This window comes from Apium graveolens, chromosome 1 (genome assembly GCF_009905375.1).
Source record: "Apium graveolens cultivar Ventura chromosome 1, ASM990537v1, whole genome shotgun sequence".
In the NCBI taxonomy this organism is placed as follows: Eukaryota; Viridiplantae; Streptophyta; class Magnoliopsida; order Apiales; family Apiaceae; genus Apium; species Apium graveolens.
In genome coordinates, this window is record NC_133647.1 from 40,364,218 (window position 1) to 40,436,306 (window position 72,089).

Here is a 72,089-nt window from a genome sequence, read left to right on the forward strand (position 1 = left end):
CCTGCTGGCAAACTCTTTAAGCCTTTCTCGAAGAATTTCATTCAATTCTGAGCTTCTTTTGACTTTGTTTAAAAGAACCCAAATCTCTGACAAAGAACGATTCTCAAATAGATGAAGTGACACCTTGAATGATCCTTCACTCTGACAATATACAAAAATGCTCATCTCATTTAGGGATCTATCAAAAGCAGCTGTGATCCTTGAGACTTCAGTCTTGATAGCATTCATGTACATGTCATTGTTAGGATTTGAGATTTCCAGCTTGTCAAGAAGATGTAAGAACTGCCTATCATTGTTAGTGCTCAGCTGAGGCATATCAAGTACTCTCCTAGCTTCATCCCATTTTTCACCAATCTTTAGTCTGACATCTCTTCTCCTTTTTTGAGCCTTAATGTCATGAAGACGTTGCTTTTGAAGAGTTTCTGTTCTTTGTATGTCTTTCCTCCTGTCAATGATCTGAGAGACCTTCTTGAGTTCAGCTTCTTTTCTTAGCATCTCTGACTGCTCTTTCTGAAATTCTTTCTCAAACCTAGGATCCACTGTATCTTCCTCTTCCCAATCTTCAAAATCACTTTCCTCTTCAGCTTCAAATAACCCATCTTTATCTTCCTGAACTGGTTCAGTGGGAATGTCAAAAATGTCAAAGTCATCCTGTTCTCCACTGTAGTAGACATCATCAGCCTTTCCTTTGTTTCCAGCAGAGGTATCTTTTTCCTTTCCTTTGGCACTACTCCCTTTCTTCTCCCCCTTAGTTGAGGGATCCTCTACTGACTTTCCTTTGGAACCTCCATCACCTCCAGAGCCTGATCCTCCACCAGACGGTCCTTCAAAATAAGCTCTTTGTTCTTCATTAGGGCAATGAGAATTCTTGATCATGTAATATAGGTGCTTCATCCCTTCATTGAGATGTTCCATGCCCGTCTCTATCTTTAGAAATCTTGAGGAGTCCAGTGAATGATTCATCTCAACGAGGTCTTCAAGAGAAGTCATTCTTGTATGTAGAGAGCAGAAGTTGGATATGTCATCAACTGATAAATTTGGAGTGTCCTGAATAGAATTGAGCTTTGGTATTACAGTGGTCTTTAGATCTGAGATGTCATTCCTTATGATTGCAAGCTGATTGTTGACAGAGGTGGAAGAAGAAGACCGTTCAACCACTTGTGCTTTGAATGCTTGAGCTTCAGCTTGGCTTTTAGAAAGTTCTTCTTTCAGGGCAGCAATCTGAGCTAACAGGTTTACAGTATCAGTGTCTGTGTGTGCTCTCACCTGAATTTCACTCGTGTTTGGTTCACTCATCTCACGTGCATGTGTTTCTCTCAATATAATTGCTCGTGAGGAGTCTTCCAGTTGCTGTTCTTCTGTACCTGCATTAAAAATCACCCTAGCCTCTTCAAGAGAGGTCAGTGGTGGTGCAATGGGAATTCGCGAGTCCCGATCCTCAGTCAAACCTATCAAATCTTTTGGAATAGATGTCTGAATTGCTTCAGGGATAGATTGACCGAGTTGCCCTCCACTTTCTCCAGATAAATCTGCGAGTGGAGAATCCCATAAGGGAGCCAGAGGTGTTGGATCTGGGAGGGGAGAAAATGACTCTATTAAAGATGGCGGAGAGTCAGATTTTCCCTCTGAAGCATGTGACTGCTCTTCTGCCGTAACTATGGCAGGCACTGTAACCGACTCTACGTGCACTCCTCGCTGTGTGTCCTGAGTATGATCTGGGGAAGTGTATGGTTCCATTGTGAGTAATGGAATTGTGCTTGACTCAGTACAAGATGCCATGGCCCGATGGCGAATTTCAATAGATGCATCCTGTTGAGAGAATGCCTCTAGTAACTGTTCATTGGCCATTTCAAAGTCCATGTCCTGTTGGGAGGACAAGGATGGGCTTTCAGATGCCTCAGAATATGTTCTTCTTTTCTTAGGAGGAGGCAGAGCTGAGGGTTCACTCATATTTAACAATGTACTACTTCCTAGTAATCTCCTGGGTAACATTTTAGACAGTGGGGGAGAGGTTGAGATAGTATGAGACTCTGTGTTTGGCTCTATGACCTGGGATTGAAGCTGTGGTTCTACAACTTCATGGTCAGCCCTATCAACCACTGGGGGTCTTTCAACAGAAGTAGGAAGAGAGTGAGAGTGAGGAATTACTACCTGTAATGGAAGAGCCTGGGTGGCTTCTACCACTGGAGGTTGAGGTTGCTGTTCATGGCCGGGAAGATTGAAAATAGGTAAGGGAATATAATTGGCCATGAAAGCAGATACAAGTACTGGAACTTGCATAAATTTGAAGGTTGTGTCTTGGCGAGTGTAAATATTTTTGCTAACTGGAGGGGGTTCGGTTACAGCAGAGTTAGCAAAAAGGGCTTTGTGTTCAGGGGTGAGTAGATGATCTGCTATAAGCATGAGAAAACGAGCATAGTAACATGATACCCTACGATTTGTAGAATGATCACGTAAAGCAGAAGTTAGACGTCTCAAGAGAATGGGAAAAAGTAGTTTGCCAAAATTGATCCTTTGATTGAAAACAACCGCAAGACCAATATACTGCAGAGTGGAAGTGATGTTATGAAAATTGGATTTTGTGGAGTTGGCAAACACTTTGGAAAGTGTATCGAAGAAAATATCCCATTCAGACACCAAATTTGATTTAGAAAGTTTGGTTAAATTGATCACCCCTTGATAGTGAATAGCATTGAAAAAATTTGTGATATAATTTTCAGAGGGTAAATTACAGAAATTGTCTAGTGGAAAATTTAACGCACGATTGACGACTGTTTCATCAACTACATACTGTGTGTTTGCGACGGTGAATGAAAAAGATTTTGAATCATCGGCCACAGTAGAAGTTGTGCAAATCAGTCTAAGTAGATCGACGTTTAAAATCACATTTGATTTAATAGCAGAGCTAACAATCGAATGGTCATTTAAAAATCTAATCCATGGCTTAAATTTTTCAACATCACATTTTTCCGGATTAAAATAACCAACCTGATTATGCGCGACAATTTGGAAATTGAGAGCCATTTAAAATAATAATAAGACACACGCTTTTCAGAATTTTAAGAATAATATTAAGAAAATTTGAATTAATTAAATTAATTTAATAATTCGAATTAAATTAATTATAATCGAAAAATTTAGACAGAAATGTATCTCGTTAAAATTCCTAACTCACAAACACAGTTTTGACAAACCAAAAGACACAAATCAGAAATTGAAAATAAAAATAAAAAGTTCAAAATCAACAAACACAAATTGAATTTGAAGGGGCAAACTGATTTTTATTTGTTTTTGTTTTTATTTAAGAAAAATCCAACAGCACCTCTGTATATATATACTTGTATGTATATATCACAAAGTGATGAATTAGTTTGCTGAGTAAAAACTCGAGCAAGGAAGGAATCAGATTGATGGTTTAAGTTCGAAGAGAGAGAAGAGAGAAAATGAGGAAGAAACTGTTCGAAATTTTTGAAAGAAATGAAATTGTTGTGATGGTTTAAAACAAAACAACAAACGCCTTTATATAACAGCTGGTATGACAATCCGGGATTGTCATACCGATTGTCATACCAGGCAAAAGAAGGAAAAGAAATAACAGAATAAATACTAAAATTATAACTGGTATGACAATCTGATAGTCATACCGATTGTCATACCAGTATAATAATAAAATGAAATATATATATAATGTTTATAACTGGCAAGACAATCGATAGTCATACCGATTGTCTTGCCAGTATAAACTATACCGACATATTCAAACATATACAAACATATACTGAAATGACTTTCAGCAAGACAATTCAATTGTCTTGCCGATTGTCATTGCAGTAGAAAATAAAATAAAAGGAACAGACTACTATATATGTACTGAAACTATATTACAAAATAGTAAAACTGAAATAAAAACTTATAATTTTTACAGAAACAAAGACAATATATCAGAATTTATTATTTTTATTCCAAAAATAGATTTCTATTGAATTTTAGCAAATAAAATTCATAGAAAAATATTTTTAGAGGAAATAAAATATTCTGAGGTATTTTAAATTAACAAGTAGGGAAAATAAAAATAGATAAGATAATATATATTACATAGAAATAAGCAAGAAATATGATAAAATGATAAAATAAATTTGCAAATGAATTTTTCATTTATGAAAAATTCATTTGTAAATTCATTTAAGAACAGATCCCAGATATTAACTAAATTAATCACTAAAACTATTCAACATGCCCAATTTACCAACTAATCTGGTAAATGTGGATTCGTCAAGTGGTTTAGTGAAAATATCTGCTATTTGTTCTTCTGTTGGAACAAAAAATAGTTCAACAGTACCATTCATGACGTGCTCTCTAATAAAATGATACCTGATGTCAATGTGCTTTGTCCTCGAGTGCTGCACAGGGTTGTTGGTGATGGCTATTGCACTTGTGTTGTCACATAAAATAGGAATCTTGTTCAATACAGAGCCATAGTCTCGTAGTTGGTTCCTAATCCACAAGATCTGAGCACAGCAGCTTCCAGCAGCAATATATTCAGCCTCGGCCATTGAGTTGGAAACTATTTGCTGTTTCTTGCTGTACCATGAGACTAGCCTGCTTCCTAGGAATTGACAACTTCCTGAGGTGCTTTTCCTATCAACAACACTTCCTGCATAATCTGAATCTGTATATCCGACAAGGTTAAAACCAGATTCTTTAGGGTACCAAATACCTAGATTTGGTGTTCCCTTAAGATATCTTAAGATTCGTTTAACAGCAACGAGATGAATATCTCTAGGATCTGCTTGGAACCTTGCATATAAACATGTAGCATACATAATATCTGGTCTACTTGCAGTAAGATAGAGTAACGAGCCAATCATACCTCTGTAGCTTGTGACATCTACCTTAATGGAGTTTTCACATGGTCCAAGCTTGACAGCTGTAGTTGATGGAGTCCTTGCTGATGCAGAATCCTCTAGATTGTACTTTTTGAGGAGTTCCTTGAGATACTTGGATTGACAAATAAATGTTCCATCTAACCTTTGATTTACTTGTAATCCAAGAAAGAACTTCAGCTCTCCCATCATGCTCATTTCAAACTTGCTGTGCATTAACTTAGCAAATCTCTTACAGAGATTATCATTAGTAGACCCAAATATTATATCATCCACATAGACTTGGACTAATATAGTATCATTCTTATGTTTTTTAGAAAAGAGAGTTTTGTCTATGACACCTCTAATAAAGCTATTTTCAATAAGAAATTCAGAGAGAGTGTCATACCATTTTCTTGGAGACTGTTTTAGCCCATAGATAGCCTTGAAAAGAAAGAAGACAAAATCCAAATGATCTGGATCTTCAAAACCAGGAGGTTGCTCTACATATACCTCTTCATCCAGCTTTCCATTCAGAAAGGCGCTCTTGACATCCATTTGATAAACTTTAAAGTTTGAAAATGCTGCGAATGCCAGAAATATTCTGATGGCCTCAACTCTAGCCACTGGAGCATAGGTTTCATCATAATCAATGCCTTCAGCTTGAGAATACCCTTTAGCTACCAGTCTTGCCTTGTTTCTTGTAACCACACCATCTTCATCTAGTTTATTCCTGAATACCCACCTAGTACCAACAGCTTTCTTGTGTACAGGCCTAGGTACCAGTTTCCAGACTTGTTGACTTTCAAACTGATTGAGTTCATCTTGCATAGAAATCACCCAATCTGGATCAGTCAGTGCTTCTTCAATTTTCTTAGGTTCCATCTCAGAAAGAAATCCTGAGAACAGACACTCATTTTGAGTAGCACGTCTAGTTCTGACTCCAACATCTGGATCACCAATAATCAACTCAAAAGGGTGAGCTTTATTCCAGACTGTCTGTCTTGGAAGATGTGATCTTGATGATTCGCCTTGAAATTCATTGTGATGTTGTGTCCTACTAGATGATCCTTCAGCATCTCCCCCTGAGTTGTTGCCATGTTGACTTGAAGATTCTCCGTCAGTAGCAGTGGTATCTCCATTGTTGCCAAAGTTTCCATCACTATTACCTTGAGTATCATCAGGATTAACAGGTTCTTCACCAGCAACAACCTCAGGTTCTTGACCATGTTCTGATTCTGAATCTGACGTATCATCAAACTTCAGTTTCTCAGAAGGATCTTCAGTTTGGATACTAGGGAGTTTAGTGTCATCAAATGTAACATTGACACTTTCAGTTACTTTGTGTTGATCAATGATATACACTCTATATGATCTTCTTCCATATCCAACAAAAATACCCTCATATGCCTTTGCCTCGAACTTACCACGACGATCATCTCCATCCTTGAGCACGAAGCATCTGGCACCAAATACATGAAAGTATTTGATAGAAGGTTTCTGTTCATTCAAAATCTCATAAGGAGTTTTCATGAAGTCTTTGTTGATTAGAGTTCGATTCTGAGTATAACATGCAGTATTGACAGCTTCAGCCCAAAAGTACATTGGAAGACCTGATTCATTTAACATCGTTCTTGCAGCTTCAATCAATGTACGATTCTTCCTTTCTACCACTCCATTTTGCTGAGGGGTTCTAGGAGCTGAAAATTGTCTGGTAATCCCTTTGTCTGTACAGAATCCATTGAGAAGTGTATTTTTGAATTCTGTCCCATTATCTGACCTTATTGCTCTAACAGGGACGTTAGAATCTAACTCAATCATCTTGATATGATCAATTACAACTTGTGGTGTTTCATCCTTAGAGTGAAGAAATAAAACCCACGTATACTCGGAATAGTCATCAACTATCACAAGACAGTAACACTTCTTTGACATAGAAAGGATATTAACTGGACCAAATAAATCCATGTACAATAATTGCAGAACACCAGTTATGGAAGATGTGTCAGTGCCTTTGTGACTTGCTTTCTTTGACTTTCCTTTCTGGCAAGCCTCACATAGTCCTTCTGGAGAGAATTCCAGCTGAGGCAAACCTCTTACCAATTCTCTTTTGACAAGAGAATTCATTATTTTGAAATTGAGATGGGAAAGTCTCTTGTGCCATAGCCAACTCTCATCTGACGATGCCTTTGCATAGAAACAATTGACTTCAAGATTGCTTCCAGAGTTCATGTCAGCTACGAACAGATTTCCTTTCCGGATTCCCATTAAGGAGGGTTTTTCACTTTTCTTGTGCAGAATCTGACACTTCAGCTTGTCGAATAAAACATTGTAGCCGTTGTCACAGAACTGACTAATGCTAAGCAGATTGTGTTCAAGTCCTTGCACAACATATACATTTTCAATGATAACATTTCCAGCTTGCAAACAGCCATATCCCTCCGTTAAACCTTTGCTGTTATCTCCAAAGGTAACCACTGGGCCAGCTTTCTCAACCATATTTGATAGCAGGGCTCTATCTCCGGTCATATGTCTTGACGATCCGCTGTCAAGAATCCACACTACCGGTTGTACCTGTTTAATGCCCTGCAATACAAATGGATTAGAACTTCTTCGGAACCCAAGCTTGGCTGGGTCCGGCATACTTGTAAAATTGGCCTTTATCAGGCAAAACAACATTCTTAATTTCACTATTCTCAACATTCTCAATGACTGGACATTTGACCTTTAAAACAGCCTTATCAAATTTCTGTTTAGGCTTAGGTACAAAAGTCTCCTTTCTAGCTTTAGGAGGACTAGCAGTCTTAGACCTATCATGCTTTCTATTATTCACATGCTGACGAGGAGTAGTCTTATCATTAGAAACATGTTTACCATTAAAATAAGCAAACAACAGATTAAAAGCACAAGACATACAATCAGGAACACCACATGCTTTATGAGAAGGATTAACAATAGGCAACTTATGCATGGTAGACATGGCATTTGTGTTATCCAACTCATGTGTGTCTGAGTTAGTCTCAGTTGCTTTCACAACCTTGACTGGAACTTTTGACACACTTGACTTGGAGACAGCTTTCCCATTAGCATTATCTTCAGCACGGATTTCTTCTTGAATAATAAAAGAGGTCTCATCAAATGGTTCAGCAATTGATTCTTTATAGAGGGGTTCATCAACACCCTTAAGCACATGTGGTACTTCCCTGCCTTTAGCACATACATGAGGAGGGGAGTTTATGCCTAATTTTCCAATAGCAGCATTGTAATCATAACCTATTCCATGTGTTTGATTAACAGCTTGCTTATTGTAAAACTCTTTGGACTTCGAACAAGAATTAAAGTAAGCTTTAACCTTAGCCTCAAGACCGGTGATCTTATCTTTGAGAATAGTTTCGAGTTGTCTATAACAGTCAACTCTATTCTCTAGAAAAGATACTTGTTCTTTAAGTTTATCTTGATTAATGTGCACAAGTCTTAATTCATTGACCTCTTTCTCAAGGTCTTTGATTTGTTGATTTAACAATTCATTATCACGACGAGCACAATCTAAGTTACCTCTTAGATGATAAACCATTTCAGCATCAGAAAGTTTTACCTCTTTTCTTGATGATGAGGTGCTTGCATTACTAGCCATGAGAGCAAGATTCCCAACTTCTTCATCTTCACTGTCAGTATCATCCCAGCTTCTTCCCTTTGCCAGGTACGCCCTTTCAGATTTACTCTTCTGATTAGAATCATAAGAGTTCTTCCTAGCTTGTTTTGGCTTTCTGCATTCTGTGGCAAAGTGTCCCAACTCATTACAGTTGAAGCATCGAATGGTGCTTCGATCAACCATCCCTGTTTTATACCCACCACTGCTGGTGTTAGAGGATGAAGATCCACCTTTCTGGAATCTGTTGTAGTTAGACTTGTACTTGAACTTGGGATTCCTTTTGAATCTGACATTTGAGAATCTCTTGACAATCAGGGCCATTGACTCATCCTCCAATTGCTCCAGTTCTTCCAAGGAATAATAATCATCTCCTGATTGATTTGTAGTAGGAGAATCAAATTCTGCTACTATCACATTATCTTCAACCTTGGAAGACTGTACCATTCTTTCTGACTGTTGAGATTGTTGTTGATATTGTGGTTGTTGTTGTTGTTCATCAGCTACTAGAGCAGTAGACGTGCTGACCACTCTTCCTTTCCCGTAAACTTCCTTCTGCTGAATCTGCTCCAACTCATAAGTCTTTAACACACCATAGAGCCTTTCCAAAGAAATCTCACTCAGATCTCTTGCTTCTCTTATGGCAGTGATTCTATGTTCGAGATGAGTTGGCAGTGTTAAAAGGAACTTTTTGTTGACCTCCCTGATGGAATAGTATTTACCATTAATGTTCAGGTTGTTGATCAATGCATTGTACCTCTCAAACACTTCAGTGATTCCTTCTCCTGGATTTGATTTGAAATATTCATATTCAGAGGTTAGGATTTCTAGTTTGTTCTCCCTAACTTCCTCTGTGCCTTCATTAATAATCTCAATAGTTTCCCAGATATGTTTGGAATCTTTACAATTCATCACATGTCTATTCATCAGGGGATTAAGGGAATCTACTAAGATTAATTGAAGGCTAGCATCCAGGGAAGCTTCTTCTATTTCAGCAGGAGAGAAGTCCTCAGGATCCTTCACATAAGTTCTCGCTTTGGTGATCACCACATCATTTTCTATTACCTCTGGTTCCATAACCATAGGAATTTTTGGACCCTTCTTCAACACTTGCAAATATTTGGGATTAGCAACCTGTAAAAACAGTAGCATCTTCTTCTTCCACATAACATAATTTTCTTTATCGAAAAGTGGAATTTTAACGGTTCCAACTTTTTGTGTAGTCATTATGAATTTTTTGAGTGAATAAAAAATTCAAGAAGTGAAAGAAACACAAAAGTCTAGGATCTAGATTTGTACGTTAATCAGAAGGCTCTGATACCAATTGTTAGGTCCCAATTTGTTTGTAGAAGGGGGGTTGAATGCAAACAATACCGTTTAGTCGAATAAAATGCGGAATAAAATTGTGAAACAAAATTCAAGTTAAATAAAACTTTTATTAAACTTGAAAGGTGTTACAACTACGGTATCGGTTATAAGGGATTAATCTCAAATCAATTATTACAAATTTAGAATAAATTCGACATGAACTTTTTCTATTTTTGTAATTAAAAGATCAAATGCTAAATGCGATTTGAGATTAAGTTCTAGGGATTTTGATCCGCTAGATTGTTACACAAGAACAAGAGAGTGATTTCTAGTTGATTGGATTTAACTTTACAAGCTAGAAATTGTGATCTTGAATTAGCAGATAAGATGAAATATTTGGCTGCTTTTTCTCTGTTTTGTTCTTGGCTTCTGTTTGATTGCTTTTCTGTGTGAGTAAGTAAATTGGATGCTTCTGCTTCTTTTTAATCAACACAGCCGAGATCAATGAACTGGTATGACAATCCTTTGTCCAATAATACTTTCGGTGTGACAATCTTTTAGAGCTAGCAAGACAATTAAAATGAACTAGCAAGACTTTTGGTATGACTATTGATTGTCATACCGATTGTCATATTAGTTCAAATGAAATTGTTTTACTGAATTAATAAGTGATTTTAATCTAAATAATAATTCTATCAAGACAATCAACTGAATTAGCATGACTTTCGGTATGACTATCAATTGTCATACCGATTGTCATACTAGTACAATCAGTTGTCTTTTTAGAATTAAAACAGATTTTAACCAATTAAAATTCTGAAAAACCTTAATATTAATTCAGAATTAATTAATCAATTAATTTAATTAATCAAATAAATTAATCTTTGCAGATATAAATTATTTTCATAATTAAAATTATATGACTTAATTAATTAATAGAGAATTAATACTAACCCTAAGCAGCATCCATTCTTCTGACAATCTTCTGAAAGTCACTGAGACTTATGAATCAATTCCGCCACTTCAATGCTAACACTCGATGTACTGTCTGGTTCATGAGTGACTAACTTTCATGACGTTTCTTCATGTCTTGACTTTGTTGTTCTGATTGAATCCTTGTAATAAATGATACCCTGACGAGATCTCTGTCACTTGATTAAATTCACGATCTTGATTTATATCACTGAGGCATGATCAAATTCTTGAACTTCTTCCAGTGAATCACCAAGTCTGCAGATGAACAATGTTTCTTTATTCTTTGACAGATGTTACTTTGTGAGATCTCTCTGATGATTGATCCACTATTTACTTATTACATTCTTATTTGAGTTGAGTTAAATACTCGAATAAACGAGTAGGCTATGACATATGCCTTTCACCAACCTATTTCTTATAACCCTAAAAATCTAAACCGTTCATTCCTATCTCAGTCTAATCTCAACCGTCCATTATATATCAAATATATATACGTACAAATCAGGGTTACACTGTTCATACAGTCTCTCCTCTCGCCTCTTTCTCTCTCGTTTCTCTCTCAAAAACCCTAGCTGCCGCTTTCGGTTTTCCGATGAGTTCATCGAATCCCTTCACTCAAAACACTTTTAACCTCGATTTTCAGATACTATACATATATCTTTAAGCAATTTAATCAAAATTCGATTAAATCAAAGTTTAGGTTTGGGCAAATCGAAGAGATTTTGATTAAAACACTCGAGTTCAAATCAATTGAACTAGGGTTTTGAATCGAAATACACATATACATCCGTTTAATAGATATATATATATATATATACTTTTAATTCGACTGAAATTGATGAAGTTTTGAAACCCTAACTCAATGTATTGAGCGGTTTTTGCAGGGTAAACGAAAAAGGAGAAAGCATAAATAGTAGATCGAGGAGAAAGAGATTGATTGGTGAAGGAATCGGCATGACTCAGTTGAGTCAACTCGGACGATTTACCGAGTTAACTCACTGAGTAACTCAACTCGGGGTTAGACGAGTTGAGTCAGGTAAGTGTCCATGAACGTTTCAATGCCATGGACTCAGGTATGTTTCTTGTAAACTCAAAACTGATTCAGTGAGTAGCTATGTGATTATCCGGGATTAAATATGTAAATGATTGATCTGTGGATCGATTGATTGTTTTTAAGTTTTGATTTAAGTTTTTTGATTCGATGTTTATGATAAATAAAGTTAATTGAAATTCGGTTTGATGGTTTACCTGAACTGAATGAAATGTCTGTTTTGATGTTGTCCTTGTAATTAAACTGTATGAGTAACCTTCTTGAGTTATCAACTGTGTTTTGACAAAATTAACTTCATTCATTCGATTAATCTGATGGATGAATTAACTAAGTATCAGTGGTGAATTAACAGTGTTGTTTAGATTTAAATTGAGAAACTTGATTGTTGTTAGAGTTCCAGTAAGTTATAAGTTTATTTTGTTGTTAAAATTAACTGTTGGTGGATTAATTGAGAAATCCAGTGATGTGTTGACAGAGTTGTTTTGATTTAACATAAGAAACTTAATTGCTGTTGAGAATTCCAGTGATATATTGATAAGATTTATTTTGATTTGAACTATAAAACTTGATTGCTGTTGGATTAACTGATAGTTCCAGAAATGCATTGACAAAATTGTTTAAGTTTAAATATTAAACTTGATTGCTTAGTGGATTATTTGAGAGTTCCAGTGATATATTGTCAATAATTATTTTAATCTGTTTTGAATTAGCTGAGTTATCAGCAGTGTGTTGATTTGATTATTTGTACTTAATTTGATTAAGTGATAAATCAGGCTGTTTTTCTTTTAAAAGTCAGAAGTAAGTTGCTGTTATTTATGGTATTTAAGAACTTTGGTAGATTAAATCACTAAACCAATCTAACTTAAAGTTGGAATGAGTTGCTTCAAGGCTATGAACTGGTATTGAGAAATGTGACTTAGCCTGTTATATGCTTAGTGTATGATCTCAACATGACTGTTTATGTGTTTGAATTATCTGGTCTACATAGTTATTCTCTAAGAAATTCAAATCTAGTTCCTTGCTATAAATGTGTGGACTGTTGGAATTAACATGAACAATTCTTAATCATTTAAAGAGATACGACTAGTTCACTTAAAAAGGTTAAATTGAAAATGTGAATCAAGATAGTAAGATTGTTTAATGGTTAAATTACAAGAGTCTTAAAATTTGCAATATAATAAAACTTATGGTATAAACTTTAATCAGATCAGTGATAATCTTTCTTAAATGCTCATCTGAAATAAGATGATTTTGAAGTTCTCTGTGATGTGTTATACTGCTTCTTGACTATGAGAATTACAAACAGTTTGTACCGTGTCTTGATAAAGTACATTGAGAAGTAGATTAATATAAACTGAAGTGGTTGATTATTTTAATCAAATCAAATGTGAGTTTATAATAACACAAGTGGAATGATTATGTGCAGTACTCAGGGTTCTTACTATGTGACTTAAGTCTTTGTTTACTTGGCTGAATAGATTTATTAAAATTATTTGCTAATTTATAAGAAGTGCTTGTTGCATTCTTCATATAGTATAAATTACATACACACAATGCCCTGACACTAAGACCTGGCTGGGAATCCCTTAGAGAATCCCAGTATCTGGATCACTGGTGAAATGGCCACAAATAGAAACTAAGATTTTTTTTTGCATATTTTATTTGTAAGAAGCTGCTTATGGCTTTACTTGGTGGCTGGTATCCTCTATGTGTGTGTATGGATGTGCATATGTGTTATTTGGTTGTATTTATGTAAGTGGAAATTAAAATAACTTAAAAGAATCCAAATCAGTCACATCAATCATGAACAGTTGAGTCTTGGTCATTTAATTCACAATTTTACAAAGTGACTGCACCTATTTAATGAAGCTCTGTCCCTTTGTGTAATATATGTTCCTTTGCACTCTTTTGTTTATAAAAGGAATATATTATTGAACACTCATTAGATATTTAATGCATGCTTCATTAAATATACCTGCATAGCCACTGAGAGTTCCTTTTACTCTCTGCACAAGCCTTGCATACATAAGCACTGCATATCCCCTGCCATAAATGCCTTCATATAAAAACAACTAAAAATTAAAATACAGTCAGTAGTAGTCAACTTAATCTTTAAATAAAACTAGAAGTAAGTGTCTATAAGAAGACAGTGCCTGTGATTTCTGTGCTTATTACTTGAGTGCTTTGTTGAACAAACTGACATGAGGTCATTTATATCTGCTATACATTTAAAATCTGTACTATGCATTTGCATGCCATGCATACACATACTTAGGTTTATTATTTTAAAGTCATAACAGGAGTTCTTTGAACTCTTTATAAGACCTTTACCTTGCATGGATTGTATCACACATACAAAAATTAAACTTCACTCCATTTCTTCTTTGTGCATTCACTGTCCACTTTCATGGACTCGAGACACTCTCACTTTCACCTTAGGAAAACACCTATGCTTCTCCCTCTCATTGACACCATTGATGGGAAAACATTCACCAACTCACCACATCAGCCACATGAATCACTCTTCCCAAACTATAATAATCACTATCCTCACCATAAAAAGCAAAAACACAACATCACACACCAAGCACCTTTATATCATAGCACTCATGAATACACACAAAAAGTTAGGAACTCTAACTCAAATCAAGTAAAAAATGCTACTCCTCTAAACCTTGCACCACCATCACTTACACCACCCCAACCTACATTGGTCAAATTGACCACTTCTGGTAAACTCAATAGAATGTTGAAAACATTCTAACTGGAATGATGATTCAAGTTGAGCAAATGGGTGAACTATTTAAGATAATCATGGCTGCTAAATGGGACAACTTTGTGTTCTATAGAGGTAGGAACTATCATGTGCATCTCATAAGTGAATTCTATGTGAACATGAAAGTCTGTCAAAGGGATGATGGTGTCTATTTTGTTGAGTCTTATGTGCAAGGGTTAAATTTGAAAGTTGATAGTAACTCTATCCATAAGGCCATGAGGTTATAAAGCCATACTTTGCAAAAACCATGCATCATTATCTTTGATAAGTTTGTCTTTGATCAAAAGGAGTTTGAGTTGTATGTTGGTCTGTTCTGTGATGATGATGTGCCTTTGGGTCTCTGTGAGTCTAACTGGGGTATACACTTTAAACACTTCACATACACATATCAAAAACTAGCAGTCATACTTAGGGAAAACATTCTCCCTAAACCAAAACAAGATAGAGTTTTTGATTTTGTTGATCTTAAGGTAATGTTTCAACTAGTAACTAATAAGGTTGAGTTTAACTTAAGCTATGTCATAATTTTGAACATGATAAATGGGTTTTATGAAGAATACATTCCATATACTTTGCTTATGACCTCTCTGTTTCAAATTAATCAAGTTAAACTAATCAAAACCTTTGCTAAGCAAATTGAGTACTTTAATGTTGAAACCCTTTACCAAGATAAGGTCCCCTTGAGTGTGTGTAAGCCCCAGCCTGTGAATCTGATTAAAATGCCTAAAATAATTAATCTTGAAAAAACCAACAATGAGATTAAAGTGCTAAAAGTAAAAATAAACAGTCTTAAAGTAATCAATCTTAAGTTGGTCAATAGGATTAATTACCTAGAAGAAAAGATTCTTAGGAAAGAGGCCTTACTTGAGGATTCTGAAGCTATCTCATTTGTTAACAATGAGATGTTAACAAATCTCCTGTCAAGGAGTAATCTAGTCTGTGTTACTTGTTTTTGCATGCTGTTTCAATTTCTTTCAGTAATGTTTCCAGTTTAGGTGTTGGTTGTTAATGTTTCTTAAAGTTCAGTTCTTTTACTTTAAGAACTGTTGATTGGCATGCTGTAATAGAGTCTGATCATTACTATCTTATTGGATTTGCAAATCTGTTGTTGACCTTCTGTTATATTTGTATGAATTTTGGTTGGTTGATTTTAACTGATATCTAGCTCAAACTGTATTATATGTGAACACTGTGGTATGATCTTAAAATTCAAACCAGGAGTATAAATCTGTTATTAGCATATAAACTCACTCTTGCATGTTCTCAGGTTTATCACTCACTGTCAAAAATAGAATCCTAACATAGTTAGTACTATAATAACTAAAGTCCGAAATTTGAGCAGTTAAATCTCTAATCATTGTTCTTTGCAGCATTAATGTTGATAACCCCATAATTACTTTAGGATACTATTTATTTAAACTGTACTTTCGGCAGAATTGAATATATGTATGCATGTACCTTTAGCATCACTTTGGAATTTCAGCAGATCAATTTTTTTGATCACATATTGTATAAAATGCATAGAACAGTTTGAGAGTTTATGAGAAGTATTAAAATCAAACTTTTTGTTGTATAACTTGAATAGTCGTATAGAAAATCGATTATATCATTTGATGTACACTAACCTACTAACTGACTAACTTGCTGACATTCAGAGATCAAAACGAACTAATTTTTTTAAAAATCGTAAGTTCATTTAAACAAGTTAGAAAATTCTTCTTTATCAGAAGAAAACTTACAACCTAAATGCAGATATACTTGCAAAGTCAAAAAGGGTTATTAACATTTTTACTTGTTTCAATCTAAATAAAAACTTGGACAGAGAAATGAATCAAATCTATAATATTGTCATGTTTAACTGGATAAAATGGTCTACATTTTTTTTCTCTGTCATAAAAATATGAATACAACCTTGTTTACAATTGGTTGCTAAAAAGAAAAATGACTCCAAGTTTTATACTTATACAGTCAAGTGAACCAAGATCACTGGCATTAAATTATAAATACTGTCTCACTGCATTTGAAAGTAAAATCCAACATTGCAACAAAATAAATCAAAATACTAGTTTTCAATCAAATAACACTTAAGTGAATAAAAGTGCAACTCTATTTCTCATCACTTAACTCATACAAATATGAACCAAAAATGGTATATAAGTTCATCCTATTTGCATAAAGAAAGGACATAGTTTTTTTTTAAAAAAAAGGGAACATAAGAAGTTAGAAAAATAAGAGAATTCCTAAAGTCAAAATTATCCTTATAATACATTAAGGGGAAGCAAATTTATATACATCTCTCACATCTTTTTCTTATTATCCAAATAAAAGGGGAAGAAGAAATTAGACCCCCCCCAATTTGAAAATTTTAAAATATTCTTGCTAAAATGACATTAATTCTACATCAAAATTTATTCATCTAATAAGTTGTTCAGTTTTGCAGGAATTAAATTCAAGGGATATACAACAATACTTCCACCTTTAATATATTTATGTGAAAAATATTTTTCAAAACACATGCATACATTTATGGGAAGTACACACTTAGAAAATTTTAAATTTTAAGTTTTATTTGGCAAATACCAAAAAGGGGAAGATTGAAAGGACATCTTCAATTAATTATTTATTTTGGTATTTGCATAATTTAATATAAAATTTAATACAAGTATATCCTCTCCAAATAGGCATGAATTTAATTGACATAATCAAAAGTGAAAAGCCATATCTAGCAAAATATTTTCAAAAATATTTTTCAAAGTGTATTTATATTTTAAATATAAATACAAGAGATATTCCAATTTGCTGAAAATCAAAAATATACATTTTAAAGAAATATACTCTAAAGCAATGAGATCGTAAAAGAACTATCGGAAGAATGATTTTTCTTAGGCTCTCTTGCAATATTAATAAGACAACAAGTTTGAAAAAAGAATATCAGAATTTGGATATTCTTTAGAATGCTCGTGCTAAATTTATTTCAAAAACAGATGGTTTTAAAAGGGATAAAATATATATCTTTCACTCCATAAAATATTTATAAATTCAAAGATATATTTTTACACTCTTAGAAATTAATATTTGATTAAAGAATAATAATATCTCATTTTATCCCCCACCTCATATTTTTCCAAGTAATTTTCTCTCATATCTCAAATATAATATTTATCGGAGAAAATACTTTTAAATACTTAAAAATATTTTCCACACTCTCAAAATATTTTATACTTAAGGAAATATGTTCTAAGTATTTATTTTAGCCCAAACTAAGCCAACAATGTCTATATGTTTTCATAAAAGATCTTTCATATTTTATTTGGAACCGAATCCTGATTTAATCGTTTTAAATCCAAATAAAATACTTTCACTTGCTAGAAAATCTTGAAACTTAAGATTTGTCACTTAAATGGTTTTTTCTATGCATGGTTAAAGTTTCATAATTTTTAAAAAATTTTGTCCGGGTGTGATTTTTTTCTGGGTGTTGACCAAGGCTTTGACCGAGCGTTTGACCAAGCTACCTTTGACCAAAATTAACCAAAACTTGAAGATCATCATTTTATGAGATCCAAAAGCTATAACGCTTCACCAAGGACTTGATATATCTATTACTTTGGAAATAAGATATATTATTCAAAACGAAGTAATACCAAGTATGCGTTAATATTATTTTAAGAATATTTGTTCTTAATCCGGTCTAGTTAAGTATATTACTAGTCCAAACTCTTTTTATCTATAACGGGTATTGTTTCGTAAATATTGTCTTCTTCGTTTTGCAGTGAGGTGAAGTATAGTGAGGTGATTCTCGTTCTAAGACCCAAGTCCTAGACGTACTAACGGGGAGTTAGTAGTCTTCGCACCGTGAGGAAGAGGAAAGATCCAAGACCAACTACTGAGATCCAAGACCGGCAAAAGCTTAGAACGACAAAGACTACACCAAGGGTTCTACATCAACTTTGAAAAATCACAGGGTGTTATTGTCTAAGGTAGGTTGTGTAGGTTACACATTTCTTTTGAGGTGGTAACCCGAAGTTACGCATCAAGACAAGTATTTGTAGGGTTGTAAAGGCTTCTCCGCCTACGTAAGGAGCAAGATTATTTTAGGGGAAAAGCTCGGATCCTGGAGAGGAGGTCGGAGACTGGACGTAGGGGTGAGAGAATCTATTAGAGGTTGCGCCATCGCGAACCGGGATAAATCTCCCGTGTGGTATTTTCTTCCTTGTCTTTTATTTTCGTATACATAATCTGCATCCGTAAAATATTTAAAACGGGATAAATGTTTTTAAAACGCCATAATAATTTTTAAATTGGTAATTAAGCTATTCAACCCCCCTTCTAGCTTAAAATAGCCCTTTTACGGGACCTAACAGTCCCTCTCCCTTAAACTAGCAAAAATTGAATGCAAGGTGATAAGGGTAATTAGCTTGGTTCAAGTAGTGATAGTAGGGTTGGATATGTCAATAATGCCGATCTCTTCTATTGAGTGGAAATTGCATGTAATGTTTTATTGGTAATCTACTAATTATTAATCTAATTAAATACAAAGACTAAATTTTATAAATAAAACTATAAATCTATAAATTACAAAAGTGGCATCGTAAAATAGCTTAGAATTTTAGAAATTTAATAAGATCAAATTCGAAATTTATTAATAAAAATAATTTTTAAAACGATTTTTCTTAAATAATAAAATGCATTTTATAACCTACATAAATAGCAAATAATGCATTTTTTATTTTCTAAAATTCTAGATAATATCGCACAATTATTTAGCATGACTCTAATCACACAAACACATATTCATAAGATTTTATTTAACTCGGTTAATATATATATATATATATATATATCAATTAAAAGATGAATAAAATATCGGTTATGACATCCTCTCCCCCTTAAAGGATTCTGTCCTCGGAATCTAAGGAAATAAGTGAGGGTACCGGACTCGCATTTCTGACTCTAATTCACATGTCGATTCTTCGACGTTGGGATTCCTCCAAAGCACTTTCACTATCTTTACTAACTTATTTCTAAGACTCTTCTCTTTCCAGTTGAGTATTTTGACAGGTTGCTCCACAAATGACAAATCTTTCCGAATTTCTAGCGGCTCATACTCTATCACGTGATTGACATCCGGATTATACTTTTTAAGCAAAGACACGTGGAATATATTATGAACATGCTGATATTGAGGCGGTAGAGCTAACTCATAGGCTACTTTTCCTACTTGATTTAAAATTTCAAAAGGACCAATATATCGTGGTGCCAATTTCGAAATACTTTCTAAGCATATAAAATATTGAGAGTTTTATACACATAACTTAGAAAATACTTCAACTTTCAATATTAGTGATTTTAGAAACAAGCATTGATTACTTAGAATAAAAATTCTAAATAATACCACGAGTACTAAAAGTATCACAATTATTCGTAAATGATACAAATAACTATGCTGCATATTATTTTAATATAATTTAAATTATGAGACTGATATGGAATGAAATTGTCTACAGTCATAACTTAAATCAATTAAAATAAAATTCAAATTTAATGCTATAATTATTAACTACCACAACTGTATACGACATTGTAATTATGATAATGGAGATAGTAGCACTAAGTACGAGGTACTGGATTACTGATAAATTCACAAGTCCTTTAAATATTGAAGATTTAATACTTGCGAACTTATATGAAGAATTCCTTACAGATGTGATTTCCAGCTAATATGCAATGAATGATATCCCACACTTACAAACCAGTCTTGAAAAATTAACTTTATCAAGTGATTTAGTAAATGTTTCTACAAGTGACTCTTTGACTAAAAGACATGCTCTCGAAAGAAATGATACCTGGTGTGAAGGTGCCTTGTCATAGAGTGTTCTATAGAGTAGTTGGATTTGAGGTTGTTTCTTATCATAATAAGAAATCAATCTTCTTCCACGAAGTTGACAGCTTCCCGAGATGTTTCTCCTGTCACCTAAGTTGACAGCTTCAGAGATACTTCTCATGTCTTTCTTACAACCTGTGTAATCTATATCTACATAGCCAAACATGTTAAGCACAATATCTTTAGGGTACTATACTCCAAAAGTTGGTAATCCCGTTAGATATCTAATAATCTTGTTAATAGCTATAAGATTGGATTCTCTAGGATCCACTTGGAACCTTGCACTTTGGCATCTTGAGAACATTATATCACTACACATATATAACACTATGTTTGTGCCTAGTGATAAGAGAGTTATTAATATGACGACTCTACTAGTTCATGTTAAACTGTAACTTAGTTAGAGTGCCATACCATGTCCTTGACGATTGCTTGAGTAGAACTAGTTCATACCCACCTGAAGTGAGCTTTTAAAGAAGAGATATACATAGTCCAATAGATCCGCAACTGTAAAGTCCATGAACCATTGTGCATTGACTACTTCCTTTGACTCACCAACCACGAGTACACTTGTTCACATTTACCAGAGTCCAATTCCAGGTAGAATGTACAACAGGTGCCTGATATGTTATAATATCCTCAAGTCTCGTCACTGGTGCTTTCGGTTAGATACTGCTTCTTGATAATAACCTAGCATCCAGTTTGGCCTTGTCCCTCGTAACAATGCCATTGTCATCCAGTATTGACTTCTGGTTATCCTTGTACCAATTACAACATTTGTCATTTGGTTTTGATACCAGTTTCACTACAATCTGCTTGCTGACTGATTGAGTTCATCTTGCTTTGCAATCACCCAATCAATCCGGATCTATCAAAGCTTCTATAACTTTCTTAATTTCTTCTTCAGATAGAAAACTAGAGAATTAATCATTCATACTCAGTAGCCCGGCTAATCATTACTACACCATCTGGATTACTTAAGAACTAGACTCGGGGAATAATATGGACATCAAACCCTTTGTCTCAGCAGATATGTTCTTCTAGTATCCTCTTGATTTTCAATGTGGTGTTGTGTCTGACTAGTTGATCATTTTATTGCTCCCCCTAAGCTGTTGCTGGGATTTCCTGCAAATCCTTACCCTTTCTGTCTGGCTTCATTGAAATAATGAGTTGTGTTATACACTGCCATTTTATTGCTTGGATATGAATCATCAATACCATTAATTTCTCCTTTAACAGCTTGGAGCATAGAGTTATTGAACTGTGCACTTAGACTTTCAATCACCTTTTGTTGATCAACCACAAATGCCTTGTAGGTTGTATACTCCTCTGAGTAGCCATGGAAAATATCCTAACTAGTCTTAGATGCAAATTCCAAGATCTTCAAACAACTGAAAACATTTCATTGTTTACTTCTGTAGAACATTCTCTCCAAACACTTTTAGGTTATCCAGTATTTGCTTCTGTTGGTCATTAACTCATTAGTGGTCTTCATGTATACATCCAGATCAAGGCTTGATCTAACTTGTTGGAAACTGTTTTGACTACTCCAGCCCTTTGGTATTTAGAAAGTCTTGATTAGCTTGATATTTCCCTTGTAGCTTTAATCAAGTTCCGGTTCTTTCTTTGTACCACTACATTCTGACACGGAGTTCCTAGTGCTGAATATATCTCAGAATATTCATGATGTTACAGGTATTAATCAGAACTGCTTCTTGAATTCAGTCCCATTATATGACCACAAGATCATTTCTTTTACAGTTGCTTCCAACTTGATCTTCTGATATGATCAATCACCATCTGTGATGTCTTGTCTTTAGAATGCATGAAAAACAACTGTGTTTAATAAGAGCAGTCAACCACCATCACTAAGGTATATCTTTACTTTGATATGATGTTGTCTTTGACTTCTCTTCCCGACATGCCTCACATTTATCATCCTTCTGAATTCCTGATGAGGCAGTCCTCTCACTAAACCCTTTTTACAAAAGAGTTCCTTGTGTTGATGTTCAAGGGTGAGAGCTTCTAATTCCATAGCTAAACTTTTGTCTGATGAAGCTTTATAGTAGAAACCATTCACTTCACCTTTATTGAGATTCCAATCTAGCCATGAGCATTTCCTTTCCTTACGCTAAGAAGAGCAAGCTTCTCAACCTTCCTGCTTCAGATGAGACACTAATCCTTCGTTGAATTGGTATTTTGTCCTTGATGTAGAACCGTCTGATAAGAGGATTTGTGCCTTGATTCTCCAACAAGAAAGATGCTTCAACTGTTATCAGTGACTCCAATAATTAATTGTTATCAGTGATAGCAATTGTTGAATCTATGATGACATCCCTTTTTCTGTATAGCTTTTCCCGTAGTGAAAACCTTTGCTGTCATCTCCAAAGATTATTGACGGAATAACTTTTGTCAACCATATTTTATTGTGAGGCTCTTTCTCTGATCATATGCCTTGAGTATAAATTACCAAGAATACATATGAATCAATTAACCTGTTATGTCCTGCACTCACAAATGGATTAACAGTTCTTGGTACCCAACTTATCAGTTTGGGTCCAGATGGATTAGAGATCTTACTATAAACAGAGATAACAACAGCTGCAACCTTATCATGTTAATTCTTATCTTTGACTGACCATTTTCTCCATTTTAATACCCTTGACAAATTTATCTCTAGGCTATGGGAAAATTGGTTCCAACCTTATATAAGGAGGACTAACAGTCTTTGCCCTATTGTAATCCTAAACATGCTTCTTATATAATTAATGCAAGTACTAAGAGGTGCATTCATGGTATAAAATTAAGCAAGCATTGAATTAAGAATACATGGCATTCATTTAGAAACATGACACATAAGAATTAAGCAAGACAGGCATGATATGGAACAAGAAGAATTAACAAATAACTCGCTAATTCTATTTAGTCCAATCCTGTTGATGTATCTCATCTAGGTATCTCAACCTAATTATAACCAACACATCTTAACAAACAATTCAGATCAAATGAATAAATCATATTTTATTAGGATACAGGAGATAAGCATAAATAAAGGTCTTATATGCTGGAAAACATATATCTCATTAAATCAATTAATCATGTTCAATAAATATTCAAACACATATCTAAGATCATCTAAAGTAACATGCACAAGTTAAACATCAATCCTAGTTACCAGAAAAATAATCTAGTGAACAGTTCAGCATTATCTATGTGTGATGCTATCATGCTTGTGCGAGTGTTAAACATTTAAACACTAAAATCTTATCATGCATTGAACATTGAAAACAATATATTGCAGTGGTTCAAGAAATTGAAACCTGAGATATGTGAGTTGGACCATCTTGAGAGATTTCTATGAAAGCAAGATATTCATGATTCTCGTCATCTGATCCATCCCATCTCTTTCCCGTGTATTGTAAGTTTTGACTGGCTGCTTCCCTAAGAAAATATTCCACCTTTGTCACAGCTCTTTAACTGAATCCCTACTCATCCTTGGCTTAACCAATGCACCAGCCACTTTCCAAGGGATGATGAATAAGGTATTTTCTGAGCAACTATGAGATTTTGTGTTGGTGTTTTTTGATGACAAACTGGTGTATAGTCCTTCAATATAGCAGCACTATGAGCATCTTAATACTGTACTAGGCCTGTTAAGAAAAAATAAATTGTTCATGAAGAAGAGTAAGTGTGAGTTTGCTCAAAATATCATTAAATACTTGGGCCACGGAATTTTTGAGAAAAGGAGTGGAATTTGACAAAGAAACGATAAGTGCTATGGAGAATTGGCCTATTCATAAAGATTTGAAGGCACTTAAAGGGTTTTTGGGGCTGACAGGTTACTTTAGGAGATTTGTCTTTCATTATGGCAGCAAGCCACTGACTCAATTGCTAAAGAAAGGAGCATTAGGGTGGAATAGTGAAGTTGAGGAAGCATTTAACAAGTTAAAGATAGCAATGACCAATACTCATGTCCTAGTTTTTCTAGACTTCTAAAAGTACTTTGTGCTGGAAACAGATACATGCTACAGTGAGGTTGATGTTGTATTGACGCAAGAGGGGAGATCCCTAGCTTTTCTGAGTAAAAGCCTAGCAACTAAGCACATGGGTGTTATTCCTAGAGGACTAACAATGAGATTTACAGAAGGGGGGTTGAATGTAAATCTCAAAACTTTTTCAGGTTTTGAGAAGTTTATTAAAGCAGTGTGTTCTAGATGAATAAGTGTATGAATTGCTTTGAGCTAATGCAGACAGATATATATTCAAACACAAAATGTAAAGAACACAACAAACTTTAAAAACTTTTCTGGTGGATTTGTTGTTCCACCAGAGATGGTATATTAGAAAATCTGTGATCAACAATGTTGATCACAGCTGCATCCTAGTACAAACTAGATGAATTTTCTCTCAAGATATTTCTTAACAGCTCTGGAAAATTAACTCTCTAATTACTAGCTTCTTCTTGGTTTATATATTACCAAGTGTACAAGTGAAAAACAATATTAAATTACAATAGTAAAATAAGTTCTTCACTTGCTTCTTTTCCTGTTCAATCAAGTACTTTGTTGACTATTGCATCTTTGTACTAAAGAAGAACGGCTGCTTTTTCTGTTGATCCTGAAATACGGCTACCACATCTCACTTTTCTCTGTCAACCCATGTGCCTCTGTTTGTAGGTACAACTACCACTTATCAACGGCTAATTAGCAGAACATCCGTTGAAGCTTTCATCCGTTGATGACTTCATCCGTTGAAGGATGTTATCCGTTGAAGCTTTCATCCGTTGATGCTCTCATCCGTTGAAGGATGTTATCCGTTGAAGCTTTTAGAGACATCCGTTGAAGCTTAGCTTCTTATCCATTGAAGGTCTTTAAGTCATCCGTTGATACCACTTCATTTATACAAAATTACAAGGCATGAAATATTTACAATTGGCCTTCCTATCTGCATATCATCTAGTAGTCAACATGACTCATAGTTTCTCTCAACTTCTAAGAATTACAATTTTAAATACAGAGACTGAAATATGCTACAATACTAGACTTATTTCTAAGTAAAGCTACACCATCAACGGATAGCCAAAGTGGTCTTATCCGTTGAGGCTACAGACACTAAATTTCTACTTAAGTGTTTTGTTAAACATATCATCAAACTAATGCACATATATTCCTAACAATCTCCCCCTATTTATGTCTATAAGAATTGTAGGCATAAATTCAGGGTTAACTTGATGATAACAAAACACTTAACAAATATTTGAATTGAAACTAAGTAGAAATATAAAAGTGCTGCAAAAGTGTATGTACTAGGAGGTAATTGAAGATTTACAGTATTTCCAAGGGTGCTCCTCTAGCCTGAGCAAATCATCATTTTCTTTTTTGTTCCCTGGTTTTCTTTCCTAGCCCTTTGTCATTTTCCTCAATTTGGAGTTGGAGTTGTCTGAAGAATTCAGCTTCATCTTCATCACTGATATCCAACTTAGATTGCATTTCCTTGAGAGTTTCATTGCTGGCAATCTTGAGTTGGTCTTCAAGTCTGAAAAATCTTCTGACTCCTTTGTCATCTCTAAATTCCATCAACCAATGAGGTGATTTGTGAATTTTAGTTCCCCTTTCTTGTATGAGTAAGGTTCTGGGCAAAGCATTTGGTTCCCTCCAAGTCTTCCTTATGTTGGCAATCTTGTTGAGAATTTCAGTCTTGGCTGTTCTGGTAAAGCCAGAATCCTTTTTGATGGCTGAAAAGACTCTGATCAAGGTAGAGTAGCCTTCATTTAGAATCCTGTAGAGAGGCCATGTTCTTTCCCCAGCTCCCTTATATCTGAACACCAATCTCTCTGGTAGCTGTCTGTAGGCAGCTATTCCCCTTACTTCCTCCAGCTCATCCAGATAGAGATTAATGTCTGAAGCTTCTTTTATGTCACAGATGTGAACATAATCATCTTTAGAAATGGGTGGCTTAGGGTTAGGTTTTTGTTTTTGAGTGAATTTCTTAGAGGTTAGGGGAGGTGTAGATTTAGATTTTCTTTTCTGTTTCTTTGGTAGTGGTAGAGTGGTTAAAAAGGTAGGCAATGTGATGTTGTCCCAATCAATAGGTTCCTCTTTTGGAATGATTGGTTCACCATGGATATTTATAGAGGGATCAGCAACAAAAGGTTCAGGTATGGAAGACAGTGGTTTAGATATAGATTTGGTATCTTCAGGGTTATCTTCACTCCTTCTGTGTGCCTTGGCCTTTCTTCTGTTTCCCTTCTGCCATTCCTCTCTTTCTTCCATATTTTCACCAAATATGCTCCCAAGAACCTCATCTAAGTTAGCAATCTTTTCTTCACCCCTGACTTCAATTCCTTTCATTTCTTCAACTTGGCTTGACTTTAGCTGTTTTTCAAGCTTTGCTTGTGCTCTTTTGTCAGCCTTGAGTTTTACAGCTTCTTTCTTCAACCTTCTGGTTTCTTCCCTTTTAGCCTTTAGAAATTTTGGATGTCCTTGCATCACACAGATACTCTTTCCCTCTCTATAGATAAAGGCCATGTTCATTTTCTCACCCTTGTCCTTGGTCTCCTTCTTCTTTATGATGCTTGCACTTAGAACTTTGTCTCCATCAGGTTTTGGAAGAGGAAAGTCTACTTCCTTTATCTGAGCAAAGTCTAGGGGATTCTTTGTGGAGTCCATACTGGATCTAGTGTTAGGCTTTAGAACCATAGGTTTTAAATTCTTGAAAGAAGTCTCTCCAACCTTATTTCTCCCTACTGGCTTGAGCTCCATGTTGATTGGTTCAATCTTTGTGCTAAATTTCACAGATGTTGATTTATTTTATGTAGAACCAAACACCAATTGCAACCTTTCATCAATTCTCCTCCATTGTTCTTTCATTTGTATTTCAGCTGCTGCTAGCTGAATCAAATCAATTCCATCAGGTTTTCCCTTGATTTGAATGATTGGAGAGGAAGTGATGGCAGGAACTAGCACTTTAGATATCTGAATCTTTGTAGAGGGCTCTCCTTCCCCTTCCCTTTTATTCTCCCCCTTTTTGTTATCATCAAGGAGAGGGGTCAAGCCTTGTGCTTTTGCCAGCTGCATTAGGAGATTGGTTTGAGATTGTTGGTTGAGAAGAAGGGTGGCCACAGAATCTTCAATTCCTTGAACTCTGTCTTCCAACTTGGCCAGCCTTTGTTCAGTAACTGATTCCTTTTTCAATCTCGAAACCAAGTCCTGCAAAGTACCATAGGGCATGACTGAATCCAATTTTTCTGAAGTGAAGGATTTCAAGTCAGCAATATCTTTCCTGAGATCATCCAGACTCATATTTTGCTTTACTTTCTGCAACTTTATGAGATGCAGTGAGTCCAGGTGAGCTTGGAGGATAGCCTTGATATTTGCATTTGAAGTGTTCTGAATGGCCTTTTGAATAGTGATGATTTGTTTGACCAAGTGGACATTGAATTCACCTGTTCTATGCTCCTTAGTCAAGGCCCATTCAGGTAGATTAGGAATGGAACTAGGGTCTTCATCTCCCCCTATGTTCATGCTTCCATCAGAAGAAATAGAGTCATCATCATCAGAATTTACTCCAAATTCCTCAGATGGCTCACCAGCTGTAGAAGGCATCCTGTGAATAGCAGCTTTATCCCTTTGAAGAGATTCTGTTGAGTGCACTAGATGTAGTGTCCTTTCTGCCTCCTCATTGCCCTGAGCAGCCAACATTTGATAGGCTGTCACAGGATGAGTAAAAGTGTCAGCATCCAAGGAAATGTTATCAATTACAGCTTTGTAATGTTGCTAAAATTGTCTTTCCTTTTCAGCATCATCCACAATCATTGACTCATGAGCAATGGCTGGTTCCACCCTTGTATCAACTGTACCTGCTTTTCTCTCTTTTTCTCTATGTTCTTGCATCAGGGGCTCCCCCTGGCTCACACATCTCACTCCCTCACCTTCACCTTCTAAGGTGGTACTCCACTCACTGACTTTTGCCATGCTGGAAGAAATAGCATGCATTTTTGTGCTCTCAATCTCTCCTTTTGCCTGGGAGCAACCCAGCCTCTCACTCAAATTTTCACTCCCTGCCCTCAATCCTAAAAGTGATTGCACAGTATTCATGTCTTCTACACTTGGAATCATTTCAGTTATTTGTGTAGAGACTATCAACGGATGTGGAATATCCGTTGAAGTTGAAACTGTTGTTATCAACGGATAACTGCTGTTAAGCTTATCCGTTGAAGAGCAACCACTTGTCAACGGATGAGTGATATCCGTTGAAGAAGGAAAAGAAGATGAAATTGAAAGTGATATAACTGTTGAATCTGTATAGATTGATTTGATATGTGTTGATACAGATCCTTCAATTATATCTGAAAGAATTTGCGGGTGATCCAACAAATCATCTAAAAGATGATGATCACCTGTATTTGAGTGGGGCTCCTCCCTGAGTTGTAAAGAGGGAGAATCAGGAATTGATGGGAATAACATATCCACATCCAGAGATGGTGAAGAAGTATTTGGGGATTGATGTGTAGTTATTGTGAGAGAATGGGGCTGTGACTCCACATTTATTGGAGTCACATCAAACTGAGTTTGAGAAGGCACAGAGACAGATGGATGTATCTGTGCAGTGTGTGCACCCTGTGTAGAAGATTGGGTTCTAGCCTTCTTCCTTCTAATAAAAGCTTTTGTAGGTGAGTGTTTGGCTTTAGTGTCCCTCCCTCTTTTGTTCTGTGTTCCTGGTTGGGAACTCTTTTCAATAGTAACATCCTTTTGGGAGGATGCTACTAGGGATGTGCTAGAAACCTTTTCAACCACCACAGCTTTTTGAGAAACTGGGGCTTGGCTAGCTTGGGAAGCACTCAACTCTCCTTCCTTATCCTGGGGGTTTCTTTGATGTTCACCCCTCCCCTCACCACTCACACCCTGTTCACTTCCCTCAGGGTTAATGGTTGTTGTTACAACTGTTGTCTTTTGAGAAACAACAAAGGTGGTTTTCTTTGTCTTGGATTTTGAAAGTTTAGATTTGGTGACCTTGGTAGAAATTTGTTGGGGCATTGACACAGATTTCATGGCCACACTAGAAGATAAAGAAATAGAGGGGTTGGAAGAAGTAGGAGTTGTAGAAGCAATTACCTCACCTACCTGGGGTGCATTCATGATTGGTAAATATACCAATTGCACACTGCTGTTGAGATCCATTCTCAATAAGTCTGCAAGAACTCTTTTCTCTTGTGCCCAGCACTTGAGTTTATTATTCTCATTGATAATGACTAAACCTTCAGCAACATGGTTAGCCAATAACATAAAGAATCTAGCATAATAGATGTTATTAGGTCTATTAGCTTTGTTACCTAATCTAGTACCTAATTCTAGCATCACATAGTTGCTAAAGTTAAAGTACCTATCAGAAACAAGCATATAGAACATATTAACAAGAGATGAAGTTATGGCATCAAAATTACTAATTTTCCCAGAGAAAACCTTTATGAAGGCATCCCCAAGAAAACTCCATTCTTTCCTAAGGCCTTTTCGTCTAATACCCCCTAAATTAGCAGAGTTAAGAGAGTAACCTATGGAATCTAACATGCTGGATACATCACTATCAGTGTGTGGTGTCATGGCATTGTTCTCAGGTAATTTAAAACATGCTTGTAAGTCATCACAGTTAATATAGTGATTTTTACCTTTGAGAGTGAAGGAGATAGTCATATCCATGGAGTTGAACTCAGCAGTTGTCCAAATCTCCTCAACTACTTCACAGAAAATCGTTGGTGCTTCCAGCATTGCATAGCTAAGTTTACAGTTTTTGATGAAGTCCATCATTTTGTGATAATCTGAGTGGGCTTCATTCTTTTCTACCAGAGCTATGAAATTGTTCTTCTCGTAGATGAACCCAGATTGAGACATAATCTTCACGACTGGTGCCATTGTTGTGAGTAGAAATTGCAGAGAATAACTTGAAGGTTTTGCAGAGAGAAAATGGTAAATGCTTGAAATTCTAAGAAAGCGTAAAGTAATAATGAACAATCAGAAGGGCTTATATGCTTTCAAAGAAAAAGAAATAAATAAAGGATTAATCAATAAATAGGTGTTAGTGAATTTCAGCCGTTTAAGAATAAACTGTAAGTATTCTAATAACTACCTTTAAAACCAATACATACAGATGTATGTATGGTATCAACGGTTAAGAAAATAGAATCAACGGCTGTGAAACACCTCAAACGTCTGATGTGACATTTCAACGGATAATTTAAATTGTCATCCGTTGAAAGGTACTTCAGCTTTGTCCGTTGACGGATAAAAGTTCCAGAGATATACTTGTCTTTCAACGGATAATGAATATCCGTTGATAGAGCAATTTTGACTTTCAACGGATAGGGAACATCCGTTGATGGAATAAACTTTGTTAAAAGTCAAATTTGTTCTAGCAACTAATATATTTCAGGCTTCACATCAAATTGCAAAGAAGACATGAATTTTAAGAGTAATTAAGCATACCTAGCTCACTTACCAATCTTGTGAATGTAGATTCATCAAGTGGCTTGGTAAATATGTCAGCAATTTGTTGTTCACTTGGAACAAAATGTAGTTCCACTGTACCATTCATGACATGCTCCCTGATGAAGTGGTACTTAATATCAATGTGCTTGGTCCTTGAGTGCTGCACAGGATTCTCTGTTATGGCTATGGCACTTGTGTTGTCACAAAAGATAGGTATTCTATCAACATGAAGTCCATAATCAAGGAGTTGATTCCTCATCCATAACATTTGAGAACAGCAACTTCCAGCAGCAATGTATTCAGCCTCAGCTGTAGAAGTAGAGACTGAATTTTGCTTTTTGCTAAACCATGATACAAGCTTGTTTCCCAGGAATTGGCAGGAGCCTGTTGTACTTTTCCTGTCTATTTTGCAACCTGCATAGTCTGCATCTGAATAACCAATTAGATCAAAGCCAGATTCTCTAGGATACCAAATTCCTAAATTTGGTGTACCCTTGAGATATCTGAAAATTCTCTTGATAGCAGTTAAGTGAGACTCCCTAGGATCAGCTTGAAATCTAGCACACAGACATGTAGCAAACATTATATCTGGTCTGCTAGCAGTTAAATATAAAAGTGAACCAACCATGCCTCTATAACTTGTAATGTCCACAGACCTTTCAGTCTTATTTAATTCAAGTTTGGTGGCAGTGGCCATGGGAGTTTTTGCAGATGAACATTCCATTAAGTCAAACTTCTTTAAAAGATCATGAATATATTTAGTTTGACTAATGAAAATTCCATTACTAACTTGTTTAATTTGTAAACCAAGAAAATAGGTTAGTTCTCCCATTAGGCTCATTTCATAATTACTTTGCATTAGCTTAGCAAACTTTTTACAAAGTTTATTATCTTTAGAACCAAATATTATGTCATCTACATAAATTTGAACAAGTATACTAGAGCCATTAACATTTCTAAAGAAGAGAGTTTTATCAACAGTACCTCTAGTGAAGTGATTCTCCAAAAGAAATTTTGATAATGTTTCATACCAGGCTCTAGGTGCTTGCTTCAGTCCATAGAGTGCTTTCAACAGATAATACACATAGTCTGGAAAATTTGGATCTTCAAATCCTGGAGGTTGACTTACATAGACTTCTTCCTCTAATTTTCCATTTAGAAATGCACTCTTGACATCCATTTGATAGACTTTGAAATTGGCATGGGCTGCATAGGCTAGAAAGATTCTGATAGCTTCAAGTCTTGCAACAGGAGCATATGTCTCATCAAAATCTATTCCCTCTTGCTGAGAATAGCCTTTAGCAACCAATCTGGCTTTATTCCTTATGATAATGCCATTTTCATCCATCTTATTTCTGAATACCCATTTTGTATCAATAGGACTCTTGTTCTTTGGTTTGGGTACCAGCTTCCAAACTTGGTTTTTCTCAAATTGGTTTAGCTCTTCCTGCATAGCTAATATCCAATCTGGATCCAATAAGGCTTCTTCCACTTTCTTAGGTTCCTCCTGAGATAGAAAACTACTATACAGACATTCATCTTGAGTAGCTCTTCTTGTTTGCACTTTAGATGATGCATCACCAATGATCAGTTCAAAGGGATGATTCTTGGTCCATTTCCTTTGAGGTGGAAGATGAGCTCTAGATGAGGTGATCTCAGTATTGTCATGATGTGAGACAGCGTTTTGATTAGTTGAAACTCCCCCTGAGTTGTTGGTCCTTTGCAGGGAACTTGGAGTTCCATCAATTAATGATGTAAATTGATTATCAGTTGATGAGCTATGATCAACGGATGCTTCATTAAGTACTTCAACGGATGATGCACAATGTCTTTCAACGGATGCTGAATTTTGTGCATTATCCAGGAGCAAATTTTGTATTCCTTTTGAAGTGTCGTCTCCATCAATCTCTTCTTCACTATCATCACAATATATTTCAATATTGTCAAATTTGAGTCTCTCATAATGTTCCTCATCTGTTAGTCCATCAATCTTTTTATCATCAAACACAACATGCACAGATTCCATAACAATGTTGGTTCTTAGATTGTAGACCCTATAAGATTTTCCAGCTGAATAACCAACAAATATTCCTTCATCAGCCTTTGCATCAAACTTCCCTTTATGGTCAGATTGATTCCTCAGTATAAAACATTTACATCCAAAGACATGAAGAAAGTTTAGAGTTGGTTTTCTTTTCTTGAACAACTGATAAGGAGTCATGCCTTTAGCTTGATTGATCAAAGAAATATTTTGAGTGAAACAGGCACAATTAACAGCTTCAGCCCAAAAATATGTTGGTAACTTTGATTCTTCAAGCATTGTTCTGGCAGCCTCAATTAAAGATCTGTTCTTTCTTTCAACTACCCCATTTTGCTGAGGTGTTCTTGGAGCTGAGAACTCATGCATGATTCCATTTTCTTCACAGAACAGCCTTAATGTCAAATTCTTGAACTCAGTTCCATTGTCACTCCTGATGTTTCTTACCTTCAAGTCAGGATGATTATTGACTTGCCTGATGTGATTGATAATGATTTCACTTGCTTCATCCTTTGATCCAAGAAAACAGACCCATGAGAACTTTGAGAAATCATCTACAATCACTAAGCAATATCTTTTTCTTGCTATTGACAATACATTGACTGGTCCAAACAAATCCATATGTAGCAGCTGTAATGGTTCATCAATTGTTGTTTCAAGCTTCTTCTGAAATGATGCTTTCCTTTGTTTGCCTTTCTGACAAGCATCACACAGACCATCCCTTGAGAATTCAACAAGAGGTATTCCTCTTACTAAGTCCTTTTTGACTAGATCATTCATTGTCTTGAAATTCAAATGGGATAGCTTCTTGTGCCATAGCCAACTCTCAACTGAACTTGCTTTGCTGAAGAGACAAGTAATAGATTCTGCATCTGTAGAGTTGAAGTCAGCTAAGTACACATTACCTTTTCTAACTCCAGTTAGAACCACTTTGTTGTCTTTCTTACTAGTGACAACACAGGCTTCAGAATTGAAGGAAACTGTATTCCCTCTATCACATAGTTGACTGATACTCAATAAGTTGTGCTTGAGACCATCAACTAATGCAACTTCTTCAATGATGACATTCCTTGTTGAAATCAAGCCATATCCCATAGTAAACCCTTTGCTGTCATCTCCAAAGGTTATGCTGGGGCCAGCTCTCTCTTTAAACTCTGTGAGCAGGGAGAAATCTCCAGTCATGTGTCTTGAACAGCCACTGTCCAAGTACCATAGATTTCTTCTATTTTCCTGCACACCACAAAATCAATCAATTTGATTTTGGTACCCAAGTTTCCTTGGGTCCATTCTTGTTAGCCTTTCTCCTAGACTTCATTCCTCCTGCATCTTTAGACTTAGGTGAGTTTGAGTCAACCTTGGTCTTAGATGTGGTTGGTTGAGGTGTAGGGTTAGTCACAACATTATCCAGCACATTTATAGAATTATTAGGCATGGATTGTGCATACATGTTATTCCACATTGGCATATTGTATGGCAATTGAGGCATACTGAATGCAGCAAGATAAGGATTGTTAAAATATGGCATGTTTGCAAAATGTGCATAAGGATTTTGTTGAGACATAACAGGCATAGCATGTAGAGGTGATACAGACATGTTAGGCATGGAAGAGGGTACAGTTATGGGAGATTTCTTAATAGATTTACAATTAGCAGATAGATGATTAACACTACTACAATGCACACAGCTTTTTCTAGGAGCATACTTATCAGGTGTGTAATTGTTATGTTTGTTAACTCCTACCTTCCCATTTCTGTTGGATTTCCTTTTGGATTCCTTTTTATCCTCAACCATCTTGAGCCTATTGTTTAACTGTTCTAAGGTCATGTGCCCTACATTCACCTTTCTGACATCTTTGGATGTGCTTGCTTCTTCTTTGACAAAGTTCTTTGAAGTTGAACCAAACTTTTTGTTGAGTTTCTTTAGATTTTCTCTTTTAGAAACATCTGCCTGTTTTAATTGAGGAACCTTCAACGGATGTTCCTTTTCTTCCTTCAACGGATAACTTTCATCATCCGTTGATTCCACATCCGTTGACAGTCCATCAATTAATTCCAGTTTCTTTTTATTTTTATCCCAGGCAGTTTCACAGAATGATTCAATTCCTTGGACTTTGGCAATTTGAGCACTTACATCCCTAGATGTTTTCCAGGCTTTAATCACCTCTTGCTCTTTCTCTAATTGATTGGAAAGTATTTCTACTTTCTTAACAGATTCAGCTAGTTCATTCTCAACAGATATACAATGCAATTTGGTTTTCTCTAGGTCAATCAACTTATTTTCTAACACAGTATTTCTATTGCTTAAAAACAGATTGTTCTCTTTGATCCTACTATTTTCTTTAGCAAGGGATTTAAGAGACACACGCAAATGATACAATTCAGTAGACATGTCATTGAAAGCATCATTGCACTCTTCTTTAGTAAGCTGTGTTAAATCAGTAGTGATTACCTGATTGTTTGATGAACTAACTTCGTTTTCTTCAGAATCAGCCATGAGAGCAAGGTTGACATAATCCACATCTTCATCCTCTTCATCTCCATCAGCTGCCCAGTCCTTTTCTTGAGTAATGAAAGCCCTTTCCTTCTGTTTGAGCAGATCAAAGTATTTCTTTTTGTAATCTACTTGTTCAAATTTCTTCTTTTCAGAGGTTGGCTTTCTGCACTCACTTGCAAAGTGTCCACTTATACCACAATTAAAACACTTGAACTTGGATTTGTCCACCATGTTCTTATAGGGTTTAGTGGCTCTAGTGTTTTTCCTGAACTTCATCTTTGCAAATCTCCTGGACAGAAATGCAAGATGCTCATCAATACCATCAGAGTCATCTTGACTGGAGTTGTCTTCATTTTCAGCAACTTGCTCTTTACCCTTGTCTGATTCTGGATTTCTTACACCATCTTTGGAGCTTGATGTAGATCTCACAGTTTCTTTTCTGCATGCTTTCTCATTTTCAGCTACCAATGCAACTGAACCTCCTTTCTTTCTCCCCCTCTCCAATACCTCATCCTGTTCCAACTCTAGTTCATAAGTCTTCAAGATTCCATATAATCTTTCAAGAGTAAAGTCCTTATAATCCTGAGAGTTTCTTAAGGAAACAGTCATGGGTTTCCATTCCTTTGGTAAGGATCTCAAAAATTTAAGATTTGAATCCTTCACCTGGTACACTCTACCATACAGCTTCAGTCCATTCAACAGCTTTTGGAATCTATTGAATGTGTCATTTAAAGATTCATTCTCTTCAAAATGAAAGTACTCATACTGTTGAATGAGAAGCTGCATTTTGTTCTCTTTTACTTGTTCTGTACCTTCACACAGCAGCTGAACTGTGTCCCAAACCTCTTTGGCAGTTGAACAATTTATCACATTATCAAACATATCCTTGTCAAGACCATTAAACAAAATGTTCATAGCCTTCTTATCCTTGTGGACTTCTTCTGTGTCTTCCATTGTCCATTCTGCTCTAGGTTTTGGAATGGATTGACCAACAGCAATTGTGGCCGTAGCAACTGTGGCTACTTTGTGGGGAATGTGAGGACCATTCTCAATGCAGTTTACATAACCTTCATCTTGGGAGAGTAGATGAAGGTGCATTTTCACCTTCCAGTGGTGATAACTGTCTTTCTCAAGAACTGGGATCTTTACTCCAATATCCTTCTTACTCATCTTTGTTAGATTCCAAGATCTTTAAACTCTTTGTGTGTCAAGAGCTTGCTCTGATACCAATTGTTATTCCTAGAGGACTAACAATGAGATTTACAGAAGGGGGGTTGAATGTAAATCTCAAAACTTTTTCAGGTTTTGAGAAGTTTATTAAAGCAGTGTGTTCTAGATGAACAAGTGTATGAATTGCTTTGAGCTAATGCAGACAGATATATATTCAAACACAAAATGTAAAGAACACAACAAACTTTAAAAACTTTTCTGGTGGATTTGTTGTTCCACCAGAGATGGTATATTAGAAAATCTGTGTTCAACAATGTTGATCACAGCTGCATCCTAGTACAAACTAGATGAATTTTCTCTCAAGATATTTCTTAACAGCTCTGGAAAATTAACTCTCTAATTACTAGCTTCTTCTTGGTTTATATATTACCAAGTGTACAAGTGAAAAACAATATTAAATTACAATAGTAAAATAAGTTCTTCACTTGCTTCTTTTCCTGTTCAATCAAGTACTTTGTTGACTATTGCATCTTTGTACTAAAGAAGAACGGCTGCTTTTTCTGTTGATCCTGAAATACGGCTACCACATCTCACTTTTCTCTGTCAACCCATGTGCCTCTGTTTGTAGGTACAACTACCACTTATCAACGGCTAATTAGCAGAACATCCGTTGAAGCTTTCATCCGTTGATGACTTCATCCGTTGAAGGATGTTATCCGTTGAAGCTTTCATCCGTTGATGCTCTCATCCGTTGAAGGATGTTATCCGTTGAAGCTTTTAGAGACATCCGTTGAAGCTTAGCTTCTTATCCATTGAAGGTCTTTAAGTCATCCGTTGATACCACTTCATTTATACAAAATTACAAGGCATGAAATATTTACAATTGGCCTTCCTATCTGCATATCATCTAGTAGTCAACATGACTCATAGTTTCTCTCAACTTCTAAGAATTACAATTTTAAATACAGAGACTGAAATATGCTACAATACTAGACTTATTTCTAAGTAAAGCTACACCATCAACGGATAGCCAAAGTGGTCTTATCCGTTGAGGCTACAGACACTAAATTTCTACTTAAGTGTTTTGTTAAACATATCATCAAACTAATGCACATATATTCCTAACAATGGGGTTATCTACCGATGAAAAAGAGTTATTAGACATCATTATGGAAATGCAGAAATGGAGATATTATTTTCTAAGTCGCAAATTCACAATTAAAACTGACCATGAAGCCCTGAAATACTTGTCGGAACATAAGCTGACAACAATGCTGTAGCACAAATGGCTTTCTAAACTGCTAGGGTATGATTATACAGTGTTTTACAAGAAGGGAAATGATAATCTTGTGGCAGATGTATTGTTTAGATGCACAGAGGGGGTAACACACTATAATGCCATACACACTATAGTACCACTATGGAAACAAGAGTTGGAAGCAAGCTGGGAGAAGGATGAAGTAGCTCAGGAACTGATAAGATCCTTGCTAATTGAAAGAGCAAATTTTTTGAGGTATCAGCTAGTTGATGGTGAATTAAAGAAAGAGGGAAGGCTTTATGTAGGAACTGGCAATGACATAAGAAAGTAGATCATTAAAATCTGTCATAAAAGTTTGGAATGTGGACATTCTGGAATCACCACCACCACTAAGAGAATTCAAGCTACATTCTATTGGCCTAAGTCAAGGGAAGAGGTACAAGAATTTATAGAGCCTGTGATGTGTGCCAGAGATGCAAGCCTGAACACCTACCAATGCCTGGACTTCTACAACCACTCCGTATTCCGTAAAGTGCATGGGATACCATCGCCATGGACTTCATTGAAGGAGTTCGTAAGTCTAATGGGAAGGAGATAATCCTATTGGTGGTAGAAAAGCTAAATAAATACAGTCACTTCATAGCTTTAAGTCATCCTTAACAACCAATATTATAGCTCAAGCAGTACTAGACAATGTAGTGAAACTCCATTAACCCCCTAAAGCTACTGTTTCTGAAAGGGTCACTATTTTCTTAAGTTCTTTTTGGAGAAAGATGTTCAAGATCATGGGAACTCAGGTAAAACTAAGCACAGTTTACCCCCCACAAACATATGGGAAGTCTAGAGTTAACTAATGTGTGGAAATGTACTTTAGATGCTTATCTAGATAAAAGCCTAAGTTGTGGAGCCAATGGCTTCCTCTTGTTGAACTGTGATATAATAAAAATTACCACTTAGCTATTAGAATGACTCATTTCAAGGCATTAAACAATCAAGAACCAGTGTCTTTAAACAATCAACTCTCTACTGCTACAAATCCAGGGGTTAAGAAGTTTTTGCAAGACAGGTCTCAAGTTCAACAGTTACTAGAGGAGATTCTTATTAAATCCCAGGAGAGGATGAAGTGGTATTCCAATAAGAAAAAATCAGACAGGTAATTTGAAATAGATGATGGAGTATTTCTAAAGCTACAACCTTATTGACAATCATCGGTGATCCAAAAAAAATTAAAAACTTGCAGCTAGATTATATGGTCTTTTATGGTTCTTAAGAGGATCGGGATTGCAGCTTACCAACTGGAACCGTCAAAAGGATCTAAAATACACGATGTCTTCCATATCTCGCAACTAAAGAAAAGAATTGGAACATATAAAGTGGTGAAGACGGAGTTACCTGGCGTAACAGAGGAATGAGACATGAGGATTGAACCGGTTGTTGTGCTTGATCGAAAATTAGTGAAGAAGGGGAACAGTCCAGCTACTATGATTCTGGTACAGTGGACCAATGGAAGTGCTGAAGAAGCAATATGGGAGTACTGGGAAAGTTTGAAGAAGAAATTTCCAAAATTTAATCCTTAAGGATAAAGATCTTCTCAAGAAAGGAGAAATTTGTCACTAATTAGGGTTAAAGTTAATTAATTAATATTTTGGCGCGTCTCTTTGAATTACTATTACTGAACGTTATCGTATTGCTTTACTAGTGGGCTTTATATTTTGGGTTTAACCTTGTTGGACTGTGACGAGTGGGCCAAATGATTAATTAGTTAATGTTCTAGTGCAGCTCTTTTAATTATCGAATGTTGTCGTATTGCTTTACTAGTGGGTTTTACCTTTTGGACTTAACTCTGTTGAACCGTGACCAGTAAGTCAAATGATTAATATTGTTACATTGTCTTATCCTATATATACAGTATGATGAAATCATTCCACAATCCTTATTAAGCTCTTTTCATCTTGTAAAATTTTCAAATCTGTAACACTTCACTCGAATCACCAAATTTCACTTGAAGGTCACGTGTATCTATTGTTCCGCCATAGATATAAATTAGTATTATATTTACGTTAGAATGATGAACAATGTAAAGAATTTCTGAACCTCCTACGACTCTTATTGAATTTGGTAGGAGTTGTTACTCAGCCAAATCATCACATGGTCTTGGATGTCAGCGTGGGCGGCTTCATCTTTTGGATATGTACCTTCAATTAACGATTATCTATTTGTCAGAGTCTTTCATTTTATAGTTATGGGCACTGTTAAAGGTTCATACCTTCTTTGTGTTTTTAGTCTAAACACCAATTCCTGGATTCCAAAGCGTCAACAAGCTTGTGACGACATGCTCCAGGTCCTTGATTTTTGTGAGTCTGTATTTGTTAATGGCATAGCATAATGGAGAGTATATGAACCATATCAACCATATATTTGTCCTAGGCTTCTGTACTTTGATACCTTCAACTTGAATTTCAGATTTCTTTCATTTCTGCCTCAATTGACTAATCGTCATTGTCTCCATCAATTTGGTCAATCACTTGCTCTCTCTTTTTTACGGAACCTAAGTCCTGGGTTTTAGAGATGTGGATATTAAAACAAGGCTCAATGAAGGATGACTTCTTCTGGTCATGGGTCAATATGTTTACTGTTTATCTGCCTGTATTCATGTCAGTCAGACTCTTAGGTGTAAGAAGTAACACCCAACTTTTATTAATGTGTAAATTAAATGTTTGACTTCCTGGGTTCTCTCGCTTTATTGGATACTGCTGCTGAGATCAACAAACATGTTCTGGTTAGGTGGTTGGGAACGGGGAAGTGAATCAAAACATCCCAAAATAGATGAGATTATTTGAAGGTGTGCACTAGCCTTCAAGCATGCAAGTGGTTGCCACTTGCCACAAACAATCGCCCAGATAGTAATGTTTGGCATGTTTTACCTACCTGAAACAATCTCAGGTTATGCAGAACAATTACCTGAATGTTGGGATTAATAATTGCTTAATATCATTATTCAAAGAATTTGAAGGGTCTCTTTTTGGTCGGCTTGGTTATCAAGTGATCAGGATCGTTAGATTTAAATACTGAAAAAATATACACTACTCAAATTTACAGGTTCGAACCCCGCCAGTAACAAATATTTATATTATTATTTTTACACTACTAAAACTCAGAGGTTCGAACCTTAACAACAACAAATATTTATATTATTATTTATATAATTCGCAAGATTCAGGTTCGAATCCCGCCAACAACAAATATTTATATTATTATTTATATATATAGTGATAAGGTAATGATTAAAAACATTATAAATTTGAATATATACTAATATAATGAAGACCCGTGATATATAGTGATAAGGTAACGATTAAAAAATTATAAATTTAAATATATAATAATATAATGAAGACCCGTGCATCGCGCGGTAAAGCAAGTATATAATAAATCTAAATAGATCGAGGATTAATTTACAACCATTATTTGTTTGCCCCATTTCGTCCTGGAATCCTGGGTTTGTAAACTAATATAAATTTTATATTTAATTATTTATTTTAGTTACATTTATTTATGTTTCTAATTTGTAATTAGTCTAATACTGTAGGCAATTAGTCGTGCTTTTAAATATTGCAATATGTAGTAATCCAGTTTGTATTTTGTGGCGCCCTCCAAACCCGGGTCAGAAGTTTGGGGTCCACACACACACACCTTATTTATAACCTGCTTATAACAATGATAAAGATAATAATATGCAGTGACCCTACTTACCAACTACCACGGACCGCAATAGGTTAAAGTATGCACACAAGCCAAACACACTTACTTATATTACAAACCGTTCAAATCCCAACTATCCAAACTCAGAACTGAGTATTAAACATTATTACAAATTTTTACAAACTTAAATTACTTCCAAAAGAAGCCTACTTGCTCAACTCGATCAACCTGAACCCCTAGCTCTCGCGCTGGACTGGGGATCTTCGGTACCAACCGGTTCCTTCTTAACTGGAAAAGAACATAAACAACATTGCACAAATGAGCTAACTAGCTCAGCAAGTCACAATGACAAAACTGAGAATAATGATCATCAGGTAAATATGGTTACGATAACAAGTGAACAATGGGTTATGATTTAGAATTGGATATTATATTTTCATTTTAAAAACTAAGGTTAGGCTGCTGATCAGTCACGCACTAACCCCGAGCAAAACACACAGCACTGCTCTAACTACTAGATCCAAGGCACACATTGGCCTAACTTGACCATTATATGGTCTGACCACGAATCTGGTCCATAATTTATAAAAACAATCCAATTCTACCATAATAACAGAATAAGCAGTAATAAACAATAAACAAGATCATTAATAACATTGGACGTTCAATAATGAAAATGGTTTCAATCTGCATAAAGATCAATATGGCATTTCTAAAGCTTGGCTGTTAGGTAGTGAAAGAATTGGATAACAAAAGAATCAGTGTTTCAGGATTTCAAGGATTTGGTCTTTTAAAACATAAGATACAATGGTTTGAGTGTGTAGGCAATCTGGTTCAGTGTTTGATAATTAGTTTGTATGTATTTGTGGAGTAGTATCGTACATTTGAGGTTCGTATTTGAGTATACAACAATCAATGGTTTAGAAAGAATCAGGTTTATAGCTCAAGATTAATAACTGGAATCAGGGTTTAGGGTTTAGTGCTTCAAAGCACTTGCAATATAAAACAGGACTATCAATCACTATAATATCTTGAGAAAGTTCAGAACACCTGCCTGGTACTAGCTTATTATACTGTACTCGCTTTCAGTTACGACTATCTTACTCCTCGACTACCTGTTTCCCTTTCCTACGCCTTGCCTCTTCTGCTCACATATCATAAGCATCTATCAATATTCAACTCATACGATTCTATTCAACACATACTTCTATCTACCCTTCGTTTCACCCAAATCCGATTAACGGATTGAAGGTTACGCAATAAACAAGTAAACATCCAATATACAGACCGACAATTAACCAACAAGTCACATATAACACATAACACGTCACATAATCAATTATATATCATTTATAAAGAAGTCTCGGGTCATAAATAGGCTTTCGGATATTTAAAATGATTTTTAAAACATTTTTCGGAATTAAAACAGATCGTTGAATCAATTTCGAAGTAGTAAACAGGGTTCGGTTGGCCAATTTTGGCTTCAAAACAATTTCATAATAATTATCGAGTCTTGAAAATAATTTAAAATAATATTTTAAAGCTCGAAACTATTTTTCGAAAATTTTTAAATCATTTTTAAATAATTAAATCTAATTAAATAATTAATTAAAATCAATTAATAATTAATTAAATCAATTAATCAATCAATTTTTGAATTAATTGACCAATTAATCAATTAAAAATTAACTGAAATTAATTAACTAATTAATTCAGATTTATTTTTGAATTAAAAATAATTTTCGGAATTAAAATAATAATTTTTGAAATTTTTCAAAAATTAAAATCGAATTTTTATAATAAAAATAAATAGGAAATATGATTTTTGAATATTTTTAAAACAGGAATCCAAAATTTGCAAGTTGTGGAAACCTCAGGGACCTAAATTCATCGTTTTTAAAACTACAGGTACTAAACTGCAATTTTGACAGGGGTCGCCGGAAAAACTTCGGGGATGGCCGGAGAATACGTTCCCGGCATCCTCACCCCACCACAAGCTCCAGATATGATCTTCAGGCAACCAGGAATTGATTCATGCAATTAAAACACAACAATCATCCCTGTCCTGGCCGGAAATTGGCCAAGAACATCCCCGGTTTCCGGCGAACTTCGCAAATTTTCAAAATACAACTCCCTTCGATTCAGACATCCTCTGTTAACGAGCTATATACCAATCGATTGCAAATTTCATAAGGAACATAACCCACTATAAATCAACAGCTAATAACCCCTAAATCAAAAAGCCCCAAATTTCAATTGAAAACATTCATACGGGTTATAAACCCTAATTTTAAAATTCGAGAATTAAACCCACTTTTGAGCATGTTATTGAACTCCAAATCAGACGTATGACATATGAAAATCATGAGGAAAACAAGCTCTACAACATGCAAGCATCAAATCATACAAACAATCATCCGAACAAAAATTCATATTTTTAATAAAATTAATTCGAAATTAAATAATTTTTCAGAAAATAAACGTTGATTTCTGCAGTGATTTGGAACACAGAATCTGATAGAACACCTCAAGACCTTTGGATTGAGTACTCGAGCTTTTCAAATGGACTCCGGTAACACCTCCGATTGTTAGTTTGATTCTTAGAAATTTATATGAATATAGGAATTTTCTCTGAAAATTTATATAATTACTAACTGCAAATGATTTTTGATACGAAATAAAATACGATAAAGGCTATTTATAATTACGGAAAATTAGTATCCCGTTGGATCATTCCGGATATAAAACGGTACGTTTATTTATAAAAACCGATCCAAACGGTATCGGTTTTCGGGACAATTATCCACATCAGTGCAATTTGTACTGCGGTCTTGGTCTCAGCGCCTGGTTACACATACTACGAGGTGATAATTGGGATAGTTTAATAAAAATCTCCCGTTTATCGAAAATACGAGTTTTATTAATTTACCGAAACGAATATTGTATCGAAAATATTACGCCGGGACCCGCGCAGGACAAACCGTACGCCGGATCGAAAAAGTGGAAACATGGAATATGCTCGAAATATTATAATTAGGTTAGGATGGAGTTCTCGGAAGAGTTTCGGGTTCCAAAAATGTAACAACGGATGACGTCGGTTGGTTCCCGTTTTTATCAAATAGATTTTAAATACTCGGAAAAAGATTTTATAAATTTCATATGATCCTTATAAATCCATAAATCAACATAAAAATAATTAGGAAGATATGACAATTATCTATATATTATTTTAGACATATAAAAATTAAAATACTCAATTAATAATATCTTTAAACATCCAAACACATTTAACACTTAATAATTAACTCACAGAATAGATACTGAACACATATATTAATTATTTATTAGCAAAAATAATTACACAATATATCCCGGATATTACATCCTTCCCCCCTTCAAAGGATTCTGTCCTCAGAATCTCCTAAGAAAACAAATGAGGGTACTTTTCTCTCATATCACTTTCTAACTCCCAGGTTGACTCTTCAACCTTTGGGTTTCTCCATAACACTCTTACTAGCTTTACCACTTTATTTCTTAATACCTTTTCTCTTTTCTCTAAAATCTCTATCGGACTTTCTACATATGACAAATCTGCCAGAAGCTCTATTAGCTCATATTTTATTACATGCCTGGAGTCTGGATTATATTTCTTAAGCATTGATACATGAAAAATATTGTGAATGTGCTCCATGTGCGGAGGTAACGCCAACTCATAAGCTACTTTTCCAACGCGCTTTAGAATCTCAAAAGGTCCGACATATCTTGGGCTCAGCTTTCCTTTCTTTCCAAACCTCGTTAGTCCCTTCCACGGTGATACTTTCAGTAATACCAAGTTTCCTTCTTCGAATTCCATGTCTTTCCTGGACTGGTCTGCATATTTCCTTTTACGGTCCTGTGCGGCTATCAATCTCTTTTGGATAATTCCAACCACTTCTTTTGTCTTCTTTACTAGTTCAGGTCCAAGTATTTTGCGTTCTCCTACTTCGTCCCAATACACTGGAGATCTGCATTTACATCCATAAAGGGCTTCATAGGGTGGCATCCCAATACTGGCATGATAACTGTTGTTATAAGCAAACTCTACCAGAGGTAAATGCTCGTCCCAACTTCCTTTGAAATCAATAGCATAAACACGTAACATGTCCTTAATCGTCTGAATCGTTCTTTCACTTTGGCCGTCTGTCTGGGGGTGATAAGATGTACTCATATTCAGTCTTGTTCCCAAATATTCTTGAAAACTTTTCCAAAATCTTGAATTAAATCTTGGATCTCGATCAGATATGATAGACACAGGAATTCCATGACGAACTACAATTTCCTTCAGGTACATATGGACCAACTTGTCGAGTGAAAATCTTTCATTTATAGGCAGAAAATGAGCTGACTTGGTAAGTCTATCCACTATAACCCAAATGGCATCATGATTAGCCCTTGTCCTTGGTAATCCAACTATGAAATCCATGGCAATATGTTCCCACTTCCACTCTGGAATCTCCAATGGCTGTCGCAATCCACTTGGTCTTTGATGTTCGGCTTTAACTCTCTGACATGTATAACATCTGTTAACCCATTCCGCAGTTTCCCTCTTCATATCTGGCCACCAATAACTTTCTTTTAAATCTCTGTACATTTTGGTACTCCCTGGATGGATGGAATATCTTGAATTATGTGCTTCCTGTAAAATTTCATTCTTTAGCTCCGTCACCGGTGGAATCCAAATTCTTGAAGAAAACCTAAGAATACCTTGATCATCCTTCTGCGTGCACAATTCCTCACCTACCAAACAATTTATATCTTGATCCATTACATCTTCCTGACACTTCTTTATTTTCTCTAGCAACTCCGGCTGAAAAGTCATACTGTACACTTTTGCTTCATTAGGCCTACAAACTTTAATCTCCAAATTCAGTTTCTAAAATTCCTTATATATCTCTTCAGGTACTGATAACGCATTTAACTTTTCCTTCCGACTCAACGCGTCTGCTACAACATTCGCTTTACCGGGATGATAATTAATCGAGCAGTCATAATCCTTGATCAATTATAACCATTTCCTTTGCGTCATATTAAGCTCCTTCTGAGTGAATATGTACTTTAAGTTTTGTGATCCATGAAAATCTCACACTTTTCTCCATACAGATAATGTCTCCAAATTTTCAAAGCAAAAACTATGGCTGCTAGCTCTAAATCATGAGTAGAATATTTTTGTTCGTGTGGTTTCAATTGCCTTGACGCATACGCATTCACCTTATCGTGCTGCATTAGAACACATCCTAGTCCTTTCTGAGAAGCACCGCTATAAATTACGAAATTCCCTTGATCGTCTAGAAGTGACAAAACAGCTGTGATTAATCGTTGCTTCAATTTCTGAAAACTTTCTTCGCACTTGTCGTTCCATATAAACTTTTCATTCTTCCGTGTAAGCTTTGTCAATGGTATTGCAATCCTTGAAAATTTTTGAACGAATCGACGATAATATCCCGCTAATCCCAAGGAACTTCTTACCTCGATGGGTGTTCTCGGTCTTTCCCAGTTTGTAATTGCCTTGATCTTTGCTGGGTCCACTTTGATCCCTTCATTACTGACTATGTGTCCTAAGAACTGAACTTCCTGTAGCCAAAACTCACACTTCGAGAATTTAGCATATAACTTCTTTTTCCTTAAAATCTCCAAAGCTGTTCTCAGATGTTCCGCATGATCCCCTTCCGCCTTTGAATCAATCAAAATATCGTCTATAAACATAATAACGAACTTGTCCAAGTATTCCTTGAAAATTCTGTTCATCAGATCCATAAACGCTGCCGGGGCGTTGGTCAATCCAAAAGACATCACTAAAAATTCGTAATGTCCATACCTTGTTCTGAAAGCTGTCTTCAGTATATCTTCTGGCTTAATCTTCAGTTGATGATATCCCGATGTTAAATCAATCTTGGAGAAGTACTTGGCTCCCTTCAGTTGATCAAACATATCATCAATTCTGGGTAACGGATACTTGTTCTTGATTGTAAGCTTGTTGAGCTCCCTATAGTCGATGCACAGTCTCATGCTTCCATCTTTCTTCTTGAAAAATAATACCGGGGCTCCCCACGGGGATACACTAGGTCTGATTACTCCTTTCTCTAACAGCTCTTGCAATTGCTTCGCTAGCTCTTTTATCTCAACAGGCGCCATCCTATACGGGGCCTTAGATACCGGTTCTGTTCCAGGTGCTAAGTCAATTGCAAACTCAATTTCTCTATCTGGAGGAAGTCCTGGTAACTCGTCGGGAAACACGTCTGGAAATTCATTCACTACTGGAATATCTTCAAGTTTCGCTGGCTCCTGACTCCTATCAATCACATATGCCACGAAATGCTCGCATCCTTGTCATAGTAATTTCTTGGCTTAAATCATCGTTAAGAACTTCTTTACTTGTTTCTGGCCCTTGAACGTTACTATTCTTTCATCTGGCGTTTTCACCATTACCTTCTTATTTCGACAATCTATCTAGGCATCGTGCTTAGATAACCAATCCAATCCTAAGATAACGTCAAATTCTCCTAACTTAAATGGTATCAAATCTACACAAAACTTACTACCAGAAATCTCAATCTCACAATTCCCACAAACTTGATTAACAGATACTCATTCTTGATTTGCCAATTCCACAGTCATTATTTCATTTAAATACTCAACTGAACAATTTAACTTACTAATAAAATCTCGTGAAATAAATGATCGAGTTGCTCCCGAATCTATTAACACTTTAGCACATAAAGAATTCACATTAAGCGTACCTGCCTCGACATACGTATCCTGGATAGCATCCTTCACAGACATGTCAAAAACTCTAGCCCTTGGAGTCTCATTCACTGCTGGAGTAGACCCCATAATCCTCTATGCATTACTGACTGGGGCTGGTGTCTTGCAATCCCTGGCTATATGTCCTGGTTTCCCACATTTAAAGCACGTAAATCCAATGGCTAGAACCTTCACTGCTGGATTCCGGATAGACTGATCCTTATTTGCTAGCTCTCTTGCTGGCTGATTTCGGCACTCCCTTGAATAATGCCCTTTCTGATTGCACTTGAAACAAACTACATTCAACTTATTACAAACTCCCCCATGCTTCTTCCCACATACTTGACAATTTGGAAAAGTAAATCTCAACTGATTTGGTTGATTCGCATTAACTGGACGGTTGCCCTGGCTTCCGTCGCCTGCATTTTGTCTCTTGAAATTAAAATTTCTTCCTGGCTGAAACTTGCCCTTCTTAAAATTTGAAAACTTCCCTGGTTGTGACTGACCTTCATTTCCTTCAAATTTCCTTTTCTTGCTTTCTTTCTCCTTCTGTGACATCTCACTCTCTGTTTCTGCGATCATAGCCTTCTGTACAACTCCTGCGTAAGTATCCAATTCAAAAATGGCTACCTTCCCTCTGATCCATGGTTTCATACCTTGCTGGAATCTTTTAGCCTTCTTCCTGTTAGTATCCACATACGACGGCACATACCTTAACAATTCCTCAAACTTACTCTCATAATCTATCACCGACATGTTTCCTTGCTTTAGTTCTAAAAACTTCAACTCCATCTGGTCTTGGACAAACTGAGGAAAATACTTTTCTAAAAATAATTCCTTAAACCTCTCCCAAGTAATAACATCTGTACTTTCCAATGTCTTCACCATCTCCCACCAATAGGTGGCCTCATTCTTCAAGTAGTAACTTGCAAACTCAACCTTCTGTTCGTCCTTTACTTTTACTAAGGCAAATGCCTTCTCTATCTCCTTTAACCAAACATTTGCTTCAATCGGTTCTAAGGAACCCTTGAATTCGGGTAGGTTTACTGCCTGAAAAGTTTTAAAAGTTACCTGGGGATTGGTCTGTCTTTATTGTTGTGCCAGGTGAACTGTTTGTTGGGCCAAGATTTGAAGAATCTGGGCTATTGCTGGGTCTATAGGTCCTGGGTTTGCATTCTGGTTTGTATCATCTTGGTTGTTATTATTGTTGTTGGTTTCTTCATTCTGGGTGTTGGTGCGGGTATTTCTTCTGGGAGGCATTTTCTGTAAAGAATCAAACAACTTATTTAGCTTTTAAATCAAATTCTTTGCATAAAAGAAAAGTTTTGTAAAACAGAAATATCTCTTTTTGAAAACAGTTATAACTAAGTAAATTGCATGCTTCTTTACAGAATATAAACAGTTATGAAAAACAGGGTGCATGGTATCACAGGGGTATAACTGGTGCAATAAATAAGGTAAAGTAAAACAGGTGCAGTAAAATGAATGATAATACTGGAAAGGAAAAGGTACTGATATATATAGATCAAAAGTTTTGGGTAGTACAAGCGTAAAGACGCTTCGGAAGTAAAAGCAAAAGGGTACAACAACCTACTCACTAGTCAGCATAGTTAGTCTATAAATACAACTCAAAAGTCTACCGATACACACTACACACTACTGTACATACTACATAACCATCACAATACTGCTCAGCATCTCTAGATCTCTAACTCATGGCAAGTCTGGACCTCTAATCTCCTCAAGCTCCTCTAGAACCCACTTAGCCCACTCCACTAGGAAATTAGGGGTGATGTCCTCATGTGTAGCCTCAGCAATCCTCACTGCAGCTCTCTACGAAATGCCTGGATCCTCTCTCTGACTCGCCTCTCACCACTCCCAATCTCTCTGGTACGCATAATATGTAGTAACTCCTGAATCTGACCCTGTAGGAATCGCTGCTCCATAAGGCAAGCCTCAAACTGATGATATGGGACAGGATAGGAAGAGAACTAGAAAGGTACTCCTGTAACTGAGTGACTAGTAAAGCCTGAATCACCAGGTGGGGGTCCTCTGATAGGTGGCCTCATGCTTGGAGGTGGAATAGCCTGCAATGGTACGGGCTGCAACACAGGTGGAGGTAGTATAGCCAACACTGGTGGAACAACAGGACGTGGATCCGAAGACGGTACTCCAACTGAAGGCTCTGAGTGATCAACTAATACGGGGATGAAATAGACGGCTATCGCTGCTATCTGAAATCATATCGCAATATAAGAATCTCGAACCACAACGCGAATTACACTAATACCTGTTATACCAAAGCACTCAACCTCTCGACGTTCTATCTTTCTATTCCTTACTTCTAATCCTAACCCTCTACCCATTCCCGTCAATCCTAGGCTTGTGTCAGTGACTTATAACCTGTAGCTCTGATACCAAACCTGCGGTGCCCTCCAAACCCGGGTCAGAAGTTTGGGGTCCACACACACACACACCTTATTTATAACCTGCTTATAACAATGATAAAGATAATAATATGCAGTGACCCTACTTACCAACTACCACGGACCGCAACAGGTTAAAGTATGCACACAAGCGAAACACACTTACTTATATTACAAACCGTTCAAATCCCAACTATCCAAACTCAGAACTGAGTATTAAACATTATTACAAATTTTTACAAACTTAAATTACTTCCAAAAGAAGCCTACTTGCTCAACTCGATCAACCTGAACCCCTAGCTCTCGCGCTGGACTGGGGATCCTCGGTACCAACCGGTTCCTTTTTAACTGGAAAAGAACATAAACAACATCGCACAAATGAGCTAACTAGCTCAGCAAGTCACAATGACAAAACTGAGAATAATGATCATCAGGTAAATATGGTTACGATAACAAGTGAACAATGGATTATGATTTAGAATTGGATATTATATTTTCATTTTAAAAACCAAGGTTAGGCTGCTGATCAGTCACGCACTAACCCCGAGCAAAGCACACAGCACTGCTCTAACTACTGGATCCAAGGCACACATTGGCTTAACTTGACCATTATATGGTCTGACCACGAATCTGGTCCACAATTTATAAAAACAATCCAATTCTACCATAATAACATAATAAGCAGTAATAAACAATAAACAGGATCATTAATAACATTGGACATTCAATAATGAAAATGGTTTCAATCTGCATAAAGATCAATATGGCATTTCTAAACCTTGGCTGTTAGGTAGTGAAAGAATTGGATAACAAAAGAATCAGTGTTTCAGGGTTTCAATGATTTGGTCTTTCAAAGCATAAGATAGAATGGTTTGAGTGTGTAGGCAATCTGGTTCAGTGTTTGATAATTAGTTTGTATGTATTTGTGGAGGAGTATCGTACATTTGAGGTTCGTATTTGGGTATACAACAATCAATGGTTTAGAAAGAATCAGGTTTACAGCTCAAGATTAATAACTAGAATCAGGGTTTAGGGTTCAGTACTTCAAAGCACTTGCAATATAAAACAGGACTATCAATCACTATAATATCTCGAAAAGTTCAGAACACTTGCCTGGTACGAGCTTATTATACTGCACTCGCTTTCAGTCACGACTGTCTTACTCCTCGACTACCTGTTTCCCTTTCCTACGCCTTGCCTCTTCTGCTCACATATCATAAGCATCTATCAATATTCAACTCATACGATTCTATTCAACACATACTTCTATCTACCCTTCGTTTCACCCAAATCCGATTAACGGATTGAAGGTTACACAATAAACAAGTAAACATCCAATATACAGACCGACAATTAACCAACAAGTCACATATAACACATAACACGTCACATAATCAATGATATATCATTTATGAAGAAGTCTCGGGTCATAAATAGGCTTTCAGATATTTAAAATGATTTTTAAAACATTTTTCGGAATTAAAACAGATCGTTCAATCAATTTCGAAGTAGTAAACAGGGTTCGGTTGGCCAATTTTGGCTTCAAAACAATTTCATAATAATTATCGAGCCTTGAAAATAATTTAAAATAATATTTTAAAGCTCGAAACTATTTTTCAGAAATTTTTAAATCATTTTTAAATAATTAAATCTAATTAAATAATTAATTAAAATCAATTAATAATTAATTAAATCAATTAGTCAATCAATTTTCGAATTAATTGCCCAATTTATCAATTAAAAATTAACTGAAATTAATTAACTAATTAATTCAGATTTCTTTTGAATTAAAAATAATTTTCAGAATTAAAATAATAATTTTTGAAATTTTCAGAAATTAAAATCGAATTTTTATAATAAAAATAAATAGGAAATATGATTTTTGAATATTTTTAAAACAGGAATCCAAAATTTGCAAGTTTTGGAAACCTCAGGGACCTAACTTCATCGTTTTTAAAACTACAGGTACTAAACTGCAATTTTGACATGGGTCGCCGGAAAAACTTCGGGGATGGCCGGAGAATACGTTCCCGGCATCCTCACCCCACCACAAGCTCCAGATATGATCTTCAGGCAACCAGGAATTGATTCATGCAATTAAAACACAGCAATCATCCCTGTCCTAGCCGGAAATTGGCCAAGAACATCGCCGGTTTCCGGCGAACTTCGCAAATTTTCAAAACACAACTCCCTTCGATTCAAACATCCTCTGTTAACGAGCTATATACCAATCGATTGCAAATTTCATAAGGAACATAACCCACTATAAATCAACAGTTAATAACCCCTAAATTAAAAAGCCCCAAATTTCAATTGAAAACATTCATACGGGTTATAAACCCTAATTTTAAAATTCGAGAATTAAACCCACTTTTGAGCACGTTATTGAACTCCAAATCAGACGTATGACATATGAAAATCATCAGGAAAACAAGCTCTACAACATGCAAGCATCAAATCATACAAACAATCATCCGAACAAAAATTCATATTTTTAATAAAATTAATTCGAAAATAAATAATTTTTCAGAAAATAAACCTTGATTTCTGCAGTGATTTGGAACACAGAATATGATAGAACACCTCAAGACCTTTGGATTGAGTACTCGATCTTTTCAAATGGACTCCGGTAACACCTCCGATTGTTAGTTTGATTCTCAGAAGATTATATGAATATAGGAATTTTCTCTGAAAATTTATATAATTACTGACTGCAAATGATTTTTGATACGAAATAAAATAAGGTAAAGGCTATTTATAATTACGGAAAATTAGTATCCTGTTGGATCATTCTGGATATAAAACGGTACGTTTATTTATAAAAACTGATCCAAACGGTATCGGTTTTCAGGACAATTATCCAAATCGGTGCAATTTGTACTGCGGTCTTGGTCTCAGCGCCTGGTTACACGTACTATGAGGTGATAATTGGGATAGTTTAATAAAAAGCTCCCGTTTATTGAAAGTACGAGTTCTATTAATTTACCAAAACGAATATTGTATCGAAAATATTGCGCCGGGACCCGCGCAGGACAAACCGTACGCCGGATCGAAAAAGTCGAAACATGGAATATGCTCGGAATTTTACAATTAGGTTAGGAAGGAGTTCTCAGAAGAGTTTTGGGTTCCAAAAACGTAACAACGGATGTCGTCGGTTGGTTCCCGTTTTTATTAAATAGATTTTAACCATATATGTAATTTGGTCGGTCGAATCGGGTTTTGCAAATTCCAAATCTGAACCCGATTGTCTTTGCCAAACCCGAACCCGAAAAAACCCGAATTATCAAACCCGAACCCGAACCTATCGAGTTTTATTCGAGTTCGGTTCGGGTTCGGATTTGTAGATCTCTACCAAATTTTACTTTAATTTTCACAAATTTTATTGAAGGATTAATAGGATCTTATTCGAGCAAAGAGCTCATAGATCAAACGATATTGATATTTTTGGGTTGAATAGAGGATTTGGAGTAGGCAATGGGTCAGAATTCTATGGATGAAGTTGTGGGTAAAAAAAATGCAACAATCTTGACCTAGAGTATAATTTTATCGAACCCTGCTACTGAAAACATGTTTAACAATAGTAGTTCGCTAATGTTAGACTTTAACATAATAGTTTGTACATAATATAATCTTTTTACTACTAATACTATGTTAGATATATTTGAGATGTCATGTCTAATATGTTTCATGTTTAGTTTTCAGATCTTAACAAATAGGAAATATCAGAACTTATTGGAATCAGTACTTACTGGAAGTCAGAACTTAAGGATATCAGAACTTAGGTTATCAGAAGATAAATATCAGAAGATAGATATCAGAACTTAAGTACGGGAGGACTTACAGTTAAGGAAGGAAGCTGATTTATAGGAAAGAAGATCGAGACTAATACAAAAGAAGATATGCATGGAAAGAGTTAAAAGATAAGAAGACTTATATAAGATATCTGATTGATATATTTTAGGAGACAGAATTGTATTCCATATCAATTAGAAGTTATCTTGTAAATGTGTACTATATAAACAAAGACATAGGTTTACACTATATGTGTTATCATTACCGAGAAGATCATACATTGTAACCTAGCAGCTCTAGTGATATATGTTCATCACTGAGAGAGAACAGTTCCATTGTAACAGAGTTTATTATATTGAATATATCTATTTACTGTTACTTGTGTTCGAATTCGATTTGATTATATTAAACACTGTATTCAACCCCCTTCTAGAGTGTTGTGTGACCTAACAATTGGTATCAGAGTTTATCTGTTAACACACATACAGTAAAGATCCAAAACAATCATGTCTGAAGAAGCGGAAAATCCAACCAAGCCCACCAAAGCTGAAGAAACTCAAAAGACTCATCCTGAACAGCTCTCAAAATTTGATCTAAAAGCTGATGAAGGAATTTTTGTTGGATATAAACTTTCCACAAAAGCCTTCAGAGTCTAAATTTAAGAAAAAAGGTTGTCATGGAATCTATCAATGTATCTTTTGATGATAAGAAGATTACTAGACTTGAAGATTTCAATGATCACGATCAGCTGAGATTTGAAAATGAAGATTTAAATTATGATTCTGTAAATTCTGATGACTTATACTCTGATCGTGTAAGTAATGATGTCATTAAATCTGTGGTAACAACTCCAAAGGAAAATGCCCCTGTCCAGGGGGGAGCAAGCTGAAGATCCTACCACATCTCAAGACTCTCAAGAAGCATCAGAACCTGTCACTGGCTCTTCAAGTTTTGATTCATCTAGTTCTGATGAGCCAAATTCTGATAATTATGGAAACTCTAATACTTCAAATCCTGAAGGATCCAAGTCAAATTCTGAAGTCTCAAAGAGCATAACTACAGGGGGAGCATCGGAAAATGCTGATGGAGACAGCATGGATCATGGGGGAGGATCCAATTCTAGAAGTCAACTTCAATCTGCAAGGAAGTGGCCCAAATCACATACACCTTACTTAATTATTGGAGATCCTGAAGCAGGTGCCAGAACTAGAACTGCAACATCAAATGAATGTCTCTATCATTCTTTTCTATCTCAGACTGAACCAAAGAAAGTGGAAGAAGCTCTTCAAGATGTTCATTGGGTGCAAGCAATGCAGGAAGAGTTAAATGAATTTGAAAGAAATAAAGTCTGGACCCTAGTGCCAAGACCAAAGAATAAATCAGTAGTTGGCACAAAATGGGTATTCAGAAATAAAACTGACAGTGATGGCATAATTATAAGAAACAAAGCAAGGCTGGTTGCTAAGGGTTACTCTCAACAGGAGGGTATTGATTATGATGAAACATTTGCACCAGTTGCTAGATTAGAAGCCATAAGAATATTTTTGGCTTATGCTGCTCACAAAAAGTTTAAAGTCGTTCAAATGGATGTGAAAAGTGCTTTTCTTAATGGATAATTGGAAGAAGAGGTCTAAGTTGAACAACCTCCAGGCTTTGTAGATTCAAAATTTCCAAATCATGTCTACAGGCTTGACAAAGCACTTTATGGCCTTAAGCAAGCTCCTAGAGCATGGTATGAGACTTTAACTCAATTCCTTCTGGAAAGTGGATTTCACAGAGGTACAATTGATAAAACACTTTTCTACCTCAACCATGGAAAGGACTTACTTTTGGTACAGATATATGTTGATGATATCATATTTGGTTCTACAAATGCCAAACTCTGTGAGAGATTTGCAAAGCTAATATAGTCAAGATATCAAATGAGTATGATGGGAGAACTTAGTTATTTTCTGGACCTTCAAGTCAAGCAGAATGAAGAAGGTACTTTTATCTGTCAATCCAAGTACACCAGAAATTTACTGAAGAAATTTGGAATGCAAGATTGTTCAACTGCATCCACTCCCATGGCCACTGCAACCAAGTTAAATAAAGATACCGGTTCATCAGTAGATATTACTAACTACAGAGGTATGATTAGCTCTTTACTCTATTTAACTGCAAGTAGACCTGATATCATGTATGCTACCTGTCTTTGTGCAAGATTTCAGGCTGATCCAAGAGAACCTCACTTAATAGCCGTGAAAAGAATTTTCAAGTACCTTAAGGGTACATCTGATCTGGGATTGTGGTATCCTAGAGAATCAGATTTTAAGCTAATAGGTTTCTCAGGTGCAGATTTTGCAGAATGAAAATAGACAGGAAAAGCACTAGTGGAAGCTGCCAATTTCTTGAAGGCAGATTGGTTTCTTGGTTTAGCAAGAAACAGAAGTCAATTTCCACATCAACTGCAAAAGTAGAATATATTGCTGCAGGAAGCTGTTGTGCACAAATTCTTTGAATGAAGAATCAATTACTGGATTATGGGTTATAATTTTCTAAAATCCCTATTTACAGTGATAATCGAAGTGCTATTTCTATGACAGGTAATCCAGTTCAACACTCAATGACAAAGCACATCAGCATTAGGTACCATTTCATAAGGGAACATGTGACGGAAGGTACAGTGGAATTATATTTTGTTCCAACAGATCAACAACTAGTAGATATCTTCACAAAACCACTATGTGAAGCTACCTTTACAAGACTGATAAATGAACTTGGAATGGTTTCAGGTTCTTTTTCTAAATCTACTTAGTTTTTGTTCTCATGCATCAGACTTTATGATCAGTGTTTACAGATTATTTTATTTTCATATAATCTATGCTTTAATTGAAATTTATTAAATGTTGATTGTTATATGATGTGGATCTATATACTCTGATAAGTGTTTTGAATGTTCTGTGACTATTCAATCCAATGAGGATAACTGTGCTAGATGATGACCTAGTAGTCTTTAACATACTAGAAATCCCATGTTTGAATTAGTTGTTTATGTGGAAACTGATTAACACAAGCAAATTCTGATTTTGAGCTTAGTCAAGTTTACTTTGTGTATCTTATTACTAAGTCACAAACTAGATTCTTGCTTCTTATTTATCAAATTCTGATGTCAGTAAATCTTAAGGATGAACTAAATGCTGATAAGCCTCACTTATCAAAAGAAAAGAAAAGAAAATAAGTCAGGTACTCCTTTGAGATCTAGAGTAAATATGTGGAAGGGAAGACCCAAGTGCATTGCTGGTATTAAGTAATATGCATTAGAAAAGCAAATAAATTTTCTTGGTGACTTTTCACATTCTCTTATTACTGGAGAAATACTCTGACAATAGCATAAATTCTGATAAGCAGTCGTGACTCACTTACACTGAGAAGCCACTGTAAAAAGGAATTTCAAAAGATGCATAAAATGAGCACAAACTGTTGAGGTGGACTCTAGCATAAATTTGTTCTATAGTAGAATTCATGATAAATGACAGATTTTAAGCACTTTTCTTAGTTATGCCTTATTTCTAAGATGTACTAAAGTTTATCAGACTTTAATTTTTATCTGAAATTCTGCTGAATAGACACACTTCCACTCCATATGAATGATGAAAATTATTGTGGTGATTAAGTTGTTTTTGACAAACAGTTAAGTGTCATTTGCATAAATTCTGAGGACAAGTTCTGATGGGAGTTCGGATGATTAAACTCTGAAGAAAACAAGTCAGTATTTGTTGAAAAATCACAGAAAAAGATATTCACTTTTTGAGTACAGAAGCCATATTCTGATGACAGTAAAATCTGATATAAGTTTAAGTTCTGATATTAAATCCTGATGGAATCCTTGATGCTTATGTGGCATTATTCTTTACTTGACTTATTTGTGGTAAAAACTGCAACAGTCATATTTAATCAGAATATTTAGGTGAGATAAAAACATTCATAATCATTAAGGGTTAGTGGTTAATGTGTTTGTCTTGAAAAACTGCATGTGCACAGTAATTATTGTTTATTTCTCGTGCCCATTAACTCCTGCTTTAACTTTTTACTGACTGTTATTATTACACATCGGCCTAGGGAGACGAGGCATCATTATTTCTACTCGTAATCGATAAATATTCCCGAGTCCCTTGGTATTCCGATGGCTATTTAAACCGACAATTCATGTCAACCATATCATCTTCCATTTTCTCACAAACTCACTCTCTCTCTTAATTCTCATCAATTTTCTTCTTCATAAACAAAAATGGTTCTTTTCAACTTGTTCATGAACTATGAAACTTTCAATGTAGAGTTGAGTTGTGATGATGGCAACAGGAGTGGCATGTCAACGCCATTCCTGAAGAGATCTGGAACTTTGTTCCATAAGAGGTTCACACAGACCTCTTGTTCTTCTCGATGGACTATCAACTCCATCTTGATCAATTTAAAGAAGAAAGGGGAGAGGCTCTCCTTCAGCAAGAACGGATCATCCGTCTTGCAGTGCTCTTTGTCAGCAACAGGAGGAACTAGTCGATAGGTTTTCTTCTAGGACTAAGGCTGTCGATGTTAAACATCTTAGACTAGGACTATCTTGTAATTTTTGCAAGTAATCTATAAATTTCATGAAATGTACTTGTTTGATATATTAATGAAATTTCCTTTAATTGTAAGATTTAGTCTCTGTTTCTCTCATATTATGTGATTGTGAATTTTCTTAGTGCAACCTATTAATCTTTACTTCATCCACTTAAACTGTATCTTTTGATGAATGTTTTGATTAAAATTATGGTCAATAATAAATTGTGATAATTTGAGAGACAGTTGAAGAGCAGGTTCATGCATCAGAACTTGTGATAGTTGAAGCTGAGAATGTTACTTCTCAGAAAGAAACAGCAGCTCAAAGTTCTGATACTTTGAAAAGAAAGAAATCTGTAAGTTCTGAAGCTTCTGAAGCAACTCCTTCATTGGAAAGGAGATTGAAGAAAATGAAAGCAAGGAGGTATTTGGCTAAGGCTCCATCAGAAGATACTGAAGAAGCTAAGGAAGGGGATCAGGAATCTCTGATCTCACAAGAACCAATTATAATTGAAGCTCTTCCAGCTCAAGCCAAAGACACTGCTAATGATACAGTGGTTACCCCTCATGTCTCTCCTATTAAAGCTACAGATGATGATAAAGAACAAACTGAAAACTCTGAGATAGATATTCATAATTTGAATATACCAAATGTTCTTTATCTGGAAGCTCCATCTACAGAAGCTCTGCCATCTATAGTTAACTCTCCAATCTTAGATGCTGAGAGACCATCTACACCAGCTCTGGAGATAAATTCCGATGCTCAGAATTTAGATAATGTTATTCCTGAATCTCCAGTTGCTTCACACACTGTTGTGCTGTCAAAACATAATGAGTCTTCCTCAAGTTCTGAAGACAGTGTTTCTGTTGAGACTCCAGTTCCCATACTAGGAAAGGAAGAATTGGTGAAGAAATTTGTTGAACATGAAGCACCTATTCCTTGGGAGGATACTCACAGAGGTGTGGAGTGGACAAGAAGTGGAATGACACTAATTTCATTCCAAGCTCTAAAATTCTGATAGAGCATATTGCTAAAGCTGATGAGTTGCTCACAAATGCTGATTTAAAGACACAACTTAAGATCACTACTCTATCTACCAAACATCTTCAAGGTCTACATTCTTCTACTCATTAAAAGGTTGATACACTAAAGGAAGATGTTGATAAGCTAGATCTACAGATCAAGCTTGACAAGAATAGATATATCAGACCTTCTCTTGATAAAATTGAAGCCATTGAGAAGATTCAAGAGAAGCAACAGGCCCAAATTGATGAGGTTCTGGCTAACCAAGCTTCTCAGAAAGTTCAATTGGATGAAATCCAATCTTCAGTTGAACTTCTTCTCTCTCTCTCTCTTACTTCTTGATGATGCCAAAATGGGGGAGAAGGTAGTTAAGTCTAAATGCTCACCTACTCAAATACTGAAGAAAAAGGATGATGAAGGTGATGACCAGGGAAACTCTGATAAGAGCAGAGGTCAAGGAAAAGTTCAAGGAAAATCTTCTACACAGAACAAGTCAAGTTCTGATGCTGTGAATGCTAAAAGTCTGAAGTCAAGTTCTGATAAACAAAGTCTGAAAGTCCAAATGCTCACCTACTCAAATACTGAAGAAAAAGGATGATAAAGGTGATGACCAGGGAAACTCTGATAAGAGCAGAGGTCAAGGAAAAGTTCAAGGAAAATCTTCTACACAGAACAAGTCAAGTTCTGATGCTGTGAATGCTAAAAGTCTGAAGTCAAGTTCTGATAAACAAAGTCTGATGTCAAGTTCTGATATTCTGATTCAGTCAGGATCTAAAGACTCACAGAAGTTTTTATAAACTCTGAAGCTAAAGGGGAAGTAGACTACCGTTTATTACAAAGATCCTAAAATCCAGACACTTGATGAGGAGATAGCTAGAAGATTAATTCTGAAACAAAATCCAGGAATGGATTTGGAAACTCTCAAGGAGGAAGAAGCTAGATTTGCAGCTGAGAAGACAAATCTTAAGTCTAAAGCTTCTTATGCAAAGAAACCTCCAAGACCTAAGAAAAAAGGCATTGTGATCGGGGAAAAGTCAAATTCGGAGGCTTCAAAGTCCAAGACTAGATCATAAACTGAGATTGATCCTAAGACAAAAGGAAATGAAAAGGTTGGTGAACCTTTAAAGATTGAGAAAAAGATAAATTCTTCCGTTCCAGTCTATCAAACTATAATGCATGATGATGATTTGATAGAAGATGAAACTGTTCAAATTCTGAAAAGAAGAAAGATAATTGAAGAATTTAAAACAACCTCTGATACTGCTCAAGTTGTTCAGAATGAAGAACAGCAAGTTACAGAAGAAACATAAAATTCTGATCAAGTTGATTTGAAAAAGATGACAATTGATGATAAGAAGAAGCTGTTATGGAAGAAATCTACTCCAGTTGAACCAAAATCCAATCTTATGATTAATCAACTCGCAACATTTGGGTTGAGAGCCAAGCAACCTAGAGATAGAGCTGTATTAGGTTCTGATGAAGAGAAGATACAAACAGGAGTAGAAGTTACTCTAAGAGATCCTTTCATGTTGACAGACAAACCATATGAACAAATTAAACAAAAGCACCTTGACAAAGTGCTGTCTGCTCAAATTGTGATAGATGCTCATGATAAGGATAATCCAAAGGAGAAATTGATTTTATTTCTCAATGATGGACTAACTTACAGACTAGCTGATACTGATGTGCTAAAGAAGTCTGTCAGAGAGCTTCAATATATTCACTATCTTCTGGAAGTAAAATCTGATGTTATAAGAAGATGGTCAGAATATATTTTGAAGGCTATAAGAGATCTACTTAGAATCTATAAGAGATCTACTTAGAATCTCTGGTACAAAGATTCTCAGTATATACCAATGATTACTGAAGGTAATGGAAGAGAAATTTCTATGCTGAAGAACTCTGCTAAAGTGAAAGTTATTCTAAAAGGAAGATGCTTATGTTATAATGAAAACTCTTCACATCCTAGAGTTATCAGACTTGGTGATGGACTTGAATGAACATCAATTCAAGCTCTCAAAACATCCATTTATCAAATTGGTGATAGTAAAAATGAAGAACTGATGCAGGTCAAAGCACAATTAGTTGAAGTTCTAAGAAAAGCTGAAGATAAGCTGGTAAAAGATTTTGTTAAGAATCATTATGGATTCAGATTGATCCATTGATGTTGGTAAAACTACAAGGACTGTAAGTTGTAGTTAATAGTCTTATTAAACTCTCATTGCATTTGAACTTAAATGTTTTTGATATCATCAAATCTATTAACTTGTATATTTTTGCACAATTTACAAGTTGGGGGAGATTGTTTGATGTATTTGAGATGTCATGTCTAATATGTTTCATGTTTAGTTTTCAGATCTTAACAAACAGGAAATATCAGTACTTACTGGAATCAGTACTTACTGAAAGTCATAACTTAAGGATATCAGAACTTAGGTTATCAGAAGATAAATATCAGAAGATAGATATCAGAACTCTCGGGAGGACTTACAGTTAAGGAAGGAAGCTGATTTACAGGAAAGAAGATCGAGACTAATACAAAAGAAGATATGCATGGAAAGAGTTAAAAGATAAGAAAACTTGTATAAGATATCTGATTGATATATTTTAGGAGAGAGAATTATATTCCATATCAATTAGAAGTTATCTTGTAACTGTGTACTATATAAATACAGACATAGATTTATACTATATGTGTTATCATTATCGAGAAGATCATACATTGTAACCTAGCAGCTCTCGTGATATTTGTTCATCACTGAGAGAGAACAGTTCCATTGTAACAGAGTTTATTATATTGAATATATCTGTTTACTGTTACTTGTGTTCGAATTCGATTTGATTGTATTAAACACTGTATTCAACCCCCTTCTACAGTGTTGTGTGACCTAACATACTAGTAATATATGATATCATATATTATATTAATACTTTTAAAATATAAAATATTATTTATATATTAATAAGGGTTTCAGTTCGGGATCTGGTTTGGGTCGGAATGAAATGGGTTTTGGGTTTTTGGGTCGGGTTCGAAACGATATGCCTTAAACTTAAACCCGACCCGAAAAGAGTTCGGGTTTAAAAATCATATCCAAACCCGAACCGAAACCCGATCAAATCGGTACAGATCGGGTATCCATCGGTTCGGTACAAACTGCCATCCCTACGTTTAAGGTATTCTAATGGACAAAATCTATTACAAAAAAATATTAAGTTAAAATATTGATGTAATTTGTATACAATTTAATTTAGGGATGGTAAGTAGAAAAAAATTACTATAAAAGTTACTATTATATGAAAAATATAAATATAAAATGATTTATATATGTGTATATATGTTGAAATCCATATAATTTTGATGATCATACGTTAAGCAAGCTTATAACTTGTTGCATAGACATAGTAGCAAGTCGGGTTGATCAAAATCGAACCGAAACCGAACCGAATAATTTCAGTTCGGCTTGGTATGATTTTTTTCAAAATTTTGATTTTTTGGTTTTAAAAGAAATAAAATAAGTTTCGTTCGGCTTTCCAGAATACCAGTTCGATTAAAAACAAATCAACCGAAATATATTTGGATTCATTTTTTAATTATAATTACTAGATTAAAATCCGTGCGATGCACGAATCACACGAATCTTTTTTAATAATATATATATATATATATATATATATATTTAAAAAAATTGGAATTGAATTCTTAAATTTGATTATTTAAAAATTTAAATAATATGAATTCATGATAAATACTTCAATAAATATATGTTCACAGTTTGTTTTTGAATATTTAAACCTATTTAAGGTAATAACTTCGGTACCTAGAAAAAAATATTATTATCGCGAGTTTATTATTTTAGAGTAAAAATACGTCTCTTTAGATCTTAAAAAGACACTATTCAGTGATTTATTACTTAATTGATTAGCTATAAGCGCTATTTAAAAAAGACAATGTTACTAACTAAATGTTATAGTTTATTAATAATTCTTTGTGTGTTTTAAAAAACTAATAATTATGTTGTAAATAAAAGTTAATGTTTAATTTAGATCTATAGGATGCGAATTATGCTTAATCTGATATTAATTTGATTTATCTCGAATCAGTATTTTATATTATTTTATTTTAGCTCGATGCCCGTTACAACGATCAAATCCAATTGATTATCTTTTATTTAGTTTTAATTTTATTAAGACCGGATTTATAAGATAATTTTATTTTAGTTTGGAACAATTGATTATTTTTTAATTTTTTTCTAATTTGTCAAATTATATTTTCACTTTAATTTTGTGTTGGTTTGGATCAATTGTCTAATAGTTTAATAGTTCGCTTAAATATATTTTAAGCAGAAATATCAATTAGAATAATATAGAACTCGATATGAAATAGAATTTAAATTGGAAGAAGAAGTTGACTTTAATATCAATTATAATTATATAAAGTTTGATATGAATAGAATTTAATTTGATTGAGGAAGTGGACTTTAATATCAATTAAAATTAAAATTGACTAGCCGACCAATTGGCCAATTATAATTTGAATAAGTAAGTGTAATTAAGTAATTTCATCAAGTACCGACCGATTGACTACCAAACTTTTAATATTTCGTCTATTATAATATAGTATAAATGTATAACATATTTATTATTAATATAATATTTATATTAATCTATACTATTATATTAAAAATGAAATAATGAAAATTTAATTGGTAGTTGGTTTGGTCACCGTAAATATAAAAATATTTTAAATAAAATATTCTTATAAATAGATAAATATTCACAAAGAAAGTTATAATATGTTTAATTGTTTCGGTTTAAACAAAATAATATATGACATTCACCTGAGTCGGACTAGACAAAATTTTATCATTGATCCAATCTTAAATAAAAAAAATTAATACATATAGTTAGTTGGTTTTGCGGGCCTTAGTTAAAATAAAATAATAAATACTATTGTTCCCGCTAAAAATATTCGAATATTAGACCGGGCTAAAATAAAATAAATGTGTGAAAGAAAATTTTTTGGTCGATATAATGTCATCACTCGTTAGCTTATATATATATATATATTATCCATCGATCTAAAATAAAATGATATTCACCCTAGACTAAAATAAAATTAAACAAAAAATTAATTTATAATTTATCGAATTTGGTTGATATAACGGGTCTCAAGCTAAAAAAAAAAATTTAATGCCACGTACTGAAATAAAATAATAAATACTACTGATATGATTAAATAAAAATATTATTGAACTTGGCTAAATAAAAATTATAATTTAAAAGTTAATTCGCTGATCAATATAATGTAATTATGCTAAAATAAAGTAAATTATATCCTTTATTCAATTTAAAATAAAATAAAATTCACCTAGAGCTGAAATTAAATTTTAAAATAAATTAAATATAATTAGTTGGATACGATAGATACAAAGGACCCGAGAATAAAAATAATAATTTATATTATTCATCTACGATAAAATCAAAATTAAATTTAAACTAAAAATAATTCTTATATTATATATCCGGATTAAAATAATATTAAAATCTATCTAATTCCTTGATAGATATAATATATGTACTTTTGTCCGGACTATTATAAATTTCTTACCATTAATACATTAAATTTTACCATTTATTCGGGTTTAAACAAATTAAACTAACATATATATGAATATAGTTAGTTAGATTTGGTCGATTAATAGAGTAATGATAATTCATATACTATTGATATGAGTTAAAAGTTATCTTTTAATTAAAATATTGTTATGGATAAAAAACTAATATATATATAAGTATTTAGTACTAAGGAACGTGAGCTTCAAGGCTCGATTTGACTGCTCTTGTGTTTCACGACTCAATCTGCCTTAACAAGATGCCTACGTACCTTGCTGATTGCCAAGGATCAAGTCAAAAACGTAGTTCTGATTTGTGGGGTGAGGCCCCTTATATAAATGTTGGTGGTCCTTGAATTGGACTTGGTATAGGAGACTTGGTGGGTAAGTCTCATAATTAGAATGGACTTTGGAGTCCTAGATAGTAGGAAACTGATTCCTTATCCTTTTAGATCCCCTTGAGGCTAATCTATAAGGATTTATATCCTTATCAGGACTTTTCTCAATAGCTGATTTTTCCCTTATTAATCAATTACGAAATTAATTAATAATCAGGGCTTTTGGGCCTTCATTAGGCCTGATCTAGCCCATCAGGCTTAACCTTTCCGGTCTGAGTATCACATATCTTTTTATTGGGCCTAGCAGCCCATACCTTGCAGTATTTAATTATACTATCACAATTTATTTACCCCTATCATTTGCCCCCCAACTTTTGGGAAACATTGATTAGGTTTCGCAGAAGTTAAATCTACTCGTTCCCTTACAGGGTTTTGTTTTTGCGTAAAGTGTGGAGCGACCTACACATTTACAATGAATCTTCCTTTTATTCAGAAATCATCTTAATTTCCAGGAATTTTTCCCTAATTTTCTGGGATTTTCCCTAATTTTCTGGAATTTATCCTTAATTTCTGGATTTTCCCTTAATTTCTGGGATTTGTCCTTAAATTTTCTGGATTTATTCCTTAATTTCTGGGATTTGTCCTTAAATTTTCTGGATTTATTCCTTATTTCTGAAAATATTAACACTTTTCAGAAAATATTTAAGGAATTTCCTTATTTTTCTGGATTTTTTCCCTAATTTCTGGGATTTGTCCTTAAATTTTCTGGATTTATTCCTTATTTCTGAAAATATTAACATTTTTCAGAAATTATTTAAGGAATTTCCTTATTTTTCTGGATTTTTTTCCCTAATTTCTGGGATTTATCCTTTAATTTTCTGGATTTATTCCTTATTTTTGAAAATATTAACATTTTTCAGAAATTATTTAAGGAATTTCCTTATTTTTTTATAATTTTCCAGGATTTTTTCTTCCCTTTTTCTTCCTTTTTTCTTCCTTCTTTTTTTTATACAATTTTCAACCAGGAATCCATTCGACCAGGATCCTAGTCGAATTAACCTCCATATTGCCCTAGTCGACAGCCTTTCGAGGAGGAGTATTTCGAGCAGAAGTCCTGGTCGAATTTCGGCCAGGATTTTTTCCCTTTTTTGTTTTTTTTTTGTCGACTAGGAAGTTTTCGACTAGGATTTTCGTCCCTTTCGGTCAGGATCTCCATTTTTGACCGAATTAACCATCATCTTGTGCCTTGATCGAAGCTTTTTTGAGGAGGATTGATTCGACCAGGAATATATATTGTCTCCTGGTCGACAGGGTCAAGGAACTAATTCTATTCTGGTATTTTGGTCGAAGGAATATCATTTTCGACCAAGAATTTTGGTCAGAATTCCTTTCTTGACCGAATTAGCTTCTTTTATCAACCCTAGTCGAGGGAAATTCGAACTCAGAACATTCGACCAGGATTTCTCTGTGCTTTCTGGTCGACAGGGCCAAGAACATATGCATGTATATAAATTTTTGTACACACTTGGATTTAGGCCCCTTATGCTGGGCTAAAACTTGGGCCCATTTTAACTGGGCTTATTCTCTTACTGGGCTTCACAGGCCTTTCAATTGGGCCTCTAATTCCGGGCTTTCAATTTGGGCCAACGTTTTGGGTTCAGGCCAAAATTTTTTTTTTATCTTAGTGGGACTTCTTTTCCACCCCTAAAATCATTTGGGCCTCTTTCAACACTTGGGCCCTTAACTGGGCTTTTGTTTTCTAAACCCAAACTCTAAATTACTCTAGGATTGTTTCTGGATTCTTCCAGAATCTTCAAAAAAACTCAAGTTTTCTTTCTTGAATTTTCCAAGGATTTCCTGATGCTTCCAGAACCTTCTTTTTTTGGGCCTGAATGGGCTTTTCTAGGCCCAATTTCCTCCTTTTCCTCCTATATAAAGGTGGGGGGGAGTGTGCTCTCACTCACACTCTTCACCCTTTACTTCATTCATTTCTAAAACTCTCCAATCTTTCTCCTCTTTCAACTTTCCTCCCTTAGCTTCCAGCCTTCTTTTCCAGTCTTTACTAAATGGCTGACAAGAGTTCCGAGAGGGCGGCCAAGATAGCCTCGGCTTCAAAACGAGGTAAGGATATCGAGATCCGCTCTTCATATATGTCTTTAATTGATATGATTAACACTAGGGGGGATGAATATCCCTCCACTGCACATCTCGACTCTTTTAATCATTGTAATACTTGGCACAACATAGATTTCAATAAACTAAATGCTCGTTATAACATCCTTCCTCCTCTTAGATTAGTTCCAGTCTCTGGTGGTGATCGTACTTGCCACTGGAGACCCGATACTCTCTTCATTTACACAGATGCCCTTAATGCTGGGCTTAGGTTTCCTTTTTACCCTTTTATTCCTCATCTTTTGGCTGATTTACAAATCAACCCGTGTCAGCTTCCTCCAAACGCCTGGAGGAACATTCTATGTTTTATGGTCTGCTGTCTTAGGGAGGGCTTTCCTCTTTCTATAGCTGTTTTTAGGAAGGTCTTTCAGTGTTACAATAGTTCTTCCAGTATCTGCGGCTGGGTCTATGTCAAGCAAAGGCCCAAAAGCAAACATATCTTTAACAGCGCCTCTATTCCTGATAATAATCAAAATTGGAGGAATAGTTTCGTCGGGTTACGTTGGGAGAATGGTGACTGGGGCACACTTTTTCGATCTTCCTTTGGGAAGGTTAGTGATGGTAGCCTCAAATCCATTCACTTAACTCCTGAAGAAACTATTATTTATAATGGGCTTACTCAGGATGATGGCACGACCACCAGCTGGACTCTCTTAGAGGAGTTTTCCCTGATTCATGTGGGACTATCCTCTGTTTCTCAACAGGGTATTTTTCTTCCCTTCTCAATTTTACTTCATTTCATGCATTATTAACATCACTTATTTTGTCCTTTGTTTTGTTTCAGCTGCTAAGGAGATTAACGAGGACAATGTTCCTTTGGTTGAGGAGACAGCTAGGATGAAGAAAGCTCGGCTCGCAGGCCTAGACACCCGGGGAGAGGCCACGGAGCCTAGCTTTTTGAAGAAGCAGAAAGAGCCTATAGGGGAGGCTTCAACTGAAGGAGCTGGGGGCCATAGCGCTCCTATCACTGCTGCTTCCCCTACTGCTGCTGCCACAGGCGCCTTTCAGCCTCTCTGGGGATTCCGCCGATGGGACACCGTAGTTGGTTCCACGAAACATGCTTGGGATTGGTCCTACCATAGCGTGACTCCCAAGGACTTTACTGATGTGGTGGCCACCCCTGATCTTGAGAGGATTAAGCTCATGGGAGCTCAGTCTCTGGCTTCGGTATGCCTTCTCTTTTTTGAACTTATTTTTCATTCTTGTAGCATTTTCTTGCCTTATACTTTGTTAATTGCTTTGTTCCAGTCTAACGCCTACTTTCAAGGCGCTGTGAGGCAAGCCGAATCGTGGAAGCGGGCTTCTGATAAGGCCGATAATGCCCTCAGGAGGCAACAGAAGAAGTATGCTACCCTGGAGAAGAAGCTCAAGCGCAAGGAGGAAGAACTCGGAGAGTCTAACGCCGAGCTGGTGGTACTTCGGGCGGAGAAGGATAAAGCTATAGACAACTATCTGGACTCGGAGGAGTTTTCCCAATCTATGAGGATTAGGGATGATTCAGTCTTTCCCGGGTTTTTTAGGACTGGTTGGGACACGGCCCTTGGGACCGTGAACGAGGCTTGTCCTGATATTAACCCGGCGGACTACATCTGCCCTGATGACGAGGCTTTGCTACAGAGGTTTCGTACCCGAGTAGTTGTCTCGGACCATGTTCCTCAGGATCCACTCCTTCCTCCTCCCGAGTCTTCTTCCAGACCTGCTGAGGACGACAGCTCTTCCTCCTCCTCCGAGATGACAGAGACATCCAGCGAGAGTGGAGAGGATGATGATATGGATGCTGAGGGCACCTCAGCTTCTTAGAGCTTTTTCAGCCCTGCGTGGCTTGTTTTATTTTCGAGACCTTTTTTTTTTTGATCAAATTTCTTGTAATATTTATCTGATCTTATTTTATCACCTTTTATGCTTGCATCCATGCATTTGGTTTTTATTCGTTAGGCCACAAACATACTTTGAAGAATTCATGAATTTCATAAAATTGTCTGGGATTCGTCCCTTACACAAGTCTTAATAAACTTCGTAATAAAACTAAAACATATAAATCCTAAGCAAGCAAAGTTTCAAGGTGCTTTTCAACCTACTCGCCATCCTGACGAGTGAGAATCGTATCCGGCTGCCCTACACATAGTAAACCTTCAGGTTTTGTGCATGCCAAGTTCTCGGGACTTCAAAACCATCCATAGTCTCTAGCTTGTAGGTTCCTCTACCTTGAACACTCTTGACTCTATACGGCCCTTCCCAATTCGGGGCAAGCTTCCCTTTTTGTCCTACACCAGATGCTTCTATCTTCCTCAAGACTAGATCGCCTTGTTTAAAAAACCTTTCTTTAACCCTTAGGTTATAGTAGAATGAAGCCTTTTTCTGATATTCTACTATCTTTGCATGTGCCCTATCTCGCACTTCATCGATCAGATCCAGGGCTAACCTTTGCCCTTCCTCATTTTCTTCTGCATTGAAAGCCTGAATCCTTGGAGAGGAATGTGATATCTCTACTGGAACTACTGCTTCTGCCCCATATGCCAACATGAAGGGAGTTGCTCCTGTCGTGACTCTACAGGTAGTCCTGTAGGCCCATAATATTGGAAGTATCTCATCTACCCAATTATTTCTTGACTTCTCGATCCTCTTCTTTAGTCCATCCAGGATTATCCGATTTGCTACCTCTGCTTGGCCATTGGCTTGCGGGTGAGCCACAGAGGTGAATCGTAACTCAATTTCATTTTCTTCACAATACTTCTTGAATTCCTCATTGTTGAATTGTGTTCCATTGTCAGTGACGAGGATACGGGGAATTCCATATCGGCACATAATGTTTTCCCACAGGAATTGTACAACCTGCTTAGTAGTGATTTTGGCCAAGGGTTTGGCTTCGATCCACTTGGTGAAATAATCAATGGCTACAATCAGAAATTTCCTTTGTGCCGTGGCCATAGGAAAAGGCCCTAGAATATCCATCCCCCACATGGCAAAGGGAATAGGCGAGTTGATAGAGGTCAGCATCTCGGGGGGTTGTCTAACAACTGGTGCATGCTTTTGACAGTGATCACACTTCTTCACATATTCTTTGGCATCAGCCATCATTTCTGGCCAATAGAAGCCTAAACGGGTTATCTTATGAGCCAAGGCCCTGCCCCCCAAGTGCTGCCCACAAATAACTTCATGCACTTCCTCAAGAGCCAAGCGTGCCTCGTCGGGCCTGAGACACCTCAAATAAGGAACCACGAAAGATCTCTTATACAGAATTCCATCTATCAAGGAGTACCTTAGTGCTCGAATAGTTAACTTCCGTGCCTCAGTTGTATCACTTGGCAACCAACCGGTCTGAATGTGAGCCTTGATGGGATCAATCCATGACGTCCCCAAGCCTATGGGAGCCACAAGCTTAACATCTATGCTCCGTGTCTTCAAAACACGGAAGTACACACTTCCTGAACTTTCTTCAATCTCAGACGAAGCGAACTTTGATAAGCCATCTGCTTTAGTATTTTCTTCCCTTGGAATGTGTTCAACATGGCATTCATTAAATTGGGTCATCACAGCCCTTACTAGGCGAACATACTTAGCCATCGTATCATCCCTTGCCTCAAATTCTCCCTTTACCTGGGATATGATCAGCTTCGAGTCTCCACGGACCTTTAAGTTTTTGACTCTAAGTGTCCCAGCTAGACCAAGGCCAGCAATCAGGGCTTCATACTCTGCTTCATTGTTTGTGGTTGGGAAGT

General features: G+C 35.6%; 1 long non-coding RNA gene across 1 annotated transcript; it reads right to left on the reverse strand.

Annotated features, from left to right (window-relative positions):
• Nucleotides 1–13,625: 13,625 nt before the first annotated feature.
• LOC141719737 (uncharacterized) lies at nucleotides 13,626–39,597 on the reverse strand. Its single transcript, XR_012574156.1, has 3 exons — nucleotides 39,336–39,597; nucleotides 23,823–24,152; nucleotides 13,626–13,901 (listed from the first exon to the last, which is right to left on the reverse strand). It is a non-coding gene; the product is annotated as an uncharacterized LOC141719737 (long non-coding RNA).
• Nucleotides 39,598–72,089: the final 32,492 nt, after the last annotated feature.